This window comes from Cucurbita pepo, unplaced genomic scaffold (genome assembly GCF_057944985.1).
Source record: "Cucurbita pepo subsp. pepo isolate OVF unplaced genomic scaffold, ASM5794498v1 scafford_3, whole genome shotgun sequence".
NCBI classification, from domain to species: domain Eukaryota; kingdom Viridiplantae; phylum Streptophyta; class Magnoliopsida; order Cucurbitales; family Cucurbitaceae; genus Cucurbita; species Cucurbita pepo.
The window spans coordinates 50,194-122,282 of NW_028257908.1; the positions used below are offsets into that span (position 1 = coordinate 50,194).

General features: G+C 34.8%; 2 long non-coding RNA genes, 1 other non-coding gene and 2 pseudogenes across 3 annotated transcripts; all 5 read left to right on the plus strand.

Annotated features, from left to right (window-relative positions):
* LOC147786259 (putative polygalacturonase) overlaps positions 1-3,339 on the plus strand; it is a 7,699-nt pseudogene extending 4,360 nt beyond the window's left edge.
* A 9,463-nt stretch (positions 3,340-12,802) lies between these two features.
* LOC147786260 (uncharacterized) lies at positions 12,803-14,104 on the plus strand. Its single transcript, XR_015414751.1, has 3 exons — positions 12,803-12,854; positions 12,959-13,032; positions 13,877-14,104. It is a non-coding gene; the product is annotated as an uncharacterized LOC147786260 (long non-coding RNA).
* A 5,193-nt stretch (positions 14,105-19,297) lies between these two features.
* On the plus strand, positions 19,298-20,644 carry LOC111784228 (uncharacterized). Its single transcript, XR_015414754.1, has 3 exons — positions 19,298-19,411; positions 19,516-19,589; positions 20,445-20,644. It is a non-coding gene; the product is annotated as an uncharacterized LOC111784228 (long non-coding RNA).
* Positions 20,645-26,377: 5,733 nt separating this feature from the next.
* TRNAS-GCU (transfer RNA serine (anticodon GCU)) lies at positions 26,378-26,459 on the plus strand. Its single transcript has one exon. It is a non-coding gene; the product is annotated as a tRNA-Ser (tRNA).
* A 1,248-nt stretch (positions 26,460-27,707) lies between these two features.
* Positions 27,708-34,907, plus strand: LOC147786262 (putative polygalacturonase; annotated as a pseudogene).
* The last annotated feature ends 37,182 nt before the right edge of the window (positions 34,908-72,089 follow it).

Genomic DNA, 72,089 nt, shown 5'->3' on the forward strand with positions numbered 1-72,089 from the left:
ATTTTGTATTTGTTTTTGTTTTCTCTAAATTTCAGTATTTCACATTTAAACACGTAAGACCATGGCTGTGTTTTCCAGAGAAGAAGTTGTTTTAAACGTTTTTTGAAGTTTACGTTATCAACTATGTTCATGTAAGAGTTGTATTTCCGCATTATAGATGAGCATGAGACGTTAGTAGCGACTCTGAGTATGTGGAAATTTAGGGTCATTACAGTTGGTATCAGAGCTCTAAGTTTTAGATACTGTAGACTAGCCTACAATGTAGGCTTGGCACGTTCCATGGTCCCAACGTCGATGCCCCGTCACCGTCAGGTACGCCTTGCACAAGATAAGAAAAGAGAAACGTTTTCAAACTCGCATGCATTTTTATGTTAATGTTACTGAAATTGTTATGATATTTCACGTATTTATTTAAGAGCATGATGTGATGTGTTGCATGCTGAGTGATTTTGTTTGCAATATGATGTGAACTTAATAGATGTGATGTATAGCATAATTTCATAGGTAATGAGCCTTAGGTAATTTCATAGCATAATTTCATAGGTATAGCATAATTTCAATAGTATTTATTTAATTTTTTGGATAGTAAACTTTTTCAATCCAATAAATCCGTATCAAATAATGAATTCGCCTAATCTAACCATAAAATATTCGGTAGATTGGAGTTGTTCGAATAATTTACTAAAAAAAATTTAATAAAAAAAATTACTAATATAGAAAACCTTTGTTAATTTGTTTTTAAATACTGATTTAGTTTACTTGGTTTGATCCTGTTATTGGAGTAACTATTTTAACACTCTAATACATATAAAATAATAATTAAAAAAAAAAAAAACAAACAAACAACAAAAACAAGATGCCCAATTTAAAACGATCACTTATTATGTTTTTTTACACGTTATATTTTCCTAAACAGTTTGTTGAGCTAATATTTTTAATCAATCCAACCATTTCATTTACCACCCAAATTTTCACCCTTAAAAAAAAAAGTAATAATAGTAATAGTAATAAATCCCTTTCTTATTTTTTATTCCTAAATTATCCTATCAAATCATTTTTCCCCTTAATCTAAAAATCATAAACTGACCAAGAAAATTAATCATGGAACTTCCACCAAAACCCACAAAAATCAATGTAATTTTTCTTCTTCTTTCTCTTTGAATTTCACTTTTTTTTTTCTTTGTTTCATTCTATTGATGGTGTGGGCTTGAATTGTTATTCTACTTTTCATTGGTTTTTTTTTCCGATTTCTTAAAATGATTATGAGTTTTTGTTCAAAATCGGGATTGGTTGATTGAAAAACTTTGTTTCTTTCATGTAACCAACACAAAGATGAACTAATAAACCTAACTGTCGTTTTCAACATTATTTTATCGAGAAACAAAAAGAGATTGAATCATCTGTGATTTTGTTCGGCAGGTTACCGCGGTGAGAATCTCAGCTGTGATTGTACTGGCATTGGTGAGCTTAGCCACAGTGGACGCTATGAATCCACGTCTAAGATCGAACTCTCTGAAATTTCAGGCCATCAATTGCCGAAAACACTCGGCATTGCTGACGGAATTTGGCGACGTCGGTGACGGAGTAACTTCAAATACTCACGCGTTTCGAAAAGCAATTGAACATCTCAGCACACTCGCGGCAGATGGGAGTGGTGATTTGAGTACTTTAATCTATAAGTACTTCAATCCAAAATAAATGAGTCAAATTTGTTCCTCTTAAGTGCAGAATGAATCAGAATGGCCACTTGTGGAAGTTCTCCCATCTTATGGAAGAGGAAGAGATGCTCCCGGTGGACGGTACAGCAGCCTCATCTTTGGAACTAATCTCACCGATGTGGTTATCACAGGTGATTATTTTTCTATTACTTTTTCACATTCTATTTTTTTTTTTAAATGGTTTGCAAAATTATAATCATTATAGGCTTCTGTGCTATTAGAATTAAATAAAAAAAATTAAAGTAAATGAAAAGATAACAAAAACATTTATAGAAAATAAAGTTGGGTTGGTCACATGGTGTAGGTAACAACGGTACAATCGACGGGCAGGGATCTTCGTGGTGGGAAAAATTTAAGAAATGGGAGCCCAAGGTAACACGACCATATGTGATCGAGATCATGTACTCTGATCAAATCCAGATCTCGGATCTCACTTTGATCAACTCACCTTCTTGGTTTGTCCATCCGATTTACAGCAGGTTTCACTATTTCACTTCAATCCCATTATACTTATATTTTAGGATTATGCTTGAAAGAAGAAAAAAAGAAAAAAAGAAAAAAAGAAAAAAAGAAAAAAAGAAAAGAAAAGAAAAAAAGTTAAAACTTGTAATAATATACCATTCAAATCATTCCAACTAAAATTATATATATATATATATATATATATATATATATATATATATATATATATATATATATATATATATATATAATATTATTATGATTTATTTTTAATCTAGTTGGGTTTGGTTGGGTGAAAATGTAGAAATGTGATTATCCAAGGGCTTACTATCTTGGCTCCCGTTACCGTACCCAACACCGACGGAATCAATCTAGGTTCCCTTCTTCTTCACCTTTAAAACCTTAGGGTTCATTTCTTTGTCAATCCCTCTCCCTAATTCTCTATTCGATTTATCAGATTATTGTTCCAACACTCAAATCGAAGACTACTACATTGTCTCCGGTGACGATTGCATTGCCATCAAGAGCGCATGGGACCAATATGGTATCAAGTTCGGAATGCCGACCGAGGACCTTGTCATTCGCCACCTCACTTGCATATCACCAGATTCTGCAGGTATCGCCCTTGGCAGCGAAATGTCTGGCGGAATTCGCAACGTCAGGATCGAAAACGTCACTGCAATCAATACACAGTCTGCTGTCAGAATCAAAACCGCTCGCGGACGAGGTGGTTTCATCAAGGACATTTTCGTCCGAAGAATGTTTCTATCCACGATGAAATACGTCTTCTGGATGACTGGAGACTACAAGTCGCATGCAGATGACAAGTTTGATCCCTCAGCATTGCCGGTGATTAAGAACATTAATTACAGAGACGTGGTGGCTGAGAATGTTAATATGGGCGAATTTGGCAGGGATATCGGGAGATCCATTCACGGATATTTGTATTTCGAATGTGAAGATTGGATTGTCGAAGAAGCCTAAAAAGTTGCAGTGGAACTGTACAGAAGTTGAGGGATTTAGTAGTGATGTGGATCCGCCGCCATGTGCTCCACTGGCTAAGGCAGCGAAAAGTGGTGGATGTGACTTTCCTCAAGATAAGCTGCCAATTGAGAATGTTCAGTTGAAGTCGTGCTCTGTTGAAATTCCTGCCTTCTAGTAGAGACTTTGTTTTTTAAAAAATTCTATAGAATAAATGGTAATGAAAAATTTAATGAAGATATAGATCAAATGTCTTTTCCTTTAAAATTTCTAAAACAAAATAATAATAATAATAATAATAATAATAATTTTGAAAATAAGTTATTTCAACTAGATTTGTAATATTTAGTAACACTCAAACTCAAAATCATCAAGATAATACTCTAAATTTGAAAAAATAAAATGAAACCTCTTAAATCCAAATATGTATGAATCTACCATGAAGTTTTTATGGTATTAGTACAACATTGTATCAAATTCTGTATAATCTTTTTTATGTTTTTAGTACAACAATTATATGGGGTAGGAATTGAATCTTCTATCTTAAAGAAGAGAGTGCATATCAATTACCGTAAAGTAACACCTAAGTTTGAAAGAATTTAGAGAATAAAAGAACACCTAAGTTTGAAAGAATTTAGAGAATAAAAGATAAGAATGAAGAGAAAGGAACCTAAAAAGGACTAGGAAATTAAGTGATGTTTAAAGAGAAAAAAAGGAAGAAAATATTTTAGAATGAATTAGAAGATTTTATTTTAGTTGTTTTTAGGAAGTGTGGGTCCATATTTGCTCCCATGGGTAGAATAGTAAATAAACACCTAATGACCCGCTTAGGATAGTCACCTAAGAGAATACAACTTTTAAATGATAGGTCTCATTCATGATTGCATGTACGGAGTATTTGTTAAAATACTCAAGCCACATGCTACTTGCTACTTTTATTTTCTACATTTGCAAAGCATCATTGCACAGTTGACGGCGACATGGCCATTTCATAAACCATGACACATGTATAGAATAGTTGTATTTAATTTCATAGACTATAGGTTAGTATAGAGTATTTATGTTTTATTTTTACGGATGTCTATTTTATTTTTAGGGTATTTATGTTTTATTTTTACGGATGTCTATTTAATTTCAAGCCACATGCTACTTGCTACTTTTATTTTCTACATTTGCAAAGCATCATTGCACAATTGACGGCAACATGGCCATTTCATAAACCATGACACATGTATAGAATAGTTGTATTTAATTTTATAGACTATAGGTTAGTATAGGGTATTTATGTTTTATTTTTACGGATGTCTATTTTAATTTTATGTTGTTTTGTTTTAAAGACTTTTTAATAAACATTAAATCCATGGCAATGTTTTATGAATACGTCTCAAATGATTATTTCCGCATAAAATGGTTATATTATGTACATGATAACGATTTTAAGTTAGTACTTGAAAGCCCATAAAACGGTGAAATTCCAACAAGTTTACAAGGAGTTTGAATGGAAGATGTGATGTGATCAAGCCTGATTTGGTTTTCCTTCTTGGCTTGATGAGCTCTCAGTCCTTGAATATCGAGACCTACACACTACCAACACCATTCAAGAAATGAACCAGCTCTAGAGATGTGCCAAAGTGCTAATAATTTTATGTTGTAGTGTAGTTTTGATAAGTAGTGTGTTGAGTAACGCATCAATCATTTTTAAGCAATGAACCGGGCTTCGACATTTCTTTGGAATTCATGACCTTGCAAAATGTGGCTCTCATGGGAAATTAGGTGCTCTACTAAAAAGTTCTCATGTGGTATATGAGTGAGTGTAACGACCCTATATTTCTACTAACCTAAAGTCGTTACCTTCATCATAACATACTTTCTTGTGCGGAAATAAACATTTAAAACTTCATCATAAAACATTTTCATGGACTTACATGCTCGAAAACATCTTTAAATAACATAATGAAATATAAAATAAAAAAATAAACATTAAAAGTAAAAACACCCTACATTAAATCAATTAATTGAGCAAATTAATATTTCACATGAGGATCATGTGTGACTCAATCCTGTTCCTCATTGAGTTATGAATTTCGACTCCAAAGGGTTGTCTTTTGATTTGCATGGGTGATAATTACTGTAACGACCCTAATATTTTACCTATTTAATCTAAAGTCATTACTATACTTTGAAATGCGGAATATACATTTAATGGGCCCTATTCATAAATGCGACTCGCACTCGCCTTTTATTACCTCAGAGACAAAAATGATTACAAGGGAAAAAGAGAACAGATTATTGAAAGAAAGCAAAAGTAACAAAAAACTAAAAATGAATATTTTATTCTACCGTAAGGTTTATTATGCAAATACATTTCATCCTATACTACCTATACTAGTGATGCAATCAAATTCAGCCTAGACTACGAAATGGGAAAAAACAACCAACTACCCTATGCATGTGCCACGATCCTGGGGTGTACGATGTCGTCGTCGTTGTCACATGGGTGCCTTGCCCTTATCTGCAAAAGTAAAGTAGCACGAGGCTTGAGTATTTCTAGAATACTCAGTAAGTGACCCCCTATCGAGGTTATGCGACAAACACATGCAATGAAATGATGGGACCTATCGTTTCGTTTCGTTTCATTTCATTTTCCCTACGGTGTAATCCTAACAGGTAATCGTGGACGTGTACCATATACTCTACACGCAGCCCATACGTGCGAGTATGGACTCACCAGCTAGTTCGCACACCGCTGGGCCACTGTCCCTAGCCAGTGGGCATGCTCTAGGGGCCTACCGGGACCCGTTAAAACTAAAACCGTCACTGCAGTGCTATGCAGGGCATAACGATCGTTGTCCTGCCATTTTGATGTACACGTCCATACCCTCGTGATGGGATAGGGGTATCCCCCCAAATGCATGATCACACAAAATGCATGAGGTCCCACTAGTCTTACAGTCATCATTTAATGAACATAACCCCGTGTCATGTTTTCATGCTTATATGTCATTCTCATTCTCATTTCGTTACATATCATACATATTCCTAGCGGGGTTATGTATCATGCAATTTACCGTATTTCATGTCATACAATTAATTCAGTTACATTCCAATACTCATACAACAAGCCATAATCGTACAAGGGCCACACATCGTCACATGCATTCATATCACATCAACTAAGCAGCATAAATAACATACATTCACGTTCACATGATTTCGTACTCAAGCACATTAAGCTAGCATACAATTTAATAACACGTGCATAACCACGGGCACGTGCCAACATACAGCAATTAACACGTAACCTACAACGGGTGAGCCACTTACTTGGTAGGCCTTAGCCGAAGTACTCCCTAGAATATAATGTAAGCTCCTAGCTCCTCGTGGACGTTCTACGCTTCCGTTGGTGGTTGGTTCCTATTGGTTCATGAGTCACTTCCGTTAGTATTTCACAAATAATAATAAATTCCCAACTGGAATTTGTGAAATACGACCTTAAAATGTTTCCTTTTACCTTAAACAGGGCCGAAACCAGGTCCGAGAGGATCGAAACGGTGTCAAACGGGCTGGAAACAGGTTTCCCGAGCCGAGGAGCCACCGCCAAGCCGATGAAGCCGCCTGAGCCGAGAGGAGCCGCGCTGCAGACATGCCACGTGGCACAATCAGAGAGCGACGCGTGTGCAGGCGTCTCGGGTTGAGGCGCGGGTTAACGGGTCGCTTGTGGGTCTCGGGCCGAACGCGGGTGACGGGCCGCGCGGTGATGGGCCGGCTCGCGGGTGAAGGCCGGGTGTTTGGGCTGCGGGTAACGTGGGTTCTGGGTCGACCAAAGGGACGGGGTTCGGTTTGAGTTTTCCGGATCCAGATCTCGGGTTGGACTTCATCCTCTTCGCCCGACTGCCTGCGCGATTTTCCAGCGATCTCTCTCTCTCCTCGACAACGTCGTCCCGACGTCCTTTTTCCCTCTTTTTTGCCCGTTCCCGAGATTATCCTTCACCCTAACTCCATTTTTAGTACAGATTTTGTTGGTAAGGGCCTCGCACTCTCGGATCTGGAGAAGCTCGGAAGTCCGCCGTTCCGTCTTCCTTGTCGACGGTGTTCAGCGTACGGGATTCGTCTGAAACCTACTCCTGATGTGTGTAAAGGGTTCTGGAATTACTTTTGTGGTGTAAAATGGGGGTTTTCGACGTCGATTCGTACGGTTCGGCTTCGCCGGAGTTCCGTCGGTTTTATGTTCTCTCTCCTTTTTCCTCACCGTTTTCGTTTCTTTGCAGTGTCTATCAAGGTGGCTGAAGGTCAGGGACGCGATTTGTGGCATCCCAGCCCTCGGCTGCCCTTTGTGGGTCGTGTGCGAGCGAAAACTCCGGCGTTCGCTGGAGTTTTCGGCTCTGCCGACGACCCTCATTTTTTTTTTTTGGTTCCGTTACAATTACTTTTGTAGCCAATTCAATATGCCTTACGACTTTGGGGACCTATGCCTTTCCATTTTGGGGATCTAGCCAAATATGGAGTCGAAAGCATAATTTCACGGAATGGAGTTCACTTTTTTCCAATATAAGGTAAGTAGTTGAATAGTTCCCTTGAGTGTTGATTTCAGAACTTGCAAAATGGGATCCCATTTCTCAATGTTTCGAGAGGGGCGTAGTTTCTAATTAGATAATAAATAAATTATTTATAAGAGAATCGATGGTACTTCAGGCAAAAAATGTAATTACATGGGTAAAATAAACTTTAACCCAGTTATAATTATGAACAACTCACAACAAATTGACTAGCCTTGATGATTATATTAATGGACACAAAGAGTTTAATTTTTAATAATAATTTTTGTTATTTGATTTATAACTTAATATTATCTATTGTATGAAAAATTCAAGATTATTAGTATAATCTTGAACAATATGTACTTCACTTATTGGAGTATCACAATATGTACTTCACTTATAGTAAATAGATAATGTTGAGTGTCTTATCCTCATAATACTAATGATACCCCCACATTGTAATTATTAAAAATGATTTGATCCAAATTATTCACGTGGGACATGGGGTATCCTATACAATGAGTTTGTATAAGACTCACCACATATATTTAATTTCTCTTTTTAAATCAATTAATTGAAAAAATTAATATTTCGCTTGATGATCCAACGCAACTCGATCTTAATCCTCACTGAGTTGTGAATTTATGCCTGTGAATGGTTGTCTTTTGATTTTGCATGGGGTGATAATGGCGTTTTGTATCCAATACAATGTGCCTACAATTTTGGGGTCCTAGCGAAATAGGGAGCTGGAAACATAATCACAAAATGGATCCCATATAAAGTAAGTTGATGAATAGTTCCTTAAGTGTTGATTTCGGAACTTTTTAATGTCTCAAGAGGACCTTATTTTGTAATTGCATGGATAAAATAAACTTTTGACCTAGTTGTAATTATGAACAACTCAAGAAAAATTCACTAGTTTGTAATGATGATATTAATGGACACAACTTGTCATATAGTACATAAAAGTGTAACTCTAGATTTATAATAGGGTATCCTATGGTTAATGAATGAAAATTAATTAATTAAATATTTTAATTAATGAACTTTTATCTTGCCAATTCATAAAACTTAATTTGAAGTGCTTAAATTAATATTTAGTTATAGGCCCTTACTAGACTCAATTAAAACACATTGACATGATAGAGTTGAGGTTGTCAGATTCGATACCATGTACCCTATAAGCACCGGCCATCATAGATGAGGCACATTCTTATGCCAAAGAGGTAGATTCAGATTAGTCTCACTCCGATTAAACCTTACTTAGAACTCAATCTGTTTCGAGTATATGGTATCATGTGTGAAAATAAAGTAGAGACTCTTATCAAGATTTCTGCTTCATAAACCAACTTTGAATGGATTAGGGACAACATGAATACACTATGAGATAGCATACTTGAGGATCCCTCCCTCCCAGATTATGACATGATATTACGATCCGACTTTAGTCATCACCTATTCCATAATATGTATGCATCCGGTCACAATTATAGAACCATAATATCCCTAGACCATATATCATGTGCGAAAATGATTTTGTGCTTCAACGAGACCTTTGTTTTAAAACTAGTCCTTGGGTGGACCAGATACCATATGGATATATTATGAGATGGGAGAAACGAGTGTATGGCATGATGTTATGGTCCTACTTTAGAATTGTAACCCCAGTTCGGTTTAATAAAGAAATGGTTTAATATATATATTAAAATATAAATAACAAAAAAAAAAAAAAAAAAAACTGACCACCCCTCCTTTAATCTCTCGGCCCCTCCTCTAAAATACCTCCCTTATTCAGTAAACAAAACAGAAACTCGAAGAAAATATTTTCTGGAGGAAAAAAAAATGTATACAATGGAGAGGTAGTTAGACAATAACCATGGAGATGGTTAGAAAATAATGAAGAGATCTAGTAGAAGACAGATAATGAGATCGTAGACAAATAAAGGTAGAGAGATGTCATTTGAAAAGGTTAGTAGTCAGGTTTACCTTTTCCTTTCTATGGAGAATATCAGCAATTATTTAGATTTAAGTTAGAAATTTAGAAATTATCTGTTGTAATGATCTGAATTAGAAATTATCTATCTATCAAGAGTCCATTACAATTTGTCAGAAAAAAAACAAATAGATAAGAAAGAGAGGAAGATAGGGAAAAGGACTATCTATCAAGAGTCCATTACAATTTGTCAGAAAAAAAAAAAAAAAAACAGATAGATAAGAAAGAGAGAAAGATAGGGAAAAGGACTATCTATGGAGAGTCCATTACAATTTGTCAGAAAAAAAAAAAAAAACAGATAGATAAGAAAGAGAGGAAGATAGGGAAAAGGAAGATGGGGAAAACAATTTCAAATAAAAAAAAACTAAGATTTGAAAAACAGGATGAAAAGAGGGGAAAAAAATGAAAGATAGGGAAAAGGAAGATGGGGAAAACAATTTCAAATAAAAAAAAAACTAAGATTTGGAAAAAGAGGGGAAAAAAATGAAAGAAAAGCTGAGAAAGAGAGGAAGATTAGGTAAACAAATAAAGAGGGGGAAAAATGAAAGAAAGGCGAGAAAGAGAGGAAGATTAGATTTGGAAATAGTAAAGAAAAAAAAAATCTGGGAATAGAATTAAACTGATGAATGAACAGAATTGAACGATTTAAAAAATTAAACAATTTAGATATGAGAGTAGAATTAAACTGCTTCGGATGAAGAAACTGCTTAAAACAATTATAGAATTAAACTCTAGGAGGAAACTGATCAATTATAGAATTAAACTCTAGGAAGAAACTGATTAAAAGAATTAGATTTAAATTGCTTAAAATATTATAGAAGTAAACTCCGGGAACAAACTTATTAAAAGAATTAGATTTAAATTGCTTAAAATAATTAGATATGGAGGTAGAATTGAACAGCTTCTTAAACTCCTACGAAGAAACTGATTAAAAAAATTAGTTTTAAATTGCTTAAAATAATTAGATATGGAGATTAAAAGAATTAGATTTAAATTGCTTAAAATAATTAGATATGGAGGTAGAATTGAACTGCTTCAAAGAATTGAGTTAAAAAGAAAAAAAATGGGAAGGAAAATGGAATGTTCATATGACAAGTACGGTAAACATAAGTAAAATAATATAACAGAGAAGAGAAAAAAAGTGAGGGAAGGAAAATGGAAGATATGAGAAATTATTATATTTATATCTATAGGATATAATATTAAAGTTCGAATTATCCCAGTCGCTTGAAATATTAATAATATTGACATATCTTTAATTTAAGTTTTAAGTTTTATTATTCTATATAATTAAGAAACAATGAAAACATAGAACTCGATTTTTATTGAGGTCGTTTAGAGCTGTATTTCACACTGTTAGTTGGATTTTTAATTAAAATGTGAAATACTAACAAAAGGTGACGAACGATGTGATATGAAGCAAACGTTGACAACATTTGGTGTAGTTCTCGAGGAACGGGAGCTTACGTTAAAAAAATTAGGGAATACTTCGGCTAAGGCCAACTAGGTAAGTGGCTCACCCGTCGTAGGTTACGCGTTATTTGCTGTATGTTGGCACGTGCCCGTGGATATGCACGTGTCATTAGATTGTATGCTAGTTCAAGGTTCTTAAGTACGAAATCATGTGAACGTGAATGTATGTTATGTATGCTGCTTAGTTGACGTGATATGTTATGCATGTGACGATGTGTGGCCCTTGAACTATTATGGCTTGTTTGTATGAATATTTGAATGTAACTACATGAATTGTATGACACGAAATATGGTAGATTGCATGAAACATAACCCCGCTAGGAATATGTATGATATGTAAAGAAATGAGAATGAGATTGACATGTAAGCATGAAAACGTGACAGGGGGTTATGTTCATTAATGATAATTGTAGGACTAGTGGGACCTCATGCATATTGTGTGTTCATGCATTTGGGGGATACCTCTATCCCATCACGAGGGTACGGACGCGTACATCCAATGGCAGGACAACGATCGTTATGCTTTGCATAGCGCTGCCGTGACGGTTCTAGTTTTAACAGGTCCCAGTAATAGGGGCTAGAATAGGATGTTTTTTAAACTTAAACTCTTATTCATTTTATTTACTCTTTTGTTGTGTCATTTTAAAGATGTTTTCGAAACACGTAAGTCCATGCCTGTGTTTTAAGATAAAGGTTATGTTTTATGGAATTTAAATGAAGTCTTCCACATTTAATGTTTATGGTATGTATACAGTAGAGACCTTAAATTAAGTATAAAAATTTGGGTCGTTACAAGAATTGTCATCTATTAGTTAGTATGTATGCACACAGATATTATCAAAATCATAATGTCCACAAGCCATTAGTGCCACTCAAACAGAGGTCGTGCATCACCATGACATGCATGGATCACTATATGGTCGTGCCTCACCATAACATGCATGGATCACTGTATAGTCGTGCCTCACCCTGTACATATATATGTATGTATCACACAGCACACACGCGCATTTATAATAGATACATATCTACATGCATAATCATACATATACATATATACACATCACACATATATAACATGTATGTACTTATACATTTTTATAATTTTCATCTTTTTTTTATAATTTTAATATTTTTTTGTTTTAAATGTGTAAAATGTTACCATATATTCCCTCCGTTTATTAAAAAAAATATTTTCCAAATAATTGTAAAATTTGGAAGATTTCTACATTAAATAACAACTAATAGTCTGATTATTATAAATACTTTATTATAATTTTATTTGATAAAAAATGATATACTTTTTTTTTTCTTTTTGAAAAATAAAATTATAGGTCATATACAATTCCGTTCATATCTACTACCTTTGTTAGATATGCACGCTGTACTAATTAAAAAAAAAAGCCAGTTGTACTAATTAAAAAAAAAATATATGAAAAGACAGAAAATGAGGCAGAAATATGAAAAGGCAAGTGGGTAGGTCTGCCACCAACCCAAAATCTTCTCATCTTTTTTAAGCTGTTTTTGAAATAAGAAGGAAAAAAAAAAAGGGAACATTGGTAAGAGTCTAGAAGCTGAAGAAGGAAAGGAAGGTCGCTGGAAGGAAGGAGCTGAGTGTTGGATTTAACGAACCGTTGGACCCGACCCAATTAGCAGATTCTGATCCACTACCCAAAACTAGTCTCGAAGGTATGCATGACCCTCGGTTTCGAGGCCAATGCTCGTATATTTGGACTATTTTTAACTCGAATCCTACTCAACTTCTATAGTTTTGATATAGTTTCTCAATGTAGGACCTAATTGTAGATCTTTGAACGAATTGGAAATTTGTTGAAGACCCGAAACAAGCTCGAAAAGTCTACAACAAGTAAGTAACCGCATGGAGCAAGTTCTAAGAAATGCTTGTAGGAGTCGGTTTGGATTATGGGCAAATGATCTAGTATTATACTTAGGAGTTTGGTTAACATTAGTTTCATTTATGGTACTTCGATAACATGAGTGTTTATACCTTGATTATAGTTAGGGTTATATAGCTTCCGCATGCATTATTGTGAATTTCTCTGATAAGCGTTTGGGTTTCTGTCTTTCCAAGAAAGTCGAGATAGATTGTTATTTCTTGATTTGCATGATAAGTACGATGTGAGCCTTGATACTTTGTGCTGTTTTGTTTTGGGGTGTGGATAGCCCCTTTATTGCCCATGTGTGAATTGGACTATTTTTCTATGTGCTAGATAGTGTGAATTATGAATTTCGTAGACTATGGGTTACCGTCTTTTAGTTGTCATCTATTGTAGATATGGATGGCCTTAGTAAGTATCATGCTGTAGTACCACGTCAGGGGTGCCTAGTGGGGGACCCATGGCCTTTTACTGATCTAAACCCGACCGGGGTGTAAGACAGGTAGTTTACTGATCCAGCCCGGCGAAGCGTAGTGACAGGTAGTTACTGATTCTTAGGAACAGGTAGTTAAGGCCAGACACCACTAGGGAAAATCCACTGATTTAAGCTCATTAGATAGTTAGGTATGGAAGAAAATCCATATCAATGAAAATCCATGGGGTCTTCTTTTGAGACCATAGTAGTCTTTGCTAGAGATAGATTCGATCATATAGTCAAAGTTTCCGTGTATAGGATTAAGTCCGATAAGAGCCTACAAGTAGGTCGCTTACTGAGTATTTTTATACTCATCCCATGTTGTTGCTACTTTTCAGGTGCTAAGTAGACCAATGTCGGAGGCGGGAATGTGTGGAGCCGTGCGGCTACAGTGGAGACCCTTAGATCGAGTCCTCTTTGTCCATGTCGTTTTAATGCCATTTTGATGTTTATTTTGGGAAAACTTATGCTATTTTGTAACTGTTTTTCTTTTGTTGTGTTTCCGCGGATCCCGTTATGTTTTGGAACTATTTGGATTTTTAATGCTTATCAGATAACATCAATTTTATTGTGTCTCCCGTTTTATCAAATGAAAATGTTGTAAGGCTTTTTATCCTAGAGTCCACGTAGCGATTTGTGATTCTATGTATCGAAGAACGGTCGTTACAGTTTGGTATCAGAGCCCTAGGTTGTTAGGTCCTGTAGACCCTCCTTTATCTAGAGTGTCAGTTGGGTCCACTGCAGCTTGGCTTGTAACCACGTTTCCTCCTCTACTTGGTAATCAAGATAGTAAGTTACAAGCAGTAGTCCATAGTTGTAGTCGTATCATAGTTTAACGTTTCTATGATGAGACATTAATTCATGAACCTGCTATGGTTAAAGGCTTGAAATAATCAACTTGTAACTTGCGTATTGATGATGTAGATATTATGGCACCCATAACTAGAAGTAATGGACGAGGGAGAGGTGGGCGAGCAGCCAGTGCTCCAGAGGAATCTGATCCTATCCAAGACTCAGCTCTTGAAAAGACGTTGCCGGTTCAGTCACCTGATCGTGTGCAAACGCCGCCAGTACAGACTCAGGGGCAGATAGGAGCCCCACCTTTAGGCCTGGTATTGATTTCCAACGAGGCCCTTCAGGAGCTCATACGGGCCGCTGGGGCCAACCAAGGGGGGAATTTCGCTAGCATGACTAGAGAGCAGAAATTCATCAGGGACTTTAGGAAGCATGACCCTCCGACCTTCAAAGGGAAGGAAATTGATCCAATGGCTGCAGAAGCATGGGTAAAAGCGATTGAAACCATATTTGGGCATATGAATTGCCCTGAGGATCAGAAAGTGAACTGTGCCTCCTACATGCTCAAAAGCAAGGCACACTTTTGGTGGAAAACTGCTCAAAGGACATTGAAGGGTAGAGAGGAAGATGAGGAACCAATCTGTTGGCATGAAATGAAGAGGGCGTTTTTCCACAAGTACTACCCACAAGTGAATCAGTATCAAAATGAGGCCGCCTTCCTAAACCTGAGGCAAGGAAATAGGACGGTTGAGGAGTACGATTTGGAGCTGACCCGATTGTTCCAATTTGCACCAGAGCAGGTCGATACGGAGGAAAAACGGATACGAAGATTTATTGCAGGTCTTCGAGAGGAAATCCAGGGAACAGTGGGGGCAGTGACACCCACTACATATGCAGCCGCCCTAAATGCTGCCACCATGATGGACGCCCAGCTCCAAAAGATGCTTAGGAGATTTGGGGGTCAAAGGAACCTCCTAGGTAAGCGGGAATGGAACGAGCATTCTGATAGGACATCACGACACCTGAACAGAGGAAGATCACATAAACCACCTCCAACAGAAAGACAACAGGGTGTTAGAAGTGAGGCCCTCAGACTTGAGAGGCCTACTTGCCCTACTTGTGGCACCAGACATACTGGGGAGTGTAGGGCAGGTTCAGACGCATGTTTCTATTGTGGAAGAGTGGTCATAAAAAGGTTGATTGCCCTCACCGAAGGCGCCAAGAGGAGAACAGGGCGTCAGGGTCAGGGCAATGAGGCCGAGGGGGCATGGCGCAGAATCGCGGTACTGCTAGGGCAACTACAGGAAAGAGGGCGGATGACATGGACACCGTGGTGATAGGTACCTTACCAGTACTTGGCTTTCATGCTTTTGTATTATTTGACTCTGGATCCACACACTCGTTCATATCTACTACCTTTGTTAGATATGCACGGTTAGGACTAGAGCCTTTAGGATACAGTTTATCGGTGTCTACGCCGTCAGGGGAGATTTTAGTAGCCAATGAGAGGGTGCAAACAAGTCAAATAGTAATAGCAGAACGACCTCTAGAGGTGGTGTTAATCGTTCTTAACATGACTGATTTTGACCTGATCCTCGGCATGGACTGGTTAGCCGAGAACCATGCAATTATCTATTGCAGGGCTAGAGAGGTGATCTTTAGGCCACCTAATGAACAGAGCTTTAAATTTAAAGGGGTGGATTCTCGAAGCACTCCAAGGATTATCTCTACTCTAAAGGCAAGAAAAATAATGGGCCACGGAGCCTGGGCCTTATTGGCTAACGTAATGGACTCAAGGAAAGATACTCGTAGTATGATGAATGTGCCGGTAGTACAAGAGTTTAAAGATGTGTTTCCAGATGAACTGCCTGGGTTACCACCAGTCAGGGACATGGACTTTGCAATCGAACTGGAACCTGGTACAGCTTCAATCTCCAAGGCACCTTATAGAATGGCTCCTGTCGAGTTGAAGGAACTTAAGGAACAATTGCAGGATCTCTTAGATCGGGGTTTTATCAGACCAAGTGTATCGCCATGGGGAGCCCCAGTGCTTTTTGTCAAGAAGAAGGATGGGACCTTGAGATTGTGCATTGACTATAGGGAATTGAATAAAGTAACAATAAAAAACAAATACCCGTTACCTCGAATTGACGATCTATTTGATCAATTGCAAGGTGCTTCAGTATTTTCAAAAATTGACCTACGATCGGGATACCATCAGTTGAGGATAAAGGAGGTCGATATCCCCAAGACAGCTTTTAGGAGCCGATATGGTCATTTTGAGTTTACCGTGATGTCGTTTGGACTTACGAACGCTTCAGCAGCATTCATGGATATGATGAATAGGGTGTTTAAGGATTTCTTGGATACATTTTTCATAGTATTCGTTGACGACATATTAATATACTCCAAGACCGAGGAGGAGCACGGGGTGCACTTGCATCAAGTGTTGTCAAGGCTAAGGGCACATCGACTTTATGCCAAGTTTTCTAAATGTGAATTCTGGTTGCAGGAAGTGACCTTCTTGGGGCATGTTGTGTCAGGAAAGGGTATATCAGTGGATCCAACCAAAATCGAGGCAATTATAGATTGGCCCCGACCTACCTCGGCAATCGAAGTAAGGAGCTTCTTAGGTTTAGCTGGATACTATAGAAGATTCATCCAAGATTTCTCCAAAATAGCCGCCAACCTCACTCAACTAACAAGGAAAGGGAAGGTGTTCTCGTGGAATAGTGCAAGTGAGCAAAGTTTTGGTGAACTTAAGCATCGATTGGTTACAGCGCCGGTACTTACAGTACCAGATGGCTCAGGCAACTTTGTGATTTATAGTGACGCATCAGGGAAGGGCCTAGGTTGCGTTTTGATGCAGAATGGCAAGGTCATAGCCTATGCTTCGAGACAGTTAAAGGACTACGAGAGAAACTACCCAACGCATGACCTGGAGTTAGCTGCCATAGTATTTGCTCTAAAGATATGGTGGCGAGCGTATACAGATTTTCACCGATCACAAGAGCTTGAAATACTTATTCACTCAAAAGGAACTCAACATGAGGCAAAGGCGTTGGTTGGAGTTAGTCAAGGACTACGACATTGAAATAATATCACCCCGGTAAGGCTAATGTTGTAGCTGACACACTAAGCAGGAAAACAGCTCACTCTTCGGTATTAGTCACAAGAGAGTGTAGGTTGCAAGAGGATATGGCGTCGGTTGAAATAGAAGTGGTGACAAGAGGTGCAGTTGAAAGATTGAGTCAGCTTAGAGTCCAGCCGGATTTAAGACAGCGAATCATAAATGCTCAGAGAAACAACCCTTATACTCAATTTGTAAGCAGAATGAGGCAGTGAGAGAAGAAGGTTTCACCCTGTCTTCTGATGGAGGGCTACTGTGGCAGGGACGGTTATGTGTTCCTGCAGATAGTCAGATCAAGGAGGACCTCTTGACTGAAGCCCATGAATCGCTATATTCAGTACACCCTGGTAGTACCAAGATGTATCATGACTTGAAGAAGTGCTATTGGTGGCAAGGGATGAAGCGAGAAGTTGCCCTTAGAGTTAGTAAGTGTCTCACGTGCCAGCAGGTGAAGGCTCCTATACAAAAACTCTCAGGCCTATTACAACCCCTAGACATTCCACAGTGGAAGTGGGAGGATATAGCCATGGACTTCATATCAGGATTTCCCAAAACCTCGAAGGGATACACAGTTGGGTGATTATAGATAGGTTGACGAAATCCGCCAACTTCATTCCAGGTAAGGCTACCTATACGGTGGATAAGTGGGCAAAGTTGTATTTGGAACAAATTGTCAGACTACATGGGATTCCGGTCTCCATTGTGTTAGACAGCGATGCACGTTTTACCTCCCACTTTTGGAAAAGTTTGCAGAAGGCAATGGGGAGCCAACTCAAATTCAGTACAGCGTTCCACCCGCAAACTGATGGCCAAACAGAGAGATTGAATCAGGTTCTAGAAGACATGTTGCGGGCATGCGTGGTTGATTTCGCCTGCAGTTGGGACGAATACCTTCACCTTATGGAATTTGCATATAATAACAGTTACCAGGCAACCATTCAGATGGCACCTTTTGAGGCCCTGTACGGGCGAAGATGTCGGTCCCCAATTTTCTGGGAGGAAGTGGGGAAGCGGCAATTGTTAGGGCCAGAGTTAGTGCAACTAACTAATGACGTCGTGCAAAAAATCAGAGTACGAATTCAGACTGCTCAGAGCCGACAAAAAAGTTATGCAGACACACGTCGTAAGGGCTTAGAGTTCGCCGTTGGAGATCACATCTTCCTAAAAGTTGCACCCATGAGAGGGGTGATGAGGTTTGGGAAGAAGGGCAAGTTGAGTCCAAGATTTATCGGTCCTTTCGACATCCTGGAGAGAGTTGGGCCTGTAGCGTACAGACTAGCCTTGCCACCTGCTCTAGCTGCCGTACACAACGTGTTCCACGTGTCTATGCTGCGTAAGTATACCCCAGATCCTTCTCATGTGATAGAGTATGCAAACCTTCCCTTGCAAAGGGATTTAAGTTACGAGGAGGAGCCCATCGGGATCGTAGCTACGAAAGTACAGAAGCTTAGAAACAAGGAGATTTTACTGGTCAAAGTGGTGTGGAAGAACCATCGCGTCGAGGAAGCAACCTGGGAGTTAGCGAGCGAGATGAGGGCCAAGTACCCTATATTGTTCTGGGATTAGGAACTTTCGGGGACGAAAGTTCTTAAGGGGGAAGATTGTAATAACTCGTACAGTTGGCATTAAATGAAGAAAAGCCGGCTGTACTAATTAAAATATATATATATATATATATGAAAAGACAGAAAATGAGGCAGAAATATGAAAAGGCAAGTGGGTAGGTCTGCCACCTACCCAAAATCTTCTCTTTAAATCTTGTTGAAGCTGTTTTTGAAATAAGAAGGAAAAAAAAAAGAAAAGGGAACATTGGTAAGAGTCGTAGAAGCTGAAGAAGGAAAGGAAGGTCGCTGGAAAGAAGGAGCTGAGCGTTGGATTTAACGAACCGTTGGACCCGACCCGACCCAATTAGCAGATTCTGATCCACTACCCAAAACTAGGCTCGAAGGTATGCATGACCCTCGGTTCCGAGGCCAATGCTCGTATATTTGGACTATTTTTAACTCGAATCCTACTCAACTTCTATAGTTTTGATATAGTTTCAAAATGTAGGACCTAATTGTAGATCTTTGAACGAATTGGAAATTTGTTGAAGACCCGAAACAAGCTCGAAAAGTCTACAACAAGTAAGTAACCGCATGGAGCAAGTTCTAAGAAATGCTTGTAGGAGTCGGTTTGGATTATGGGCAAATGATCTAGTATTATACTTAGGAGTTTGGTTAACATTAGTTTCATTTATGGTACTTCGATAACGTGAGTGTTTATACCTTGATTATAGTTAGGGTTATATAGCTTCCGCATGCATTATTGTGAATTTCTCTGATAAGCGTTTGGGTTTATGTGCTTCCAAGGAAGTCGAGATAGATTGTTATTTCTTGATTTGCATGATAAGTACGATGTGAGCCTTGATACTTTGTGCTGTTTTGTTTTGGGGTGTGGATAGCCCCTTTATTGCCCATGTGTGAATTGGACTATTTTGCTATGTGCTAAATAGTGTGAATTATGAATTTCGTAGACTATGGGTTACCGTCTTTTAGTTGTCATCTATTGTAGATATGGATGGCCTTAGTAAGTATCATGCTGTAGTACCACGTCAGGGGTGCCTAGTGGGGGACCCATGGCCTTTTACTGATCTAAACCCGACCGGGGTGTAAGACAGGTAGTTTACTGACCCAGCCCGGCGAGGCGTAGTGACAGGTAGTTACTGATTCTCAGGAACAGGTAGTTAAGGCCAGACACCACTAGGGAAAATCCACTGATTTAAGCTCATTAGATATTTAGGTATGGAAGAAAATCCATATCAATGAAAATCCATGGGGTCTTCTTTTGAGACCATGAAGACCCCATAGTAGTCTTTGCTAGAGATAGATTCGAGCATATAGTCAAAGTTTCCGTGTATAGGATTAAGTCCGATAAGAGACTACAAGTAGGTTGCTTACTGAGTATTTTTATACTCATCCCATGTTGTTGCTATTTTTCAGGTGCTAAGTAGACCAATGTCGGAGGCGGGAATGTGTGGAGCCGTGCGGCTACAGTGGAGACCCTTAGATCGAGTCCTCTTTGTCCATGTCGTTTTAATGCCATTTTGATGTTTATTTTGGGAAAACTTATGCTATTTTGTAACTGTTTTTCTTTTGTTGTGTTTCCGGGATCCCGTTATGTTTTGGAACTATTTGGATTTTTAATGCTAATCAGATAACATAAATTTTATTGTGTCTCCTGTTTTATAAAATGAAAATGTTGTAAGGCTTTTTATCCTAGAGTCCATGTAGCGATTCGTGATTCGATGTGTCGAAGAACGGTCGTTATAGGACCAAAGACCATATGGATATATTATGAGATGGGAGAAACGAGTGTATGGCATGATGTTGTGGTCCTACTTTAGAATTGTCATCTATTATTTAGTATGTATGCACACAGATATTATCAAGATCATAACGTCCACAGGCCATCAGTGCCACTCAAACGGAGGTCGTGCATCACCATGACATGCATGGATCACTATATGGTCGTGCTTCACCATGGCATGCATGGATCACTATATGGTCGTGCCTCACCCTATGCTTATATATGTATGTATCACACAACACACACACACATATATAATAGATACATATCTACATGCATAGATACACACATACATATACATATATATGCATCACACATATATATGTATGTAGTTATACATTTTTATAATTTTCATCTTCTTTTATAATTTTAATCTTTTTGTTTTGAATGTGCAAAATGTTTCCATATATGCCCTCTATATTCGTTTATTAAAAAAATATTTCCCCAATAATTGTAAAATTTCCATAATCTTTATATTAAATAGTTTGATTTTTATAAATACTTTATTATAATTTTATTCAATAACAATCTATATACTTTTTTTATTCATTTTATTTTTTGAAAAATAAAATTGTAGGTCATATTTCACTTCGATTTAAAAATAATTTTTGAAAATTTCTTAAAAAAGAAAAAAATATAAAAGAAAAATTTTAACAAAAATATAAAAAAAAATAATAATAATAATTTTGAGTTATTCTCTTCCGCTCATATTCAACTCATTAAATTTTAATCAAATCAATATAGAAATATCAAAAACTAAACAAATAAATATTTTTGTTGAATAGGTTCCTAATTTAATTATTTAGATGGTAAAAAATTCCAATCAAATAATGAATTCCGCTTAAGTTAATCATAAAATATTCATATTAGGTTGATTGGAGTTGTTCGAATAATTTATTAAAAAAAATTAATAAAAATAAAATGTTAATATGGAAATCATTTTATAATTTGTTTTTAAATATTAATTTAGTTGCCTTGGACTTGGGATTCGATGAAAATGATGATTTCGAGCTAACCTTTGGCGATCTTGACGGTCTTTTCCTTCCCTATGAGGCTGACGATTTCCTCATCTCCGAAGATTTGGATCAAACTACCAATTCGTTGGATCAAACTCCCATGACTACCAAACTTCTTTAGTATCCTTAAAATTACACCTTATTCCAATTCCCAGAGATGAGGAAATCGTAGTTTGATCCAAATCTTCGGAGATGAGGAAATCGTCAACCTCATAGGGAAGGAAAAGACGGTCAAAATCGCCAAAGGTTAGCTCAAAATCATCATTTTCGTTGAATCCCAAATCCAAGGTCGTGAAATAAACAAAAGGGTCACTAGGGGCGGCATAATTGGCATCTTTTGTAGAAACATCATCTTGATGTACAACGTTTGTTGGTTGGTCAAGAACCTCAGTGGTTAAGCAGTATTCCCAAATTGGATCTGAAGAATTTTTTCTTACGTGTACAACATTTGCTTTTGATTCTTGCATTTTGACTCGACAATTTGGCTTAATATGGCCTGGCTTTCCGCAACGATGACACACCACTTTCACCTGACAATCTTGTTTAAAATGGCCAGGTTTTCCACACCTGTAGCAAGCTTTAAATGGCTTCTTTGACGACAGCTCACTTTTGAATTGATTCACATTACTTGATGAAGGCTTTAAATGAAAATTTTCTCCTTTGATCTTTGACATACAACTCATCTTCTGACTTTGGGGAAAACTCGTTGCCGCTGGTCATTTGCTTAACCAAGGCTCCCTCATTTGAAAGAAGATTCTCCAGTTCAATTACCGTAGGCTGATTTGCCCACCCTTGTATTGAGGAAACAAAAGGCATAAATTCTTTTCGTAATCCACGAATAAGATAACTGTAACGACCCTAAATTTCCACATACTTAGAGTCGCTACTAACGTCTCATGCTCATCTATAATGCGGAAATATAACTCTTACATGAACATAGTTGATAACGTAAACTTCAAAAAAACGTTTAAAACAACTTCTTCTCTAGAAAACACAGCCATGGTCTTACGTGTTTAAATATGAAATACTGAAATTTAGAGAAAACAAAAACAAATACAAAATAATTTAAAACGGTGAAATGCAAAACAACCTATTCTAACTTAAGACTAGAAATTTAAATATGAATCTACCCTATGCACGTGCCACAGTCTCTGCTCGCGATGCCGCTGTCCTCCGTACAAGTACGCCTTGCCTTTACCTGAAAAATGATGTGGCACACGACCTGAGTATTTCAAAGAATACTCAGTAAGTGGCCTCACTATAGGGGGCCATGCAAATGCAAACACATGCAATCATGATTTAGGGACCTATCTCTAATCATCTTAGGGGTGGCTTCCAGTCTCGGACAAATTGGATGTGTAGTACTTCCCTACACACGACTCACACGTGCGAGTGTGAGTCCCCAGGGCGCTCGCACACCCCCTGGACCCTCTGGTCAAGCTAATCTGTAGCAACGTCTTGAGGTCAGCGGAACCCCATAGTGTCATGCGCCTCATGAACACTCTCATCTGTGTGCTTTCGCACCTGTGCGCATTCGCGCTCATCATAAGGTGTGCGTCCGCACTCATCATCTCTAGGGGAAGTAGCCTTATGCTTATGAACATACAAAATGCATGAGGTCCCTCTAAATCCATCGTAATGTCTCTTCTGACACAACCCTCTAGTCTCATCTCTTTGTTACTCTAGGTAACGCATACTCGTGGATATTTATATAAATATCATTTTCATGCTCTTAGGGTTGTGTCCTATGTCGATCTAACGACATGATGCAATATGGCACTCATCATCATCTAGCATGCTCAATATGGAAAACATCATCATATTAAGGTAAAAATCATGCAATCATCATGCTCATCATAATGCCACAACGTGCGTCAAACATATCAAGCGTCACTCAACAAAATATGTATATACTGCACATATCATCAAGCATCATAATCCACACATCATCATAACTCATACAATTATTTAGCCTATCCTATAGTAAGGTCACTTACCCGGTTAGCTTATACGGGTGTCACCAATTTATCCTTAATGAAAGTTCGATTTTTCCCTTTGCATCCAAGCCAACCTATATGAATCCATGACATCAATTTCATGTTCAATTCTCTAACTCTTACAATGGTTCATGTGCTAAACTTCATGCGAGCATTAAAGACTTTGCATGGATAAAGTCTTGGAACGTTATAATCGATTCTTACTCCACTCTTCCCTTCTATTTTTCTCTCTCTGTATTTTTTTTCTTTTGATTTTGTATTTTGGCTTCTCTGTATTTTCTCTGTATTTTCAGAGTATTTTCTCTTTTATTTCTATCCTGCTCTCCTTATTATTTTTTTCCTCTGTATGTCTTCTCTGTACTCTCTCTTTCAGTTCTGTCTTTGCATTTCTTCTTATCTCTCTTTCCTTTTGATTTTGTTTTTTTTTTCTCGGTAGGTCTTCTATGTACTCTCTCTTTTAGTTCTGTCTTTGCATTTTTTCCTGTTTTGATTTTGTTTTTTTTTCTCTGTAGGTCTCTCTTTCCTTTTGATTTTGTTTTTTTTCTCTGTAGGTCTTCTCTGTACTCTCTCTTTTAGTTCTGTCTCTGCATTTCTTCCTGTCTTCCTGTCTCTCTTTCCTTTTGATTTTGTTTTTTTTATCTGTACTCTCTCTTTTGTACTCTCTCTTTTAGTTCTGTCTCTGCATTTCTTCCTGTCTTCCAGTCTCTCTTTCCTTTTGATTTTGTTTTTTTGTTTTTTTCTCTGTACTCTCTCTTTTAGTTCTGTCTCTGCATTTCTTCCTGTCTCTCTTTCCTTTTGATTTTGTTTTTTTCTCTGTAGGTCTTCTCTCTACTCTCTCTTTTAGTTCTGTCTCTGCATTTCTTCCTGTCTCTCTTTCCTTTCGATTTTGTTTACCGTATTTGGCCTCCTATCTATATATATAATTTTTTTTGTCTTTTCTCTTTATCTTCCATCTTTTTCTCTATTCTTTTTTATTTTATTGACAGATATATTATCCTCAGTTATAGTTAATTTTCTATAACCTGATAACCAAAATCTAAATAGATGCACACAAAGAAAGATCTGGTTCTGAATAATTAAACAAAGGAAAAGGAAATCGATAGGATAAATGAATAAGAGATCTGAAATATGACTTACCAGAAAGCAAGATCTCTCTCCAATAATTAAATCTCTGGCTTCCGTTGTAATTCTGGTTGTTGGTATTTTTTCTTTTTTTCATTTTTTTTTCATTGTAGGAACCACCCATGAATGAATCCTGTATTCTGATTTGGGATTTTGACTGATAAGTTGGTTGAAGAGAGATAGTTGGGAGAAGAAGGGGTTAGTGGAGAGTAGTTTAGGAAAATATTATTTTAATTATTTAATAATTATTATTATTATTATTATTATTATTATTATTCTTTTATTTGGGTCGTTACAATAACGCCGTAATCGAACATCACTCACTGGCTCCTCAGCATCTAATTCTGAAATTTCAGAACATAGATTTTTCAATAGAAAAATTACTTTGAGTTACCACAGCTAGTTCATTCTCTAGAAATTGCAATCGAGATATATTTTTCTTAGTGAACAACTTTTGAAGGGTTTCCCACACTTGCTTGGGTGACTTTAAATCACGAACATTATCAATATACTCCTTGCTTATCAAAGTTCGCAAGGTAAATAAGGCTTTTCCACATTTGATCTTCCATTGTTGGCGTAATTTTGCATTTTGTGGAGTATCTGCTGAAATTTCTGTGTCATCACCTTCAATTAAATCCCACAAATCTTGCCCTTGTAGATAAGCTTCCATGCATAACTTCCAATAACTATAGTTATTGACAACAATCTTTTCCATAGCTACACCCATAGAAGCACCTCCACCATTCATCTCGTTGAGTAATAATATCAAACCGTACCAACTTGGCTCTGATACCAACGGTCACAATATCTCACGCTCAAAGGTGGGAATAAATATGAAATTATTATTACTCAAAGAAGATAATACAGGAACAACTGAAATAATAAACGGTTTACTGTGGCTTGTGTTTTAATAAGGCGGAAGGCTCCTATTTAAACAAAAATAAATCCTATAAATAGCTCCTACAAAAACTATACTCAAATAAACTATTCCTCCTACTAAGGATGAATGGCTTAACAAGTTGACTAATTCCATCTAACAATAAGTTGCACTAATTTTGACAATTACTTGTGTTTGAGTGTTGCACTAATTTTGACAATTACTTGTGTTTGAGTCATAGTAAGTAATTTTTGTTCTTTTATTGTTTTTGAAAATGTATTAGAGAAAGTTTGACTTTCAAATTTTTGTATAGCTTAAACCTCTGCTACAAAGAACATGTCTCTTTTGCCGAGTGGTTAAGGCGTGTGCCTGCTAAGTACATGGGGTTTCCCTGCGAGAGTTTGAATCTCTCAGACGACGTGAAATAAAATTTTAATGCCGAGTTAATAAGATATTTGTATTTTTTTTTTCTTTAATTTTTTTTCAAAATCTATTAGAAAAAGTTTAACTTTCAAATTTTTGTATACCTTAGATCTCTACTACAAAAGACATGTGTTGCTTTGGCCGAGTGGTTAAGGCGTGTGCCTGCTAAGTACATGGGGTTTCCCCGCGAGAGTTCGAATCTCTCAGGCGACGTGAAATAAAATTTTAATGCCGAGTTAATTAGGCATAGACTTCTACTACAAGGGACATGTGTTGTTTTGGCCGAGTGGTTAAGGCCTGTGCTTGCTAAGTACATGGGGTTTCCCAGAGTTTCCAATCTCGTAGGTGACATGAACTAAAATTTTAATGTCGAATTAATTAGATATTTGTTTTTTTTTCTTTTATTTTTTCTTAAATATCTAAAATTTTAATGTCGAATTAATTAGATATTTGTTTTTTTTTTCTTTTATTTTTTCTTAAATATATTAGAGAAAGTTTGACTTTCAAATTTTTGTGTAGCTTAGACCTCTACTATAAAGGACATGTGTCGCTTTGGCCGAGTGGCTAAGTCGTGTGCATGCTAAGTACATGGGGTTTCCCCGCGATAGTTCAAATCTGTCAGGCACGCAAAATATAATTATAATTGAATTAATTAGATTTGGCTGAGTGGTTAAGGCGTGTGCCTGCTAAGTACATGGTGTTTTCTCGCGAGAGTTCGAGTCTGTCAGGCGACGCAAAATATAATTATAATTCTGGATTAAGTGTATCCTATTGTTCTTCAATCATAATGGAAAATGACATTTTTGCCCTTCATGCTTAATCTTTACCAAAATGGTGCACTTTCCTTTGAAATGTTTTTTATGTTGTGTGATGTCTTCAATCATAATGGAAAATGACATTTTTGCCCTTCATGCTTAATCTTTACCAAAATGGTGCACTTTCCTTTGAAATGTTTTTTTATGTTGTGTGACCTTACAGAAATAATTTTAGAAAGCATGTGAATGAAGATAAAGCATGCCCTTCATGCTTAATCTTTACCAAAATGGTGCACTTTCCTTTGAAATGTTTTTTTATGTTGTGTGACCTTACAGAAATAATTTTAGAAAGCATGTGAATGAAGATAAAGCATGCTCAAAGAATTTGCGTCAGTTTGTGGGGATAATCTTCACTCTTAGAAGTGAGAAACAAATACTATGACCATGTTGCAGTAGAATGTTGGGGTCATCAAGTGCTAAATCCAGATTTCAAATTTGGGATTCAAAATTCTAATTTGAATCTTAGACATGTGTAGGTTAACACCACATCAATGAAAAATAAAATAGTTTAAATAAGTTGTATAAGGAGGTAATCTAATTCTAGTTTTATCTCTTGGTTGATCTAAATTTTGTACAAGGAGGTGTTAATCTCTTTGATTCAAGAGTTTTTGCTTCAACAAAAGCTTGGATCGCTGGGCTGAGAATTATGGTTTTCTTATCACCGGTTCTCACAATTTTCTTTATGGTTCCAGAAATTAGACTTCAAGATGGATCTATTAAAGATAATTTGGAGCAACCGAATACCAAAAGCTTAAGAACAAAGGACCCGAATGTCAACGTCGAGGTAAGTAGTCATCTTAGACTTTTCTTAAGAAATACTTTAGAAATCATTTGGATTTCATTAGGGAACTTAAGCTAAGTATGAATTAATGGAACCGTGAGTTTGTTGGGTTTTATGTCCTAAAACTCATAGTTTGTAAACAAAAACATATTATATTTTCAATAAAGTTATTATTGTTGTTTATTCAGTAAATATTGTTATTGAATAAAGTGAACTTTACGATCATTAATTTAAATTCAATAAACTAAGAACACTTTGGCTATAGTATGATTACTTGAACTATATGTAGAGACATAAGAGTGGATCAAGTTCAAGTATATAGTCAAAATGATCTATAGTATAAGGATAAGGCTGAGTACCTTATTCTGGGGACACTATGGATGCGGCCCACTTTTGTATATGATATAAACAATGTGATCACTAAATTGTACATGTGGAGACATGTGAGTGGGGGCGTCCTATGCAATGAGTATTGCATAAGATCGGACCATGAAGAAAACCACTCTCACTTTATAATGTCATTTACTGTTGAGACTGATTTTCTTTTCATTCGATAACCTAGGTAACTCGGTTTTAATCCTGAGCTAACCATGAACTCCTGTTTATTCAAAATTATCCTTAGATTTGCATGGGTGAGAGTGGTTCTAGTTCGCCGACTCAATAGGCCTTCCATTTCAGGGGTAAGACTGGGTGAATGGCTGAGGACGTGGGGTGCAAGATGGAATTCACTACTACCCACTTTTAGGGATAGAAGAGAGGTAGTTCTCTTAAGCACTGACTCCAGGTCTTGAACAAGGGGCCCCACCCTCTAATTAGCCTGAGAGGGATTCGGTTTACTGGTTGGACCACAAACCAATTGTTCATTAGAGGATTAGTGAGACATAAGGAACAAGAAGTAACTTTAGGGGTAAAACGGTAAATTGACCCAGCTCTAGTTACGAACAACCTGTGAAGGATCGACTTACTAATCATAGTTATATCAAATGGACAGAAATATATCTATAATGAGGGGAGTGCAACTACTAGGCTAAAGTGGAGTATCCTAGTAGTTAACGAATGTTGGTTAACCAGGTTAATGAGTTTAACCGGTTAATCTTGGATCGTTGGAGCCCATGATCTATAGGTCCATTATGTCCCTCTGCTAGCTCATATCGAACTAAACCATAAAACAGTGTGACGAGTGAGTTCAAAGTGTTCGAATTCAAATTAGGGAATATGCGCTACATATATACGATATATTTAACCACATTTTTGTTTTATTTACGAATTAAACAAAAAGAGAGAATCTGAGATATTTAAATAAAATTTAAATATCTTAATCAATTATGTGTCGGAATTGATTGGGATTGACATTTGAATTGATATTAAATATTAATTAAATAGTTTAATTAATCATTTAATATTACTTTAATTTGAAATTGATCATTCAAATTAATTGTTGAATAAAAAATGAAGAAGGTCAAAATGCTGACTTCATTTAATGGAAAAATGCATGTTAGTGAAATTTTGAGGTGTCAAAATTTGGTTTAACCAAACTTGCATGCTTGCCAAATAAACCCCACAAATTTGAGTGGAATTTTGAGTGTCAAAATTTGGTTAACTTCAAACATGCATGCTCGCCACATAATCCCAAACATTTGAGTGGAATTTTTAGTGTCAAAATTTGGTGATCTCAAAATTGCATGAACATGCAAACATGACTCTTTAAATAGAGTGATCATGGTACATGGAAGGACTTGTTCTTCTTGGTGAAAAACCTTGAGAAAAACCTCTCACAAACACTCTCTTCACATATACAAAATCCTTCCCAAGTTTAGTCACTCACCGAATTCTACAATCCCGTTCTAAGGCCGAAGGATAGTGGAGAAGACATTAGTGGTGGTTCGAAACCGGTTCGTGAGGAAAAAGGAGTTTAAACTACAAAAGGTTAGTATCTAAACTCATTAAGTTTTAATAATTATGAACATGCTAGTTATTTACTATAATTGATGTTCTAAAAGTGCATAAGATCCAAATTGCTTCCGCATGTGTTATATTAACACCATCAGAGTTAAGATTCCGAACTAAGCGATTTGCTCGAGATTCAATTAACATTAAAATTATCAACTAAATAAACTCTGGTGCCCATGAAATTTTAATGCTAAGCATATGATGGCATATTAAGATTATATATGAAACTTTTTTGTCGTTAGAAAAGATTAAGTAGCTAAACCAAGTAATGGTGTAAAATAATCGTAATGCCCCTAAGGTAACCTACCTTCGATTCATGTTCCGAATGATCTCCAAATGTCATAAAATTGTTTCAGATGCTTATTTCGTTATTTATAAGGATCATATTAAGTTTTTGAATCATTAGATTATGTTTGGGGCTCGAACTAAGTTTAGGATGCTAAATGTCTAGAATGCCTCTGGAGTAATGTATCATTGGTTCATGACCTAAATGATATGAGATTTTTATAGAATGGAATAAGATGTAATTTCATGGGAGTTCGTTTAGGGTTTGAACCAAGAATAAAGTGTAAAATGACTCAAATGCCCCTACTTGCCTAAGCATTGGTTTATGGACCAAATGACCTAATATTTTATATATAGTCTATTTTCAAGGATACAAGGTGTTACGCAAGATTTAAAATTAGTATTTTTTTTTAGGGTTATACAAAGAATAAATACAAAACCACAAAAATGACCTACATGCCTAAGCTTTGGTTTATGGACCAAATAACTCTAAATGACCTAAGATTTTATATATGCCTATTTTCAATTATATAAGAGGCTATGAAAGTTTCCAAAGTTATTGGAGCATGCAGAGGGGCTAAACCAAGAAAGGAAAAATGACCAAAATACCCCTAAGACATGGACAATTTCAAGGTTCAAACTCCCTCGAAATGACTTAAAGATTTAAGTAAAGTCTATATATAGGAACATGAAGATCTACCCAAGAGTTTAGGGAGTTTGAAATATTTTAAGAGATAAATAAATGGCCAAAATACCTATATAAGGATTCTAATATGTTTTCAAGGCGACAAGTTTTATGAATCTTATAAGAGACATATGCCATGTAAGTTTCCAAGGACATTAGAACATGGTTGGGCTATAAGCCAAGACTTAAAAGGAAATGACTAAACTACCCCTAAAGAACCTAAAGGCTCCTAGTAAGGATCCATGGTTTGTCTAATTATCTCAAGACACATGTTAGGATCCTTATAGAGACTTAGGAAATTTGTTATGGAGTTCACATTTACATGGCCTATGAGATTTTCGACTCATGTGTTGTTGTTATGCTATGAGAATAACCTTTTGTGCAAGAACTAAAGAAACCATGAGACTAAGAAAACACTCCAAAGACAAGTACCAAGAAAATAGCACAACACCAACCCTTAGACCACCAAGACTCAAGAACATGAAGAGAAACTCATGTATGATATTACACCATTAGAACATATTTAGGGTATTACCCAACACTGAAACGGTAAAAGATGAAAAATACTCTTACCAACTTAAAATAATTCATGAAGATTCTAGTTATGACAAATATGGTCTCACGATTGACTTGAGCTCATGAGGATGACGTGTTACACAAACAAGAAATGTACACTTTAGGGCCATGAATTCTAAGCATGTCATGAAGATAGAGTGTGTTACCGGTACGCATTACCCTAGGGTTAGCCTATGAGGTTATGCAAAGATTTTCTAGCCTAACGATATGAACAGGACATGAGCATTACACACTCCATGCCCTAAAGTTATCATGATTTTAAAGAATGCTAGGTAATACTCTAATTATGTTCAAGGTGACCCATGACCTCTTACCATGCGGTGCTTCTTGAGGCCCATATTTTTCTCTTCTAGGTGGGATGCCCTGCATCACGGTTCTACATATTCAACCATGCAACATCGTAATCTTGACACACTCACGACAAGCCTTAAGAGAAACTTAAACCCCATATATATTTTTCACCTGACTTTGTAGCTTTTTCAAACCTTAGGCGAGGTTTATCTACGCCAATCTTAAACATGTTTTTTTTCTTTTTTCGGATTACTGAAAATGATTATAGGTTTTTGTTCAAAACCGCGATTTGTTGAAGAACTTTTTTTTCTTATATCCGAAAATTCGAAAATGTAACCAATGCAAAGATGAATACATAAACCCGACCGCAGTTTCAGCATTATTTTCTTAAGCAACAAAAAGATATTGAATCATCTTCGATTTTTTTCGGCAGCTTACAGTGGCAAGAATCTCGGCCATGATCGTACTGGCATTGGTGAGCTTAGCCACCGTGGACGCTATGAATTCGCACTTGAGTTCGAACTCTTTGAAATTTCAGGCGATCAATTGCCAAAAACACTCGGCGTTGCTGACAGAGTTTGGCGACGTCAGCGACGGAGTAACTTCAAATACTCTCGTGTTCCGAAAAGCGATTGAACATCTCAACACACTGGCGGTGGATAGCAGTGCTCAATTGGTCGTGCCATCGGGGAAATGGCTGACCGAAAGTTTTAATCTGACTAGCCATTTGATATGAACCAAAAGATATCAATCATACAATATACTTCAATGAAGATGGGAAGAAAAAGTTATCAAAATTATCAAAAGTTGTTTCAATTCATGCACATTGAAGAAGAATGAAGTTTGATTGTTATAAATTTTGGGTGGGTTACAATTTAGAATTATTGTATTTTAAGACTTTTTATTAAATTTAGGTTACAATTACATAACGGTTGATTATGACCATTAAGTATGAATGTTACAACTCTTGGGATGCCTGTAATAGTTTCATTTTGAGGCTATATAAGCCATGTATGTTGTATTTGTAAGCAGACTTGGAAAATATAGAAAGAAGCATTTATGCTTTTCTTTAGTCAATGGCTAAGTTTCTTTGCAATTCTATGTAGTTTAGATTGCATGTAGAATCATTCAAGCTCGACATGATCAATCTTGCTTGTGAAGTGATTCAAATCTCAAACAAGTGTTCTTGCGTTGAGATATTTGATCAACAAGAATCATTCAAGCTAGACATGATCGATCTTGCTTGTGGAGTGATTCGAATCTCAAACAATGTTCTTGCCTTGAGATATTCGATCAACAAGGTAATCAAAATCTTATTCCCCTTGTATTGATTCCTTATCTTATCATTTGGTATTAGAGCTTCAGGCTCAAGATCGGATATATGTTTCCTTTGCGTTTCTTTTCAATTTGTTTTTTTATCTTTTTCGTTTTCAATCTTTTTCCCCTTGTAGTTGATATGAACCAAGAGACATCAATCATACAATATGCTTCAATGAAGATGTGTAGAAAATATTGTTGAAATCATCAAAAGATATTTCAATTCATGCCACATTGAAGAAGAATGAAGTTTCATGTGATAAATTTTGGGTGGATTACAATTTAGAGTTATTGTATTTCATTAATGTAGTTTAAGAGTTTTTATTTACTTTAGTTACAATTACATAATGGCTAATTATGGTCATTGAGTATGAATGTTACAACTTTTGGTATACCTTTAATAGTTTCATTCTGAGGCTATATAAAGCCATGTATGTTGTATTTGTAAGCAGACTTGGAAAATATAGTAAAAGAAGCATTTGTGCTTTTCTTTAGCCAATGACTAAGTTTCTTTGCAATTCTATGTAGTTTAGGTTGCATGTAGAATCATGCAAGCTCGACATGATCAATCTTGCATGTGGAGTGATTCGAATCTCAAACAAGTGTTCTTGGGTTGAGATATTTGATCAACAAGAATCATTCAAGATAGACATGATCGATCTTGCTTGTGGAGTGATTCGAATCTCAAACAATGTTCTTGCCTTGAGATATTCAATCAACAAGGTAATCCGAATCTTATTCCCCTTGTATTGATTCCTTATCTTATCACCATTTCACACTTTTTATCGATAAAGAAGTTAAAATTCTTGCATCCTAGGTTGGACCTATGACTACTTTATTTTTATAAAGCTAACAATTTTGGGAGCGGTGATTTGAATTTTAATCTTTAATTGAAAATAAATGAGTTAAATTTGTTCCTCATAATTTAATGGTGCATAATTTATGGGAGGGGAAGGAATGCTCTGGGTGAACGGTAAAGCAGCCTCATCTTTGGAACTAATCTCACCGATGTGGTTATCACCGGTGATTATTTTTCTCTTACCTTTTAACATTCTAATTTTTTTTAAATGGTTTCCAAAATTGTATTCTTATAGGGTTATGTGTTATCCGAATTTAATAAAGAAAATTAAGGTAAATGAAAACATAAGAAAATTATTTATAGAAAATAAAGTTGGATTGATGACATGGTTTAGGTAACAACGGTACAATCGATCGTCAGGGATTTTCTTGGTGGGAAAAGTTTAAGAAAGGGGAGCTCAAGGTAACACGACCATATGTGATCGAAATCATGTACTTTGATCAAATCCAGATCTCAAATCTCACTTTGATCAACTCACCTTCTTGGTTCGTCCATCCCATCTATAGCAAGTTTGACTATTTCACTTCAATTCCAATATACTTGTATTTTATGATTATACTTAAAAAAAAAAACAAAATAGTTAAAACTTGTAATGGTATATCATTCAAATTACTCCCCACTCAAAAGAATTTTGAATTATATACATACATTATTATGATTTAATTTAGTTTGGTTTGGTTGGGTCAAATGTGATTATCCAAGGGCTTACCATCTTGGCTCCCATTACCGTACCCAACATCGACGGAATCAATCCAAGTTCCCTTCTTCTATACCTTTAAAACTTTAGAGTTCTTTTCTTCGTCAATCTCTCTCCCTAATTCTCTATTCAATTCATCCAATTCTTGTTCCAACACTCGAATCGAATACTGCTACATTGTCTCTAGTGACGATTGCATCACCATCAAGAGTGGATGGGACCAATATGGTATCAAGTTCGGAATGCGGACTGAGACCTTGTCATTTGTCGCCTCACTTGCATCTCACCAGATTCTGCAGGTATTGCCCTTGGCAGCGAAATGTCGGCGGAATTCGAAACGTCAGGATCGAAAACGTGACTGAAATCAACACACAGTCTGCTATCAGAAACTACTTTGTATTTTAACTATGTTCGAGACGTCTAACTGAAACATCTGACCTTCCATAGCAAAATCATTTTCATGCATATACTAGCATTTAGTAGCTTACTAAACTATAGCTTCCCATTTACAGTACCAACTTTGCTAAACCTAAAAATCATCCATACTTCAATTTACATTCACATTCCATGCAAGGTAAATCATAACATATTCTACATTATAATAAACATAGAATTAAGGCAACAATAATTCAGTTACCTATAATACAGTAAATGGTGTCAAAATTCAATTATGAGTCATATTTTATAATGACCATGCAGTAACAACATACCCAATCAATGATGTTTCTTTTTTTTATCTTACGCATGACATACCTGACGATGACGGGACATCAGCGGTGGGACCATAGAACATTCACAAACTAGACATGTCTTGGTCATTCTTAGGTTCCAAAGAGGTCTACTAGGTTCCTAAAGAGGCAATGTGACTTAACACAAACTTTCAACTTAGGAATCTCTATTCTAACTCCTCAAATCTTTCTTAGTCTGGAAGCACTAGGGTTTAGACACTTGATCACCGCTCATGATCCTAGGGTTTTCAGTCTACTGGATGCGTCTTGATCTAGGTCATCATCTAACTAGCTTGACTCTAGCGCTCTAGTCTTAACTATGTGCAGATAAACACACTTTACAAGGAGAACACACAATCGATCACTTGAAGCTAAGCATAATATATCATGAATTCATTCAAGCTCAACGAGGAGATAACGTCCATTTGTTGCTTGAAGCACAAACTACAGTATCCCAATCTATTTTCTAGCATAGTGAAAAGTATTTAAATCATCACGCAGCGTAAATCCTCATCCTAGGGGCATTTTAGTAATTTTTCTTAATATAAATAACATTCTCATCCAAATTACCCTTCTAGTATCCTAAACATGCATATTCTATGTAACGACCCGAAATTTTCTACTTAATTTAAGGTCGCTACTATATACGTACCATAAACATTGAATGCGGAAGACTTCATTTAAATTTCATAAAACATAACCTTTATCTTAAAACACAATCATGGACTTACGTGTTTCGAAAACATCCTTAAAATGACACGACAAAAGACTAAATAAAATGAATAAGAGTTTAAGTTAAAAACATCCTATTCTAGCTATGTCTAAGAAAATAAATACCACTATCCTACGCATGTGTCATGGTCTCGAATTGCGATGCCGTCGTCAGCCGTACAGGAAGGCCTTGCCTTAACCTGAAAAATGTAGTAGCACATGGCTTGAGTATTTAAAAAAATACTCAGTAAGTGACCCCACTATTGGGGTTAAATGCAACAATCACATGCAATGAGACGATGAGACCTATCTTTCATTCCATTTTTCTTACGGTGCTGTCCTAACGGGTAATTTTGGACGTGTACCATATGCTCTACACACAGCCCATACGTGCGAGTATGGGCTCACCAGCTAGTTAGCACACCACTAGACCACTTTTCTTATCCGGTGGGCATACTCTGGAAGCCCCTTAGGCCAGACACCCGCTAGAACTAGTAACCGTCATGGCAGCGCTATGCAAAGCATAACGACCGTTGTCCTGCCATTAGATGTACACGTCTATACCCTCGTGATGGGATAGGGGTATCCTCCCAAATGCATGAGCACACATAATGCATAAGGTCCCAAAACTTTTCCATTTTCATTATCCTTTAATACAACCCCGCTAGCATTATGTACATATCACATCATTTTTCATATCGTTTCAGATATCGTTCATCATTCATATCATATCGCTTCTCATTCTTTAGTTCTCAAACCATCTCAAATCATACATAATTCTAACGGGGTTATATTTCATACCATTTATCGTGATTTCATGTCATTCATATCATGCTGTATACACACAATTTAAGAGACCTAACATAACGTTCTATGCTTTTAACATAACATTTCATCATATACACATCATACCATGACATATTGCATCACAATGTATCATATTATAACCAAGTCATAATGTAAACACTTCGTAGTCTTATCGTTCTCTAACTTATCATAGACTTAACGTTCTTATACCTATCATAGACATATCATTACGTGAACGTACCTTAGTCATATCATCACAAGAACGTATCTTAACGCTATCGTTTTATCAATCCTAACGCTATCGTTCTATCAATCTATCACAAACCTATCCCTTTCTACCCGTAACCTAACCGTATTCTTCCATCAATATCTCTTATCCATATCACTATGGTATTTAACCTAACCTCAACGTTTCATGAACGTATTTTACTCCTATCGCTACGTTTCGTTTTGTGCATCCTTCTCGTATCCTATCTCAAACATATCCTTGAACACATCGTACTGTAATTATTATCATACAATTCACATATTATAACATATACATAACATATAAGAAGCATATCGATCCACAGACAATTCACACATATCAATATATATGACACGTGCAGAACCACGGGGCACGTGTCAACATCAAATATAACCATGTCGATAGTAAGGTCACTTACCTGGCTAGCTTAAGTCATTGTCACGAATATATCCTTAATGAAAGTTCGATTTCGTCCTTTGAAATTCGAGTCAACCTATATGAGCCCATGATATTAGTTTCAGGTTTGAACTCTACAACATTATTTCTCTAATTTACATTGGTCCATTGTTAAAAGTCTTCAAATGTTATATATTTATAATTATATTTTTATTAAAAATCTTATATTTCGTGGTTACTATTGTATAAGGAAGTAGATATAGCTATTTCAAGTTATTCTGGCCTTTACTCCTCTCTGTATTTACCTTCTCTATTTACCTTCTGTATTTACCTTTCTCTCTATGTTTAGTTTGTGGTTTTTAATTCCCTAATTTCTTTTTTGTGGTTTTTAATTCCCCAATCTTTTTTTTTTTTTATCTGTTTCCTTTTAATTTTGTTATCATGTATTCCAAATTTCTAGTGGATACTGTTTCCAAATCTTTCCTTGTATCTCAATGTTTCCTATTCAGAAGTTTTATTGGTCATTCTATTTTTAATCTATTCATTTGGCTAGGGATAAAAATTTAATCTAATAACTAATCTGACCTGATTTACTAGAATTGTGTAAATTATTGACATTTAGTTTCTAACTCAAACCTTGACCATGGTAATAATTGAAGGAAAATCTAACTCTAATTGGTTGTGATTTCTAAAAAAGATGGATAAAAGAAAATGAAGATTTAATATATACCTTATTGATCAGATATATCTTCACATAAATCTACTCTCAATCTCATGTGTAAAAGCCATTATTTTTTTTTCTCAAGTAAATCTAACAATTATTGTTTTTCAGTTTTTTTTTTTCTTTTCAGTAATACTTTCTAACTTAATCATGGGTTGAGTAGAGATAATTGTGGGAAGGGAGAGAGGTTAGTGGAGCAGGGGAAAAGTTGTTTTTTTGTTTATTTATTTATTTATTATTATTATTATTATTTTTTAACTATTTTTTATAATTATTTTTATATTTTTATTTCATTATTTATTATTATTATTATTAGGCTATTACCTTCTAACTATCTAAGGCTTGATATCTCGTATTCTAGCATATCCTCTAATCCCTACAAATATTTTCCTAACAAGATTATTTATGTTTCAATTTCATTAATGATTTCGAGATGGAAAATGCATGCAAAATTGGTCTAAAATAAAAAGCTCACCATTTCTTGAGGATCGTTGGAACTCCACCTTCCAGTTCTATTCAACTCCGGACCACTCCACGAAAGTTTTGCAAAATTCTTTCCAGAAGAATATACTGAAATTTCAGGATCTAATTCTACATCAATCTTTTGGATCTAGAGAAAAACCTCAACTAAAAACTCCAAACCTTTACCTCTCAATCTTTCTTTTCTTTTTTTTTTTTTTTTTACGGATTTGTACCGTACAATTTTCCAAACCTAACTTCTACAACATTCTTAGTAGGTTTCATGGAGCATCCACGAGAGTTTCTACGTGATACCTGGGAGGCTAAAATGACCAAAATGTCCCTCGAACGTTGACTTTATTTATTTATTTTGAGTTTTCACTATTATCTTTTATATTTTTCTAAGCGTTTTTCTTTTTAAATAATTTTGTAATTCCGCAGGTAAGACTTTCAATAAAATCCTGTAATTTTAAACTTTAAAGAAAAAATCGGGTATCTAATTATTGTGAGACTCTCAGGTGTTACACACTCACTTAAATTTTTAAAAAACAATTAAACTAAAATAGTTCTCCAAATGGCATGGAAACTTTTTTATCATAAATAAATGGCATGGAAAGAAAATAATCAATATATCAACTTATTTAATTATCTCCAAATGAGATTCTAGAATATGGAAACTTTTTAATTCATAATTTTGATATTGTCATATTAACATTATTCCTTTGTTTTTAAACTCCTTATTCGAATCACTCCAAAAAAGAGCTCGACCAAAACTGCTTGGAAAACTCTAGCATCCGAATCTCAATACAAGAAATGCAAAGAGACAACCTTATGCCTTAAAAAACAGAACATGCAACTTTCATTTTAATATAAAAAATCTTCCTACCAAAGCAAAAATATGCAATTATTTATAGCCTTGAAAAGGTTGTAACTCTCCTGCTCATAAATACGATAATAACTATAAATACGATAATGACTAGTAAGTAATTGTAACTTAAAATCTTAAAAATAATAATCTAAAATTGAAAAGTACAATGAAACCTCCTAAATTCAAACATTTATGGTACTTGTCGTCCACAATGAAGTTTTTGTAGCATGATTATCACACCTTGTTTCGTATCACTAAATGTGTAAGTTTTTTTAGTACAACAATTATATGGTGTAGGATTTGAACCTTCTATCTCAAAAAAGAGTGTACAACAATTAATTTTTTTTTGCAGGTCGAGACCTACACGCTACCAATCAGCATCACCATTCAAGAAATTAACAAGCTTTAGAGATGTGCCAGAGTGCTAATATTTTGGTGTTGTAGTGTAATTTCGATAAATAGTGTGTTGAGAAAGGCATCAATGATTTTCAAGCAATGAACGGGGCCTAAATATTTCTTTTGAATTCGTGAGCTTGCAAATGTGAGCAAGTCTCTTGGGAAAATTAGGTGCCATACTAAAAAGTTGCCCAATATTATATGAATGAGTACATGGCTGACTAGAACTCTTTGAGAGTTTTTGATGCAAATTGGAGCTATGAAATCATGCTAGATGAGGTTCTAAGCAAACTTAAGCAAGTAGTCAGTAGTCAGGTTGAGTTCTCTTTAAGCGTTACAGGTGGGTATCTTATGGGTTTCTTAGAATTTAAAATATAAATGTAACGCCCCACAATATTGTCCTCTTTGGGCTTTTCATTTCGGGCTTTCCCTCAAGGCTTTAGCTTTAAAACGCGTCTGTTAGGGGAAGGTTTCCACGTCCTTATAAATGGTGTTTTGTTCTCCTCCCCAACCAATGTGGGGCATCACAATCCACCCCTCTTCGGGGCCCAGCGTACTTACTGGCACACCGTCTTGTGTTTACCCCCTTCGGGGAATAGCGAGAAGGCAGGCAAATTGTCCGATGTCTAGCTCTGATACCATTTGTAACGCCCCAGATTCACCACTAGTAGATATTTTTCTCTTTGGGCTTTTCCTTTCGAGCTTCCTCTCAAGGCTTTAAAACGCGTTTGTTAGGGGGAGGTTTCCACACCCTTATAAATGGTGTTTTGTTCTCCTCCCCAACCAATGTGGGACATCACAATAAATGTTATGATAGAACGGAGTATGTTTGAAGACATAGATCATGAGACTAACTTGAGATGATTCTTTGACCAGGTTAAGTTTAAATATACCCCAAACATGTTTGATATGCCATATAGGAGCCATTTCACTACTTTAAAGCATGCAATCACCTTGTTTACTTCATGTTTCATGCTATAGTGAGAATAGGGCTTATATGTAAGGTTATAACTTATGTATCCTTGTTTCATTTTCGTCTAGCATTGTTTTACGGTTGAGATTTATGTCCTGAAGTCGTAGTTAGTTATTTAATTTTTAATAATAATTTTGATTATTTTATTTACAATTTGATATTACTCATTGTATGAAAAATTCAAGAACGTGTAGTCTTAAACAATATATGATTGACTTATCGACCGATCTTAATAAATTAAAGAATATTTAACTAAATTTTGACCCTCTAAATAATAATAATAATAATAATAATAATTTCCTTTTCTATTTTTAATTCTTAAATTATCCTATAAAATCTTTTCTCCTCTTGATCTAAAAACCATAAACTCTAAAAGAAAATCCATCAGGATCTTCCTCGAAAATCTAGGAAAATCAATGTAATTTTTAAGGTAAAGGCAAGACGTCAATATACGGTTTACGAAAAGTTAGGTCCCCTTCATATGTTGCATGTGTTTGCATTTCTAACCCCAACAGTGGGGTGACTTAACGAGTATTTCATAAAATACTCGAGCCATGTGCTACCTACATTTGTAAGGTAAAGGCAAGACGCCAATATACGGTTAATGGCTGAGCTGAAGACACCATAGAAGTTGGACAGGGAATATTTTTAGGAGTTTATGTCTATTTCACTATTTTAAGTTATTGAATATTGTTTTATTTAGATTTATTTTGAATTTAGTTACGGAAGGTTTTATTTTGGGAGATACGTTTGTTTTTGGATTTGTGAATCTATATGAAAGACTTTGTTGTGTTTTTGGAAGGTTATTTATGATAAGCTTGGGCATAATGAATTATGTATGCATGGGTGACATCAGCCTTGAAAATAGGTCCAAGAGTAACATGTGGTCGATTGAAATGTTGTAACTCTCATCCCCACCAATACTAGGCCAATATCTAATTGCAACTTAAAACCTTAAAAATAATAATCTAAAATTAAAAAATTAAACTTCCTAAATCTAAACATATATCCCCTCAAGTTTTTATGGTATGATTAAAATACTTTATTTTATATCATTAAATGTTTAATTTTTATTTTATTAGTACAACAACAATAGGATCCGAACCTCTTATTCCAAATAAGAGAACGTATATAAACTACTATGACATTATAGTCATGTTAGTGGCATTTTTAAACTAAAACACCTAAATTAGAAATAATTACTGCGAAACTACAAGATCTTCCGTTCTTGCAACCTCCAGTTTGTCAACCTCCACCAATCTAACTACAAAGCCGCATGTTTCATGCTCACTAAACATGTTTGATATATCACCCACGAGCCATTTCACTACTTCAAAGTATGTAAAAACGTGTTTGACTTCCTACTTTAATTTTGTATGATTCATGATTATAAAAAAAGTCTGTCTAAGCATGATTAGAACGGCTATATTGAGAATAGACATTATATGTAAAGTTATGAATTTATATATCCTTGTTTCATCAATGTCTAGCCTGGTTTTACTATTGAAATTTGTCATATGTCTAAAATTTCATGAGCAAAAGAATTCAGGTAGTAGGTTTGTGGCTCACGTGCTTCACCTTAAAATACTTAACTTTAACTTCATCTTTCTCACTTTGTTCAAGACTTGCTTCCTTCCATCAACTAGATCAATATTTAATCCATTTCTTGCATTACATTGTCCCCTGAGTAATAATAATTTGTTTTTATATCAATACTTTAATTTCATATTTACATATTTCATAGTGGCGCAATTTTCTTTCGACACTACCACTTTTAATATCTGTAGCAGACTATATGATATTGTCGTCTATCAAGCTTCCTTGGTCATTTTCATTTTAAACTATTTACTCGTTAATATTGGTACATTACTTTCCATCTCTATTGTCATAATATTGTGTATTTTAACTATGTTCAATACGTCTAACTGAAACATCTAACTGTAACGACCCAAAAAAAGAATAATAATAATAATAATAATTAAATAACTAAAATAATATTTTCCCTAAACTACTCTCCACTGACCCCTCCCTCTCCCAACTATCTCTCTTCAACGAACTCAGTCAAAATCCCAAATCAGAATACAGTATTCATCGGTGGTTCCTACGATAAAAAAAAGAAAAAGAAAAAAATACCAACAACCAGATTTACATGAGATTTAATTATTGGAGAGAGATCTTGCTTTCTTGTAAGTCATATTTCAGATCTCTTTTTCATTTATCAGATCTCTTTTTCATTTATCAGATCTCTTTTTCATTTATCCTATCTCTTTTTCATTTATCCTATCTCTTTTTCATTTATCCTATCTCTTTTTCATTTATCCTATCGATTTTCTTTCCTTTGTCTAATTATTCAAAATCAGATCTCTTCTCCCTGCCCATCTATTTAGATTTTCGTTATCAGTTCTATTACCGAGGCTAATATCTGTCAATAGAATAAAAAAAATATATATACAGAACAGAGAAAAAAAAAATGGAAGATAAGAAGTAAATACAGAACAGAGAGGAAAAAATGGAAGATAAGAAGTAAATACAGAACAGAGAGGAAAAAATGGAAGATAAGAAGTAAATAGAGAATAGAGAGGAAAGAAAAGATTCAGTTTAAAAAAAAGATTCAGTTTAAAAAAAATTAACAAGTAAATAAGGAAGGAATGGAAGATAAGAAGTAAATAGAGAATAGAGAGGAAAGAAAAGATTCAGTTTAAAAAAAATTAACAAGTAAATAAGGAAGGAAAGATTTGGGAAGAAGAATTTATATGTGAGATTTGTGAATTTGAATGATAACATAATTAAAAGGAAGAAAAAAAAAATTAACAAGTAAATAAGGAAGGAAAGATTTGGGAAGAAGAATTTATATGTGAAATCTGTGAATTTGAATGATAACATAATTAAAAGGAAGAAAAAAAAGAAGAGAAAACTAGAGAAAGGGAAGATTTGGAAAGAAGAATTAATTAGAATACAGTAAAAAGACAGAGAGCAGCCTGGAGAGATATATAGGAGGCCAAATACTGTAAACAAAAGAGAGACATGAAGAAATGCAGAGAAAAGAAAAAAAAAATAAATAAAGAGACAAAAAAATAAATAAAGAGACAAAATCAAAAGGAAAGAAAGAATTAATGCATACTGTAAACAAAATCAAAAGGGAGGAGAGACATGAAGAAATGGAGAAAAAAGAAAAAAAAAATAAATAAAGAGACAAAATCAAAAGGAAAGAAAGAATTAATGCAGAGAAAAGAAAAAATAAATAAATAAAGAGGGAAAAAATAATAAAGAGAGCAGGACAGAAATAACAGAGAAAATAAATACTAAATCAAAAGACAGAGAAAAACAAAACTTAATCGATGGGATTGACCAACAATATGATTAATAAGAATCGATTAAAAAATTGGTGAAAAATATGTTTTGAACAAAAATTGAGAGAAAAAGCGAGTATAGGAAGAATATCAGAAGACAAGAAAGTAGTCACTCGAAATAAAAAATAGAAAATGAAATCTTAATATAAATAGAATATATATATAATATGTATATATATTTAGATGTATATTATAACGTTCCAAGACTTTATCCATGCAAAGTCTTTAATGCTCGCATGAAGTTTAGCACATGAACCATGGTAAGAGTTAGAGAATTGAACATGAAATTGATGCTATGGATTCATATAGGTTGGGTTGGATACAAAGGGGAAAATCGAACTTTAATTAAGGATAAATTGGTGACACCCGTATAAGCTAACCAGGTAAGTGGTCTTACTATAGGATAGGCTAAAAATTGTATGAGTTACGATGATGTATGAACTATGTCGTACGATGCAGTATGTGAGTTATGATGATGTATGAGTTACGATGATGTGTGAGTTACGATACTTGATGATGTGCTCAGTATATATATATTTTGATGAATGTCGTACTTGATATGTTTGATATACTTTGTGGCAATATGATGAGTATGATGATTGTGTGACGTTTACCTTAATATGATGACGTTTCCATATTGAGCATGCTATATGATGATGAGTGTCATATTGCATCATGTCGTTAGATCGACATAGGACACAACCCTAAGAGCGTGAAAATGATATTAATATAAATATCCACGAGTATTTGTTACCTAGAGTAACAAAGAGATGAGACTAGAGGGTTGTGTTAGAAGAGACATTATGATGGATTTAGAGGGACCTCATGCATATTGTTTGTTCAAAAGCATAGGGCTACTTCCCCTAGAGATGATGAGTGGGGACGCGCACCATATGATGAGCGCGAATGCGCACAGGTGCGAATGCACACAGATGAGGGTGTTCATGAGGCGCATAACACTATGGGGTTCTGCTGACCTCCGGACGTCGCTACAGATTAGCTTGATCAGAGGGTCCAGGAGGTGTGCGAGCGCCCTGGAGATTCACACTCGCACGTGTGAGTTGTGTGTAGGGAAGTACTACACATCCAATAATCATGATTGCATGTGTTTGCATTTGCATGGCCCCTATAGTGGGGCCACTTACTGAGTATTCTTTGAAATACTCAGGCCGTGTGCCACATCATTTTTCAGGTAAAGGCAAGGCGCACTTGTACGGAGGACGGCGGCATCGCGAGCAGAGACTATTGCACGTGCATAGGGAAGATTCATATTTAAATTTCTAGTCTTAAGTTAGAATAGGTTGTTTTGCATTTCATTGTTTTAAATTATTTTGTATTTGTTTTTGTTTTCTCTAAATTTCAGTATTTCATATTTAAACACGTAAGACCATGGCTGTGTTTTCAAGAGAAGAAGTTGTTTTAAACGTTTTTTTGAAGTTTACGTTATCAACTATGTTCATGTAAGAGTTATATTTCCACATTATAGATGAGCATGAGACGTTAGTAGCGACTCTGAGTATGTGGAAATTTAGGGTCGTTACAGTTGGTATCAGAGCTCTAGGTTTTAGATTCTGTAGACTAGCCTACAATGTAGGCTTGACACGTTCCATGGTCCCAACGTCGATGCCCCGTCACCGTCAGGTACGCCTTGCACAAGATAAGAAAAGAGAAACGTTTTCAAACTCGCATGCATTTTTATGTTAATGTTACTTAAATTGTTGTCACGTATTTATTTAAGAGCATGATGTGATGTGTTGCATGCTGAGTGATTTTGTTTGCAATATGATGTGAACTTAGTAGATGTGATGCATAGCATAATTTCATAGGTAATGAGCCTTAGACTTAAGAGATGCTATCTTGGTTTCTAGAACCATGCTGCCTAGACCATGCGAAAGAGTAAGACGAGGAAGGGGACGACGTGAGGCTGAAGAGAGCCCACCTCGAGAGGGATCAGAGACAGGGTTTGAATTAGAACCCTTATTGTATGTATGGTCGGAAAGCAGCCCTGAGAGGGTAGACGTAGTAACTAAGGATAGAGTAAAGAATGATTAAGCAATAGTAGCCAACCAAACTCTAAGCGTAGTCCTAATAGTAGTAAAGATGACCGACTTCAACGTAGTACTAGGCATGGATTGACTAGTTGCAAACCGTGCTAGTATAGACTGTCGCAAAAAAAAAATATAATGATATTCTCGCCACCGGTGTGACCTAACTTTAAATTTAAATGCACAAGTACTAGGACTACCCCAAATGTAGTCTCGATGATGAAAGCAAAGAGATTAGTCCAACAAGGCGGTTGAACTATATTAGTAGGTGTTGTAGACGAAAGAGGAAAAGAAAAGACCCTTGAAAACTTGTCAATAGTAAAAGAGTTCTCAGATGTATTTCTGGACGACCTACCTGGAATACCCCTTCCCGAGCGGTCGACTTCGTCATCGAACTCGAGCTGGGAACTGGACCTATTTCTAAAGCACCCTATCGCATGGCGCTAGCAGAGTTGAAGGAACTCAAGGCGCAATTACAAGACTTACGGGGTTATGTATGAGGTCCCACTAGTCCTACAGTTATCATTTAATGAACATAACTCCGTGTCACGTTTTCATGCTTACATGTCATTCTCATTCTCATTTCGTTACATATCATACATATTCCTAGCGGGGTTATGTATCATGCAATTTATCATATTTCATGTCATACAATTCATTCAGTTACATTCCAATACTCATACAATAAGCCATAATCGTACAAGGGCCACACATCGTCACATGCATTTATATCACATCAACTAAGCAGCATAAATAACATACATTCACGTTCACATGATTTCGTACTCAAGCACATTAAGCTAGCATACAATTTAATGACACGTGCATAACCACGGGCACGTGCCAACATACAGCAATTAACGCGTAACCTACAACGGGTGAGCCACTTACTTGGTAGGCCTTAGCTGAAGTACTCCCTAGAATATAACGTAAGCTCCTAGCTCCTCGTGGACGTTCTACGCTTCCGTTGGTGGTTGGTTCCTATTGGTTCATGAGTCACTTCCGTTAGTATTTCACAAATAATAATAAATTTCCAACTGGAATTTGTGAAATACGACCTTAAAATGTTCCCTTTTACCTTAAACAGGGCCGAAACCAGGTTCGGGAGGGTCGGAATGGTGTCAAACGGGCTGGAAACAGGTTTCCCGAGCCGAATAAGCCGCCGGAGCCGAGGAGCCGCCGCCGAGCCGATGAAGCCGCCTGAGCCAAGAGGAGCCGCGCTGCAGACGTGCCACGTGGCACAATCAGAGGGACCTGGCCAAATATTGAGTCGAAAGCATAATTTTACAAAATGGAGTTCACTTTTTTCAATATAAGGTAAGTCATTGAATAACCCTTGAGTGTTGATTTCAGAACTTGAAAATGGGATCCCACCTTCTCAATGTTTCGAGAGGGGCTTAGTTTCTAATTAGATCATAAATAAATTATTTATAAGAGAATGGATGTTATTCGGGCAAAAAATGTAATTGTAGGTGTAAAATAAACTTTAACCCAATTATAATTATGAACAACTCACAAATAATTGACTAGCTTGTGATGATTATATATTAATGGAGACGAAGAATTTAATTTTTAATAATAATTTTTGTTATTTGATTTATAATTTAATATTATCTATTGTATGAAAGAGTATAATCTTGAACAATATGTACTTCACTTACTGGAGTATCAAGTTCGAGTAATAATCTAAACAGTTTATAGTAAATGGATAATGTTGAGGGTCTTATCCTCATAATACTATTGATACCCCCATTGTAATTATTAAAAATGATTTATCCAAATTATTCACGTGGGACATGCGAGTTGATTATCATATACATGAGTTTGTATAAGACTCACCACATATATTTAATTTCTCTTTTTAAATCAATTAATTAAAAAAACTAATATTTTGCATGATGATCCAACGTGACTCATCTTAATCCTCATTGAGTTATGAATTTATGCCTGTGAAGGGTTGTCTTTTGATTTTGCATGGGTGATAATGGCGTTTTGTATCCAATACAATGTGCCTACAATTTTGAGGTCCTGACCAAATAGGGAGCTCTAAACATAATTTCACAAAATGGATTGCATATAAAGTAAGTTGATGAATAATTCCCTTAAGTGCTGATTTTGGAACTTGAAAAAAAATGGGATCCCACCTTCTCAATGTTTCAAAAGAGGCTTTTGAAACATTGAGAAGGTTTGTAATGATGATATTAATGGGCACAACTTGTCATAAACCCCTTAGAAATATTTCAAGATGGATTGTAATTATAAACCCCTTAGAACAAATTAACTAGTTTGTAATGATGATATTAATGGGCACAACTTGTCATACAGTACATTGTAACTCTAGATTTATAATAGGGTATCTTATGGTTAATGAATGAAAATTAATTAATTAAAGAGTTTAATTAATCAACTTTTATATTATTAATGGAGGTAGGTGTCCCCTTGCCAACTCATAAGACTTAATTTGAAGTGCTTAAATTAATATTTAGTTATAGGGCTCTTACTAGACTCAATTAAAACACATTGACATGATAGAGTTGAGGTTGTGAGATTGGATAACATCCATGTACCCTATAAGCACGGGCCATCATAGATGAGGCACATTCTTATGCCAATGAGGTAGATTCATAGTAGTCCCACTACGATTAAACCTTACTTAGAACTCAATCTGTTTCGAGTATATGGTATCGTGTATGGAAATAAAGTAGAGGTTCTTATCAAGACTTCTGTTTCATAAACCAACTTTGAATGGATTAGGGACAACATGAATACACTATGAGATGGCTACGTGAGGATCCCTCCCTCCCAGATTATGACATGATATTATGATCCGACTTTAGTCATCACCTATTCCTTAGTATGTATGCATTCCGTCACAATTATACAACCATAATATCCCTAGACCATATATCATGAGCGAAAATGATTTTGTGCTTAACAAGACCTTTGTTTTGTAAACTAGTCCTTGCGTGGACCAAAGACCATATGGATATATTATGAGATGGGAGAAAAGTGTATGGCACGATGTTGTGGTTCTACTTTAGAATTGTCATCTATTATTTAGTATTTATGCACACAGATATTATCAAGATCATAACATCCACAGGCCATCAGTGCCACTCAAACGGAGGTCGTGCATCACCATGACATGCATGGATCACTATATGGTCGTGCTTCACCATGGCATGCATGGATCACTATATGGTCGTGCCTCACCCTATGCTTATATATTTATGTATCACACAACACACACACATATATAATAGATACATATCTACATGCATAGATACACACATACATATACATATATACGCATCACACATATATATGTATGTATGTAGTTATACATTTTTATAATTTTCATCTTCTTTTATAATTTTAATCTTTTTGTTTTGAATGTGCAAAATGGTTCCATATATGCCCTCTATATTAGATAATAATCTTTATATTAAATAGTCTGATTTTTATAAATACTTTATTATAATTTTATTCAATAACAATCGATATACTTTTTTTATTTTTTTATTTTTTGAAAAATAAAATTGTAGGTCATATTTCACTTCGATTTAAAAATAATTTTTGAAAATTTCTTAAAAAAGAAAAAAATATAAAAGAAAAATTTTAACAAAAATATCAAAAAAAAAATAATAATAATTTTGAGTTACTCTCTTCCGCTCATATTCAACTCATTAAATTTTAATCAAATCAATATAGAAATATCAAAAACTAAACAAATAAATATTTTGGTTGAATAGGTTCCTAATTTAATTATTTAGATGGTAAAAAATTCCAATCAAATAATGAATTTCGCTTAAGTTAATCATAAAATATTCACATTAGGTTGATTGGAGTTATTCGAATAATTTATTAAAAAAAATTAATAAAAATAAAATGTTAATATGGAAATCATTTTATAATTTGTTTTTAAATATTAATTTAGTTGCCTTGGACTTGGGATTCGATGAAAATGATGATTTCGAGCTTAACCTTTGGCGATCTTGACGGTCTTTTCCTTCCCTATGAGGCTGACGATTTCCTCATCTCCGAAGATTTGGATCAAACTACCAATTCGTTGGATCAAACTCCCATGACTACCAAACTTCTTGAATATCCTTAAAATTACACCTTATTCCAATTCCCGGAGATGAGGAAATCGTAGTTTGATCCAAATCTTCGGAGATGAGGAAATCGTCAACCTCATAGGGAAGGAAAAGACGGTCAAGATCGCCAAAGGTTAGCTCGAAATCATCATTTTCATTGAATCCCAAATCCAAGGTCGTGAAATAAACAGAAGGGTCACTAGGGGCGGCATAATTGGCATCTTTTGTAGAAACATCATCTTGATGTACAACGTTTGTTGGCTGGTCAAGAACCTTAGTGGTTAAGCAGTATTCCCAAATTGGATCTGAAGAATTTTTTCTTACGTGTACAACATTTGCTTTTGATTCCTGCATTTTGACTCGGCAATTTGGCTTAATATGGCCTGGCTTTCCGCAACGATGACACACCACTTTCACCTGACAATCTCGTTTAAAATGGCCAGGTTTTCCACACCTGTAGCAAGCTTTAAATGGCTTTTTTGACGACTGCTCACTTTTGAATTGATTCACATTACTTGATGAAGGCTTTAAATGAAAATTTTCTCAATGAAAATTTTCTCCTTTGATCTTTGACATACAACGCATCTTCTGACTTTGGGGAAATGAGTGTTCTTAAGAGGTATGTGTACTCTATAGGGTACGATTTAGTGGGGAGTACTTTTTGAAAGTGTTTACTTGAGTACTGTGTTCATACTGCCAGTGCCGGTTTGAGTTTTGATTTGAAGACAATTGATAAGAAGATCTGCAGAAGGTTCTTATGGTCAGGTCCTGATATGGTTCAAAGGGAATGTAGCTTGGCCCTTTACCTATTTATTTGAAATGAAAAGAAGGTGCTTGATTGGTGCAGCTATTTAGGATATACATAGAATGCTTCTAAAAAATAGGAGCATTTTGTTTGTGTATTAAACCCAACAAATAATGGTAGCTGGGTTTGTAGGAAAGTTTGACAGGGGTTGAGAGAGTTGGCTATAAGAGATATTTATTATACATGATGTTGGCAATGGAACCAATACATCTCTCTGGTATGACTCTTGGCTGCCTATCGGTTCTATAGTGTAAAGGTATGTATGGTGAATCATAGGGGAGTCTGGTGTGTTCCCAAAAATGTCAAAGTGAAAAAGTAGCGACTTTCTAATTCCTGGTCATTTGCTTAACCAAGACTCCCTCATTTGAATGAAGATTCTCCAGTTCAATTATCGTAGGCTGATTTGCCCACCTTTGTATTGAGGAAACAAAAGGCATAAATTCTTTTCGTAATCCACGAATAAGATAACGCCGTAATCGAACATCACTCACTGGCTCCTCAGCATCTAATTCTGAAATTTCAGAACATAGATTTTTCAATAGAAAAATTACCTTGAGTTACCACACCTAGTTGATTCTCTATAAATCTATAAATTGTAATCATATTTTTATTAGTGAACAACTTTTGAAGGGTTTCCCACACTTGCTTGGGTGACTTTAAATCACGAACATTATCGATATACTCCTTGCTAATCAAAGTTCGCAAGGTAAATAAGGCTTTTCCACATTTGATCTTCCATTGTTGGCGTAATTTTGCATTTTGTGGAGTATCAGCTCAAATTTTTGTGTCTATCACCTTCAATTAAATCCCACAAATCTTGCCCTTGTAGATAAGCTTCCATGCATAACTTCCAATAACTATAGTTATTGACAACAATCTTTTCCATAGCTACACCCATAGAGGCACCTCCACCATTCATGTCGTTGAGTAATAATATCAAACTGTATCAACTTGGCTCTGATACCAACGGTCACAATATCTCACGCTCAAAGGTGGGAATAAATATGAAACTATTATTACTCAAAGAAGATAATACAGTAACAACTGAAATAATAAACGGTTTACTGTGGCTTGTGTTTTAATAAGGCGGAGGGCTCCTATTTAAACAAAAATAAATCCTATAAATAGCTCCTACAAAAACTCTACTGAAATAAACTATTCCTCGATAAATGGCTTAAGAAGTTGACTAATTCCATCTAAAGTTGCACTCATTTTGACAATTATTTGTGTTTGAGTGTTGCACTAATTTTGACAATTACTTGTGTTTGAGTCATAGTAAGTAATTTTTGTTCTTTTATTGTTTTTGAAAATGTATTAGAGAAAGTTTGACTTTCAAATTTTTGTATAGCTTAGACCTCTGCTACAAAAAAACATGTGTCTCTTTTGCCGAGTGGTTAAGGCGTGTGCCTGCTAAGTACATGGGGTTTCCCTGTGAGAGTTTGAATCTCTCAGACGACGTGAAATAAACTTTAAATGCCGAGTTAATAAGATATTTGTATTTTTTTTCTTTTATTTTTTTTCAAAATCTATTAGAAAAAGTTTAACTTTCAAATTTTTGTATAGCTTAGATCTCTACTACAAAAGATATGTGTTGCTTTGGTCGAGTGGTTAAGGCGTGTGCCTGCTAAGTACAAGGGGTTTCCCTGCGAGAGTTCGAATCTTTCAGGCGACGTGTTGACGTGTAATAAAATTTTAATGCCGAGTTAATTAGGCTTAGACTTCTACTACAAGGGACATGTGTAATAAAATTTTAATGCCGAGTTAATTAGGCTTAGACTTCTACTACAAGGGAGTTAATTAGGCTTAGACTTCTACTACAAGGGACATGGGTCCAATCTAACTAAAATTTTAATGTCGAATTAATTAGATATTTGTTTGTTTTTTCTTTTATTTTTTTTTAAATCTATTAGAGAAAGTTTGACTTTCAAATTTTTGTATAGCTTAGACCTCTACTACAAAGGACATGTGTGGCTTTGGCCGAGTGGCTAAGGCATCTGCATGTCAGGTGACGCAAAATATAATTATAATTCTTTTCCTATAAATAATTAAAAATATGAAAAGTTTTTAAAAAATTAGAAAAATGACATTTTTGCCCTTCATGCTTAAGTTCTCCAAATGCCTAAGTCCTATTTCTTGCTCAAGGGTGGGTAAACCTAAAAGCCAAAGGATGAGAGAAAATGAAATCCTCAAAGGGATTAAGACAAACGTACCTATGGCAGCATGAAAACAATTGGGGGTGACACTCGAGGAAAAGATCATGTCACACCCGAATAAAGGAGGGTACATGAATGAAGTGAGAGGGATCCGAATGAGAGTACTTCTAAAGATATAATGACTAAGAAACTTAAAAGTTACCATCTTTACCAAAATGGTGCACTTTCCTTCGGTAGGTTCAACAAAGAAATTCTAAAATTAAGTATGCTTTCCTTGGAAATGTTTTTTATGTTGTGTGACCTTAGAGAAATATTTTTAGAAAGCATGTGAATGAAGATAAAGCATGCTCAAAGAATTTGCGTCAGTTTGTGGGGATAATCTTCACTCTTAGAAGTGAGAAACAAATACTATGACCATGTTGCAGTAGAATGTTGGGGCCATCAAGTGCTAAATCCAGATTTCAAATTTGGGATTCAAAATTCTAATTTGAATCTTAGACATGTGTAGGTTAACACAACATCAATGAAAAATAAAATAGTTTAAATAAGTTGTATAAGGAGGTAATCTAATTCTAGTTTTATCTCTGGGTTTGATCCAAATTTTGTACAAGGAGGTGTTAATCTCTTTGACTCAAGAGTTCTTGCTTCAACAAAAGCTTGGATTGCTGGGCTGAGAATTATGGTTTCCTTATCACCGGTTCTCACAATTTTCTTTATGGTTCCAGAAATTAGACTTCAAGATGGATCTATTAAAGATAATTTGGAGCAACCGAATACCAAAAGCTCAAGAACAAAGGACCCGAATGTCAGGTAAGTAGTCATCTTAGACTTTTCTTAAGAAATACTTTAGAAATCATTTGGATTTCATTAGGGAACTTAAGCTAAGTATGAATTAATGGAACCGTGAGTTTGTTGGGTTTTATGTCCTAAAACTCATAGTTTGTAAACAAAAACATATTATATTTTCAATAATGTTACTATTGTTGTTTATTCAGTAAATATTGTTATTGAATAAAGTGAACTTTACGATCATTAATCTAAATCCAATAAACTAAGAACACTTTGGCTATAGTATGATTACTTGAACTATATGTAGAGACATAAGAGTGGATCAAGTTCAAGTATATAGTCAAAATGATCTATAGTATAAGGATAAGGCTGAGTACCTTATTCTAGGGACACTATGGATGCGACCCACTTTTGTATATGATATAAACAATGTGATCACTAAATTGTACATGTGGAGACATGTGAGTGGGGGCGTCCTATGCAATGAGTATTGCATAAGATCGGACCATGAAGAAAACCACTCTCACTTTATAATGTCGTTTACTGTTGAGACTGATTTTCTTTTCATTCGATAACCTAGGTAACTCGGTTTTAATCCTGAGCTAACCATGAACTCCTGTTTATTCGGAATTATCCTTAGATTTGCATGGGTGAGAGTGGCTCTAGTTCGCCGACTCAATAGGCCTTCCATTTCAAGGGTAAGATTGGGTGAATGGCTGGGGACGTGGGGTGCAAGATGGAATTCACTCCTACCCACTTTTAGGGATAGAAGAGAGGTAGTTCCCTTAAGCACTGACTTCAGGTCTTGAACAAGGGGCTCCACCCTCTAATTAGCCTGAGAGGGATTCGGTTTACTGGTTGGACCACAAACCAATTGTTCATTAGAGGATTAGTGAGACATAAGGAACAAGAAGTAACTTTAGGGGTAAAACGGTAAATTGACCTAGCTCTAGTTACGAACAACCTGTGAAGGATCGACTTACTAATCATGGTTATATCAAATGGACAGAAATATATCTATAGTGAGGGGAGTGCAACTACTAGGCTAAAGTGGAGTGTCCTAGTAGTTAACGAATGTTGGTTAACCAGGTTAATGAGTTTAACCGGTTAATCTTGGATCGTTGGAGCCCATGATCTATAGGTCCATTATGTCCCTCTGCTAGCTCATATCGGACTAAACCATAGAACAGTGTGACGAGTGAGTTTGAAGTGTTCGAATTCAAATTAGGGAATATGCGCTACATATATACGATATATTTAACCACATTTTTGTTTTATTTACGAATTAAACAAAAAGAGAGAATCTGAGATATTTAAATAAGATTTAAATATCTTAATCAATTATGTGTCGGAATTGAATGGGATTGGCATTTGAATTGATATTAAATATTAATTAAATAGTTTAATTAATCATTTAATATTACTTTAATTTGAAATTGATCATTCAAATTAATTGTTGAATAAAAAATGAAGAAAGTCAAAATGTTGACTTCATTTAATGGAAAATGCATGTTAGTGAAATTTTGAGTTGTCAAAATTTGGTTTAACCAAACTTGCATGCTTGCCAAATAAACCCCACAAATTTGAGTGGAATTTTGAGTGTCAAAATTTGGTTAACTGCAAACATGCATGCTCGCCACATAATCCCAAACATTTGAGTGGAAATTTTAGTGTCAAAATTTGGTGATCTCAAATTTGCATGAACATGCAAACATGACTCTTTAAATAGAGTGATCATGGTACATGGAAGGACTTCTTCTTCTTGGTGAAAAACCTTGAGAAAAACCTCTCACAAACACTCTCTTCACATATACAAAATCCCTCCCAAGTTTAGTCACTCACCGGATTCCACAATCCCGTTCTAAGGTCGGAGGATAGTAGAGAAGACACTAGTGGTGGTTCGGAACCGGTTCGTGAGGAAAAAGAAGTTTGAACTACAAAAGGTTAGTATCTAAACTCATTAAGTTTTAATACTTATGAACATACTAGTTATTTACTATAATTGATGTTCTAAAAGTGCATAAGATCCAAATTGCTTCCGCATGTGTTATATTAACACCATCAGAGTTAAGATTCCGAACTAAGCGATTTGCTCGAGATTCAATTAACATTAAAATTATCAACTAAATAAACTCTGGTGCCCATGAAATTTTAATGCTAAGCATATGATGGCATATTAAGATTATATATGAAACTTTTTTGTCGTTAGAAAAGATTAAGTAGCTAAACCAAGTAATGGTGTAAAATAATCGTAATGCCCCTAAGGTAACCTACCTTCAATTCATGTTCTGAATGATCTCCAAATGTCATAAAATTGTTTCAGACGCCTTATTTCGTTATTTATAAGGATCATATTAAGTTTTTGAATCATTAGATTATGTTTGGGGCTCGAACCAAGTTTAGGATGCTAAATGACTAGAATGCCTCTAGAGTAACGTATCATTGGTTCATGACCTAAATGATATGAGATTTTTATAGAATGGAATAAGATGTAATTTTAAGGATATTCAAGAAGTTTGGTAGTCATGGGAGTTCGTTTAGGGGTTGAACCAAGAATAAAGTGTAAAATGACTCAAATGCCCCTACTTGCCTAAGCATTGGTTTATGGACCAAATGACCTAATATTTTATATATAGTCTATTTTCAAGGATATAAGGTGTTATGCAAGATTTAAAATTAGTATTTTTTTTAGGGGTTATACAAAGAATAAATACAAAACCACAAAAATGACCTACATGCCTAAGCTTTGGTTTATGGACCAAATAACTCTAAATGACCTAAGATTTTATATATGCCTATTTTCAATTATATAAGAGGCTATGAAAGTTTTCGAAGTTATTGGAGCATGCAGAGGGGCTAAACCAAGAACAAGGATAAAATGACCAAAATACTCTTAAGACATGGACAATTTCAAGGTTCAAACTCCCTCCAAATGACTTAAAGATTTAAGTAAAGCCTATATATAGGGACATGGAGATCTACCCAAGAGTTCAGGGAGTTTGAAATATTTTAAGAGATAAATAAATGCCAAAATACCTATATAAGGATTCTAATATGTTTTCAAAGCCGAATAGGACAAGTTTTATGAATCTTATAAGAGACATATGCCATGTAAGTTTCCAAGGACATTAGAATATGGTTGGGCTATAAGCCAAGACTTAAAGGAAATGACTAAACTACCCCTAAAGGCTCCTAGTAAGGATCTATGGTTTGTCTAATTATCTCAAGACACATGTTAGGATCCTTATAGAGACTTAGGAAAGTTGTTATGGAGTTCACATATACATGGCCTATGAGATTTTCGACTCATGTGTTGTTATGGTATGAGAATAACCTTTTGTGCAAGAACTAAAGAAACCATGAGACTAGGAAAACACTCCAAAGACAAGTACCAAGAAAATAGCACAACACCAACCCTTAGACCACCAAGACTCAAGAACATGAAGAGAAACTCATGTATGATATTACATAATTAGAACATATTTAGGGTATGACCCAACACTGAAACGAAACGGTAAAAGATGAAAAATACTCTTACCAACTTAAAATAATTCATGAAGATTCTAGTTATGACAAATATGGTCTCACGATTGGCTTGAGCTCATGAGGATGACGTGTTACACAAACAAGAAATGTACACTTTAGGGCCATGAATTCTAAGCATGTCATGAAGATAGAGTGTGTTACCGGTACGCATTACCCTAGGGTTAGCCTATGAGGTTATGCAAAGATTTTCTAGCCTAACGATATGAACAAGACATGAGCATTACACACTCCATGCCCTAAAGTTATCATGATTTTAAAGAATGCTAGGTAATACTCTAATTATGTTCAAGGTGACCCATGACCTCTTACCATGCGGTGCTTCTTGAGGCCCATATTTTTCTCTTCTAGGTGGGATGCCCTACATCACGATTCTACATATTCAACCATGCAACATCGTAATCTTGACACACTCACGACAAGCCTTAAGAGAAACTTAAGCCCCATATATATTTTTCACCTGACTTTGTGGCTTTTTCAAACCTTAGGCGAGGTTTGTCTACGCCAATCGAACATCGCTTGTGTAGAATCCAAACTTGTTCAATCATCTGCGATACAACTGATTTGCCTCTACACTAGACCAAATGATATGAACCAAGGTATCAATCATACAATATAAGTTTTAGTGAAGATGTGAAAATAATGTTGTTCAAATTATCACAAGATGTTGCAATTTATGCCACATTAAAGAAGAATCAAGCTCCATTTATTCTTGAATGACTACAAATTTTTTGTGGATGATAATTTATTTCTTTAATACATTTTAATGTTTATTTATATAGTGGCTAATTATGGTCATAATGTATATACCTAGTGAATAGTTATGGTCATGAAGTATGAAAGTTACAACTCTTGGATTGCCTTATGGAAGGTTAAGGGTTTTCATTTTGAGGCTATATAAAGTCATGTATGTTATCTTTGTACAATAGACTTGGAAAATATAGTAAAAGGAGCATTTGTGCTTCCATTTAGCCAATGACTAAGTTTATTTGCATTTCTGTATAGTTTAGGTTGTATGTGGAATCATTTTGTTGGGAGTTATGCCCTAAAGCCTTGTAATTAATTATTTAGTTTTTAACAATAATTTTATTATTTTATTTATAATTTAATTGTTATCTATGGTATGAAAATCCAAGGTTATTAATGTAATCTTGAACAGTATGTGGTTGACATACAAGAGGATCGTGTTCAAATAATAACTTAAAGAGTCTACAGTATATGGATAAGGTTGCGTGCCTTATCCTGGTAATACTATTGATATGGCCCACTTTGTAATCGTTACAAATGATTTCATCCAAATCGTTCATGTGGAGACATGTAAGTGGGGGTATCCTATACAATGAGTTTGTATAAGACTGGACAAAGAAATATTTAATCTATCTTTATAAATCCATTAATTGAGAAGATTAATATTTCACATGATGATCATATGCGACTCGATCTTAATCCTGAGTGAGTTATAAACTCTGGCCTGTGAGAGCTTGTCCCTTAATTTACATGGGTGAGAATAAATGTTTTAGCCGATTGAATATGCCTACTATTTTGGGAACTTGACCAAACAGAGAGTTGGGAATATAGCATCGTGAGATGGAATTCACTCCTTTCATATAAGGAAAGTAGATGAGTTGTTCTCTTAAGTACTGATTTCGGGACTTGAATAATGAGGCCTCACCCTCTCATTGCCCTGAGAGGGACTTGGTTTATGATTCGATCATAAACAAATTGTTCATTAGAGAATCAGTGGTACTTAAGGTGAAAGATGTACTTATAAGGGTAAAACGGACTTTTGACCCAGCTGTAATTATGAACAATTCGTGAAGTATCGACTTGCTTATAATGGTTATATCAATGGACAGAACTTGTCGTGCATAAGGGTGCAACTCTAAGTCTAGAGTGGAGTGACCTATTAATGAATGAAAATTGATTAATTAAAGAGTTTAATTAATTAATTTTATATCATTGGAGCTTATAATCGGTAGGTCCATAAGGTCTCTTGCTGGCTCTGAATAGTGAATGTTCAATTTATTTGAAAGAAAATTTGAAGTGTTCAAATTGATATTTAATATATTTAATATATTAAATATAAAAGAGAAAATAAATTTAATTTGAAATGTCAAATTAATATTTAAAATAGAGAAAATATATTTAATTTAAAGAGTTCAAATTAATATTTAATATATTAGATATATTAAAAAAGAAAAATATATTTATTGTATTAGATACAATTAAATATTAAATCAATTAATGTAGATACATTTAATAAAAATATATTTGAAATTTGAATGAGATTCAAATTAATTAAATATATATTATGATATTTGAATGAGATTCAAATTAATTAAATATATATTATGACATTTTATAATATCTAAATATGATTTGTATGAAGTATTATATTCTAATATATTAAATATACAAATATATTATTTGGCAAATATTCTCCAAGAGTCCCTGTAAATAGGATCCTTCGGTTGAGCCAAAACACATCAATCTCTCCCACTTTCTCTAAAGAATCAAATTACATCTTTAAAGATTGAAACTATTATTCTCCCATGAATTTTCTTTCCAGAGACTCCCACAAGCCTTGACATTGTGTTCGAGTCATAGCAATGAAGATCTCGTGGAATGTTAAAGAGCTTTTGCATGGTTGGAAAACTTCAAGGACTTGCAAGCTATGGTTTCTACAAGGTAGAGTTTTTACTCTTCTATTTATTGCTTTTGTTTTAATTCATAATAAAATCAAAACTGGTCTCAATGCTTCCGCTACATGGATGAAGAGTTCATTCCCTTCACATTCAAGCTTCACATGATCAATCTTACTTGTGAAGTGATTCAAATCTCAAACAAGTGTTATTGCATTGAGATATTTAATTAACAAGCTAATCGGGATTTTACTTTCCCTTGGAGTGATTATTTATCATTAGGACTAATATTTTTGACATTTTCTGTGTAATTCTACTTAGTTTAGATCGCATGTTTAGAATCATTCAAACTTAGATATAATCGATCTTGCTTCTCAAGTGATTCTTGCCTTGAGATATTCGATCAACAAGGTAATCTGAATCTTACTTCCCTTGTAGTGACTCCTTATCATTTAGTATCAGAGCTTTCCCTTGGGTTGATTCCTTATCCATTGGTACTAGAGCTTTCACTTGGATTGATTCATTATTATTTGATATAAGAACTTTCCTTCGGTTGACTCCTTATCATTTGTTAACATAATGGTTGATTATGGCCATTAAGTATGAATGTTACAACTCTTGGAATGCCTTTAATAGTTTCATTTTGAGGCTATATAAGCCATGTATGTTGTATTTGTAAGCCGACTTGGAAAATATAGAAAGAAGCATTTATGCTCTTTAGCCAATGGCTAAGTTTCTTTGCAATTCTATGTAGTTTAGGTTGCATGTAGAATCATACAAGCTCGACATGATCAATCTTGCTGGTGGAGTGATTTGAATCTCAAACAAGTGTTCTTGCGTTGAGATATTTGATCAACAAGAATCATTCAAGCTAGACATGATCAATCTTGCTTGTGGAGTGATTCGAATCTCAAACAATGTTCTTGCCTTGAGATATTCGATCAACAAGGTAATCCGAATCTTACTCCCCTTGTAGTTGATTCTTTATCTTATCATTTGGTATCAGAGCTTCAGGCTCAAGATCGGATATATGTTTCCTTTGCGTTTCTTTTCAATTTGTTTTTTTATCTTTTTCGTTTTCAATCTTTTTCCCCTTGTAGTTGATATGAACCAAGAGACATCAATCATACAATATGCTTCAATGAAGATATGTAGAAAATATTGTTGAAATCATCAAAAGATATTTCAATTCATGCCACATTGAAAAAGAATGAAGTTTCATGTGATAAATTTTGGGTGGATTACAATTTAGAGTTATTGTATTTCATTAATGTAGTTTAAGAGTTTTTATTTACTTTAGTGACAATTACATAATGGCTAATTATGGTCATTAAGTATGAATGTTACAACTTTTGGTATGCCTTTAATAGTTCCATTTCGAGGCTATATAAAGCCATGTATGTTGTATTTGTAATCAGACTTGGAAAATATAGTAAAAGAAGCATTTGTGCTTTTCTTTAGCCAATGACTAAGCTTCTTTGCAATTCTATGTAGTTTAGGTTGCATGTAGAATCATTCAAGCTCGACATGATCAATCTTGCTTGTGGAGTGATTCGAATCTCAATCAAGTGTTCTTGTCTTGAGATATTTGATCAACAAGAATCATTCAAGCTAGACATGATCGATCTTGCTTGTGGAGTGATTCAAATCTCAAACAAGGTTCTTGTCTTGAGATATTCGATCAACAAGGTAATCCGAATCTTACCCCCCTTGTAGTTGATTCCTTATCTTATCATTTGGTATCAGAGCTTCAGGCTCAAGATCGGATATATGCTTCCTTTGCGTTTCTTCTCAATTTGATTTTTATTTATTTTCATCTTTTTAGTTTTTAATCAACCGAGAGTTAAAAATTCAATCTTTGCTCTATTTAAAATTTTGAGAGGTGAGAATGGGAGCTTCATTTGTGTAACTGAGTGTAAAAAGAGTGTCCTAAAATTCCTTGAGTGTATACTCGTGAGAGAGTGTTGTGAGGTCCTTCGTATTTCCATAACTTATTTTTTGCAGCAAAGTTTCACAAATAAAATCGAGGACGAATCCTCTTGAAGAAGTGGAGAATGATATGAACCAAAAGATATCAATCATACAATATACTTCAATGAAGATGTGAAGAAAAAGTTGTCAAAATTATCAAAAGTTGTTTCAATTCATGCCACATTGAAGAAGAATGAAGTTTGATTGTTATAAATTTTGGGTGGGTTACAATTTAGAGTTATTGTATTTTAAGATTTTTTATTAAATTTAGGTTACAATTACATAATGGTTGATTATGATCATTAACTATGAATGTTACAACTCTTTGAATGCTTTTAATAGTTTCATTTCAAGGCTATATAAGCCATGTATGTTGTATTTGTAAGCAGACTTGGAAAATATAGAAAGAAGCATTTATGCTTTTCTTTAGCCAATGGCTAAGTTTCTTTGCAATTCTATGTAGTTTAGGTTGCATGTAGAATCATTCAAGCTCGACATGATCAATCTTGCCTGTGGAGTGATTCGAATCTCAAACAAGTGTTCTTGCGTCGAGATATTTGATCAACAAGAATCATTCAAGCTAGACATGATTTATCTTGCTTGTGGAGTCATTCGAATCTCAAACAATGTTCTTGCCTTGAGATATTCGATCAACAACGTAATCCGAATCTTATTCCCCTTGTATTGATTCCTTATCTTATCACCATTTCACACTTTTTATCGATAAAGAAACTAAAATTCTTGCATCCTAGGTTGGACCTATGACTACTTTATTTTTATAAAGCTAACAATTTTGGGAGTGGTGGTTTGAATTTTAATCTTTAATTGAAAATAAATGAGTTAAATTTGTTCCTCATAATTTAATGGTGCATAATTTAAGAGTGCATAATTTAATAGTGCATAATTTATGGGAGGGGAAGAGATGCTCTAGGTGAACGGTATAGCAGCCTCATCTTTGGAACTAATCTCACCGATGTGGTTATCACGGGTGATTATTTTTCTCTTACCTTTTAACATTCTAATTTTTTTTAAATGGTTTCCAAAATTGTATTCTTATAGGGTTATGTGTTATCCGAATTTAATAAAAAAAATTAAGGTAAATGAAAACATAAGAAAAGTATTTATAGAAAATAAAGTTGGATTGATGACATGGTTTAGGTAACAACGGTACAATCGATGGTCAGAGATCTTCTTGGTGGGAAAAGTTTAAGAAAGGGGAGCTTAAGGTAACACGACCATATGTGATCGAGATCATGTACTTTGATCAAATCCAGATCTCAAATCTCACTTTGATCAACTCACCTTCTTGGTTCGTCCATCCCATCTATAGCAAGTTTGACTATTTCACTTCAATTCCAATATACTTGTATTTTATGATTATGCTTTAAAAAAAAAAAAAAATAGTTAAAACTTGTAATAGTATATCATTCAAATTACTCCCCACTCAAAAGAATTTTGAATTATATATATACATTATTATGATTTAATTTAGTTTGGTTTGGTTGGGTCAAATGTGATTATCCAAGGGCTTACCATCTTGGCTCCCGTTACCATACCCAACATCGACGGAATCAATCCAGGTTCCCTTCTTCTATACCTTTAAAACTTTAGGGTTCTTTTCTTCATCAATCTCTCTCCCTAATTCTCTATTCAATTTATCCAATTCTTGTTCCAATACTCGAATCAAATACTGCTACATTGTCTCTGGTGACGATTGCATCGCCATCAAGAGTGGATGGGACCAATATGGTATCAAGTTCGGAATGCGGACTGAGACCTTGTCATTTGTCGCCTCACTTGCATCTCACCAGATTCTGCAGGTATCGCCCTTGGCAGCGAAATGTCGGCGGAATTCGAAACGTCAGGATCGAAAACGTCACTGCAATCAACACACAGCCTGCTATCAGAAACTACTTATCTATAGCAGACTATACAATATTGTCGTCCATCATGCTTCCTTGGTCATTTTCATTCGAAACTACTTACTTGTTAGTCTACATTGGTAAATTTATTTCTATCTCAATTGTCATAATATTGTGTATTTTAACTATGTTCGAGACGTCTAACTGAAACATCTGACCTTCCATAGCAAAATCATTTTCATGCAATACTAGCATTTAGTAGCTTACTAAACTATAGCTTCCCATTTACCGTACCAACTTTGCTAAACCTAAACATCATCCATACTTCAATTTACATTTACATTCCATGCAAGGAAAATCATAACATATTCTACATTATAATAAACATAGAATTGATTATAATAAACATAGAATTAAGGCAACAATAATTCAGTTAACTATAATACAGTAAATGGTGTCAAAATTCAATTATGAGTCATATTTTATAACGACCAAGCAGTAACAACATACCCAATCAATGATGTTTCTTTTTTTTATCTTACGCATGACATACCTGACAGTGACCGGACATCAGCGGTGGGACCATAGAACATTCACAAACTAGACATGTCTTGGTCATTCTTAGGTTCCAAAGAGGTCTACTAGGTTCCTAAAGAGGCAATGTGACTTAACACAAACTTTCAACTTAGGAATCTCTATTCTAACTCCTCAAATCTTTCTTAGTCTGGAAGCACTAGGGTTTAGCCACTTGATCACCGCTCATGATCCTAGGGTTTTCAGTCTACTGGATGCGTCTTGATCTAGGTCATCATCTAACTAGCTTGAGTCTAGCGCCCTAGTCTTTAACTATGTGCAGATAAACACACTTTACAAGGAGAACACACAATCGATCACTTGAAGCTAAGCATAATATATCATGAATTCATTCAAGCTCAACGAGGAGATAACGTCCATTTGTTGCTTGAAGCACAAACTACAGTATCCCAATCTATTTTCTAGCATAGTGAAAAGTATTTAAATCATCACGCAGCGTAAATCCTCATCCTAGGGGCATTTTAGTAATTTTTCTTAATATAAATAGCATTCTCATCCAAATTACCCTTCTAGTATCCTAAACATGCATATTCTATGTAACGACCCGAAATTTTCTACTTAATTTAAGGTCGCTACTGTATACGTACCATAAACATTGAATGCGGAAGACTTCATTTAAATTTCATAAAACATAACCTTTATCTTAAAACACAATCATGGACTTCGAAAACATCCTGACACAACAAAAGACTAAATAAAATGAATAAGAGTTTAAGTTAAAACATCCTATTCTAGCTATGTCTAAGAAAATAAATACCACTATCCTACGCATGTGTCATGGTCTCGAATTGCGATGCCGTCGTCAGCCGTACAAGAAGGCTTTGCCTTAACCTGAAAAATGTAGTAGCACATGACTTGAGTATTTAAAGAAATACTCAGTAAGTGACCCCACTATTGGGGTTAAATGCAACAATCACATGCAATGAGACGATGGGACCTATCTTTCATTCCGTTTTTCTTACGGTGCTGTCCCAACGGATAATTTTGGACGTGTACCATATACTCTACACACAGCCCATACGTGCGAGTATGGACTCACCAGCTAGTTAGCACACCGCTGGACTACTTTTCTTATCCGGTGGGCATACTCTGGGAGCCCCTTAGGCCGGACACCCGCTAGAACTAGTAACCGTCATGGCAGCGCTATGCAAAGCATAACGACCGTTGTCCTGCCATTAGATGTACACGTTCATACCCTCATGATGGGATAGGGGTATCCTCCCAAATACATGAGCACACATAATGCATAAGGTCCCAAAACTTTTCCATTTTCATTATCCTTTAATACAACCCTGCTAGCATTATGTACATATCACATCATTTTTCATATCGTTTCAGATATCGTTCATCATTCATATCATATCGTTTCTCATTCTTCAGTTCTCAAATCATCTCAAATCATACATAATTCTAACGGGGTTATATTTCATGCCATTTATCGTGATTTCATGTCATTCATATCATGCTGTATACACACAATTTAAGAGACCTAACATAACGTTCTATGCTTTTAACATAACATTTCATCCTATACACATCATACCATGACATATTGCATCACAATGTATCATATTATAAACAAGTCATAACGTAAACACTTCGTAGTCTTATCGTTCTCTAACTTATCATAGACTTAACGTTCTTATACCTATCATAGACATATCATTACGTGAACGTACCTTAGTCATATCATCACAAGAACGTATCCTAACGCTATCGTTCTATCAATCCTAACGCTATCGTTCTATCAATCTATCACAAACCTATCTCTTTCTACCCGTAACCTAACCGTATTCTTCCATCAATATCTCTTATCCATATCACTACGGTATTTAACCTAACCTCAACGTTTCATGAACGTATTTTACTCCTATCGCTACATTTCGTTTTGTGCATCCTTCTCGTATCCTATCTCAAACATATCCTTGAACACATCGTACTGTAATTATTATCATACATTTCACATATTATAACATATACATAACATATAAGAAGCGTATCGATCCACAGACAATTCACACATATCAATATATATGACACGTGCAGAACCACGGGGCACGTGTCAACATCAAATATAACCATGCCGATAGTAAGGTCACTTACCTGGCTAGCTTAAGTCATTGTCACGAATATATCCTTAATGAAAGTTCGATTTCGTCCTTGAAAATTCGAGTCAACCTATATGAGCCCATGATATTAGTTTCAGGTTTGAACTCTACAACATTATTTCTCTAATTTACATTGGTCCATTGTTAAAAGTCTTGAAATGTTATATATCAATAATTATATTTTTATTAAAAATCTTATATTTCATGGTTACTGTTGTATAAGAAAGTAGATATAGCTAAAGAAAGTAGATATAGCTATTTCAAGTTATTCTGGCCTTTACTCTCTGTATTTACCTTCTGTATTTACCTTCTCTCTATGTTTAGTTTGTGGTTTTTAATTCCCTAATTTCTTTTTTTTGTGGTTTTTAATTCCCTAATTTTTTTTTTATCTGTTTCCTTTTAATTCTAATTCTGTTATCATGTATTCCAAATTTCCAGTGGATCCTGTTTCCAAATCTTTCCATCTCAATGTTTCCTATTCAAAAGTTTTATTGGTCATTCTATTTTTAATCTATTCATTTGGCTACGGATAAAAATTTAATCTAATAACTAATCTGACCTGATTTACTAGAATAGTGTAAATTATTGACATTTAGTTTCTAACTCAAACCTTCACCATTGTAATAATGGAAGGAAAATCTAACTATATTGGTTGTGATTTCTAAAAAAGATGGATAAAAGAAAATGAAGATTTAATATATACCTTATTGATCAGATATATCTTCACATAAATCTATGTGAATCTCATGGGTAAAAGCCATTATTTTTTTTTCTCAAGTAAATCTAACAATTATTGTTTTTAAGTTTTTTTTTCTTTTTAGTAATACTTTCTAGCCTAGGGATGGGTTGAGTAGAGATAATTGTGGGAAGGGAGAGAGGTCAGTGGAGTAGGGGAAAAGTTGTTTTTTTTTGTTTATTTATTTATTTTTTATTATTATTATTTTTTAACTATTTTTTATAATTATTTTTATATTTTTATTTCATTATTTATTATTATTATTATTATTATTAGGCTATTACCTTCTAACTATCTAAGGCTTGATATCTCGTATTCTAGCATATCCTCTAATCCCTACAAATATTTCTCCTAACAAGATTATTTATGTTTCAATTTCATTAATGATTTCGAGATGGAAAATGCATGCAAAATTGGTCTAAAATAAAAAGCTCACCATTTCTTGAGGATCGTTGGAACTCCACCTTCCAGTTCTATTCAACTCCGGACCACTCCACGAAAGTTTTGCAAAATTCTTTCGAGAAGAACATACTCAAATTTCAGGATCTAATTCTACATCAATCTTTTGGATCTAGAGAAAAACCTCAACTAAAAACTCCAAACCTTTACCTCTCAATCTTTCTTTTTTTTTTTTTTTTTTCTTTTTACGGATTTGTACCGTACAATTTTCCAAACCTAACTTCTACAACATTCTTAGTAGGTTTCATGGAGCATCCACGAGAGTTTCTACGTGATACCGGGAGGCTAAAATGACCAAAATGTCCCTCGAACGTTGACTTTATTTATTTATTTTGAGTTTTTACTATTATCTTTTATATTTTTCTAAGCGTTTTTCTTTTTAAATAATTTTGTAATTCGGCAGGTAAGACTTTCAATAAAATCCTGTAATTTTAAACTTTAAAGGAAAAATGGGGTATCTAATTATTGTGAGACTCTCAGGTGTTACACACTCACTTAAATTTTTAAAAAACAATTAAATTAAAATAGTTCTATCAAGTTTTAATTAAATAGTTAATTTTTTATCATAAATTTTCATTAAAATGGCATGGAAAGAAAATAATCAATATATCAACTTATTTAATTATCTCCAAATGAGATTCTAGAATATGGAAACTTTTTAATTCATAATTTTGATATTATCATATTAACATTATTCCTTTATTTTTAAACTCCTTATCCGAATCACTCCAAAAGAGAGCTCGACCAAAACTGCTTGGAAAACTCTAGCATCCGAATCTCAATACAAGAAATGCAAAGGGACGACCTTATGCCTTAAAAAACAGAACATGCAACTTTCATTTTAATATAAAAAATCTTCCTACCAAAGAAAAAATATGCAATTATTTATAGCCTTGAAAAGGTTGTAACTCTCGTGCTCATAAATACGATAATAACTATAAATACGATAATGACTAGTAAGTAACCGTAACTTAAAACCTTAAAAATAATAATCTAAAATTGAAAAGTACAATGAAACCTCCTAAATCCAAACATTTATGGTACTTGTCGTCCACAATGAAGTTTTTGTAGCATGATTATCACACCTTGGTTCGTATCACTAAATGTGTAATTTTTTTTAGTACAACAATTATATGGTGTAGGATTTGAACCTTCTATCTCAAAAAAGAGTGTACAACAATTAATTTTTTTTTGCAGGTCGAGACCTACACGCTACCAATCAGCATCACCATTCAAGAAATTAACAAGCTTTAGAGATGTGCCAGAGTGCTAATATTTTGGTGTTGTAGTGTAATTTCGATAAATAGTGTGTTGAGAAAGGCATCAATGATTTTCAAGCAACGAACGGGGCCTAAATATTTCTTTTGAATTCGTGAGCTTGCAAAATGTGAGCAAGTCTCTTGGGAAATTAGGTGCCATACTAAAAAGTTGCCCAATATTATATGAATGAGTACATGGCTGACTAGAACTCTGTGAGAGTTTTGATGCAAATTAGAGCTATGAAATCATGCTAGATGAGGTTCCAAGCATACTTAAGCAAGTAGTCAGGTTGAACTCTTTGAGAGTTTTGATGCAAATTGGAGCTATGAAATCATGCTAGATGAGGTTCTAAGCATACTTAAGCAAGTAGTCAGGTTGAGTTCTCTTTAAGCGTTACAGGTGGGTATCTTATGGTTTTCTTAGAATTTAAAATATAAATGTAACGCCCCACAATATTGTCCTCTTTGGGCTTTTCCTTTCGGGCTTCCCCTCAAGGCTTTAGCTTTAAAACGCGTCTGCTAGGGGAAGGTTTCCACATCCTTATAAATGGTGTTTTGTTCTCCTCCCCAACCAATGTGGGGCATCACAATCCACCCCCCTTCGGGGCCCAGCGTCCTTACTGGCACACCGTCTTGTGTTTACCCCCTTCGGGGAATAGCGAGAAGGCAGGCACATTGTGCGATGTCTAGCTCTGATACCATTTGTAACACCCCAGATTCATCACTAGTAGATATTTTTCTCTTTGGGCTTTCCCTTTCGAGCTTCCCCTCAAGGCTTTAAAACGCGTTTGTTAGGAGGAGGTTTCCACACCCTTATAAATGGTGTTTTGTTCTCCTCCCCAACTAATGTAGGACATCACAATAAATGTTATGATAGAACGGAGTATATTTGAAGACATAGATCATGAGACTAACTTGAGATGATTCTTTGACTATGTTAAGTTTAAATATGCCCCAAACATGTTTGATATGCCATATAGGAGCCATTTCATTCTTTGACCATGTTAAGTTTAAATATACCCCAAACATGTTTGATATGCCATATAGGAGCCATTTCACTACTTCAAAGCATGCAATCACATTGTTTACTTCATGCTTCATGCTATAGTGAGAATAGGGCTTATATGTAAGGTTATAACTTATGTATCCTTGTTTCATTTACGTCTAGCATTGTTTTACGGTTGAGATTTATGTCCTGAAGTCGTAGTTAGTTGTTTAATTTTTAATAATAATTTTGATTATTTTATTTACAATTTGATATTACTCATTGTATGAAAAATTCAAGAACGTGTAGTCTTAAACAATATATGATTGACTTACCGACGGATCTTAATAAATTAAAGAATATTTGTATATATGTATATGGATGTATAGTTGTAGATGTATATAATGCATACTTATACATTTTTATAATTTTTATCCTCTTTTTGTTTTTAAATATGAAATTTTTTACCATATGTTCCCTCCATATTTTTAAATTAAAAAAAATATTTGCTATAAGTAATTTTTATATTATAGTATGAAATATTATGAAATATTAAGTTATGTATGAAATATTAAGTGATTTTCATAAGTATTTTGTTATAATATGATTTGATCTTTTATTTTTCATCTTTTAAATCGATACACTTTCTTTTTCTTTTTTTTTTTTTTTTTGAAAAAATAAAACAAATTCACCCTAATTGAACCATAAAATATTTAAGTTAAATTGATTATAAAAATAAAAATGTTATTATAAAAACGTTTAATAATTTATTTTTAAATATAAAATTGATTGATTTGATTTGATTCTAGTGAAACTATTTTAACATCCTAAAGTTCTGAAACAATTTTAATAAAAACAAACAAATAACCAAAACAAAATGCCAAATTTAAAACCATTTCACTTTTATATTTCTTTAGACATTGTATTGTCTTTTATTTACAAAGTTGTATTGTCCTTAATTTGACATTTATTCACGTAAATTCAACCGTTTCCTTTACAACTAAATTTTGACCCTCTAAATAATAATAATAATAATAAAAAAATTCCTTTTCTATTTTTAATTCTTAAATTATCCTATAAAATCTTTTCTCCTCTTGATCTGAAAACCATAAACTCTAAAAGAAAATCCATCGTGATCTTCCTCGAAAATCTAGGAAAACCAACGTAATTTTTCTTCTTTTTTCTCTTCGAATCTCCTTTGTTCTTTGTTTTCTATCTTTACTTTTCATTGTTTTTTCTTTTGGGTTATTGGAAATAATTATGGTTTTTTTTTTTTTTTTTTTTTTTTTTTTTTTTTTTTGTTTGTTTGTTTTTTTTGTTAAAAACTCCAATTGGTTCTGTTTATTTAGGAACTTTTTTTTCCAAGATTCTTACTTTTCTGGAGAAAATTGGACAATGTAACAAAAGATGAACCCATAAACTCAATTGAATTTTCCACCATTATTTTTTCGAGAAACAAAACGAAATTGAATCCTCTTCTGTATTTTTTCGAAAGGTTACCACACCGAGAATCTCGGCAATGATTGTATTAACATTGGTGAGCTTAGCCACCATGGACGCCATGAATCCACGTTTGAGTTCGAACTCTCTGAAATTTCAAGCGATCAATTGTCGAAAACACTCGGCGTTACTGACGGAGTTTGGTGCCATCGGCGACGGAGTAACTTCAAATACTCATGCGTTTCGGCAAGCGATTGAACATCTCAGTACACTAGCGGCAGATGGCGGTGCTCAATTGGTCGTGTCGCTGGGAAAATGGTTGACAGGAAGTTTTAATCTAACCCGTCATTTCACACTTTTTATTGATAAAGAAGCTAAAATTCTTGCATCACAGGTTGGACCTTTGAGTATATTATTTTTATAAAACTAACAACTTTGGGAGT